This window comes from Zea mays, chromosome 1, assembly GCF_902167145.1.
Source record: "Zea mays cultivar B73 chromosome 1, Zm-B73-REFERENCE-NAM-5.0, whole genome shotgun sequence".
NCBI classification, from domain to species: domain Eukaryota; kingdom Viridiplantae; phylum Streptophyta; class Magnoliopsida; order Poales; family Poaceae; genus Zea; species Zea mays.
Genome location: NC_050096.1, coordinates 101,418,503 through 101,489,005, shown reverse-complemented (window position 1 = coordinate 101,489,005; position 70,503 = coordinate 101,418,503). Strand labels below are relative to the sequence as shown.

General features: G+C 46.1%; 3 protein-coding genes, 3 long non-coding RNA genes and 1 pseudogene across 9 annotated transcripts; 4 read left to right on the top strand and 3 right to left on the bottom strand.

Annotated features, from left to right (window-relative positions):
• Positions 1 to 20,571: 20,571 nt before the first annotated feature.
• LOC103637708 (40S ribosomal protein S10-1-like) lies at positions 20,572 to 21,733 on the bottom strand (annotated as a pseudogene).
• A 2,891-nt stretch (positions 21,734 to 24,624) lies between these two features.
• Positions 24,625 to 25,678, top strand: LOC103637707 (uncharacterized). The gene is made up of 3 exons (XR_558289.1): positions 24,625 to 24,662; positions 25,148 to 25,206; positions 25,642 to 25,678. It is a non-coding gene; the product is annotated as an uncharacterized lncRNA (long non-coding RNA).
• A 248-nt stretch (positions 25,679 to 25,926) lies between these two features.
• On the top strand, positions 25,927 to 26,484 carry LOC103637706 (uncharacterized). The gene is made up of 3 exons (XR_558285.2): positions 25,927 to 25,971; positions 26,234 to 26,296; positions 26,377 to 26,484. It is a non-coding gene; the product is annotated as an uncharacterized lncRNA (long non-coding RNA).
• An 8,177-nt stretch (positions 26,485 to 34,661) lies between these two features.
• Positions 34,662 to 38,708, bottom strand: LOC100282073 (AT-hook protein 1). 3 transcript variants are annotated; one of them, XM_008677701.3, is made up of 6 exons: positions 38,504 to 38,708; positions 37,494 to 38,236; positions 37,346 to 37,398; positions 36,217 to 36,348; positions 35,545 to 35,706; positions 34,662 to 35,440 (listed from the first exon to the last, which is right to left on the bottom strand). In XM_008677701.3, exons 2-6 carry the CDS (start codon positions 38,059 to 38,061, stop codon positions 35,102 to 35,104), a joined length of 1,254 nt encoding a protein of 417 aa, XP_008675923.1. In that variant the 5' UTR covers positions 38,062 to 38,236; positions 38,504 to 38,708; the 3' UTR covers positions 34,662 to 35,101. The 3 variants fall into 3 exon arrangements, with proteins under 3 accessions (XP_008675923.1, XP_008675929.1, NP_001148458.1); XM_008677707.3 differs by having other exon boundaries at positions 38,561 to 38,701; NM_001154986.1 differs by having other exon boundaries at positions 34,672 to 35,440; positions 38,313 to 38,566.
• An 81-nt stretch (positions 38,709 to 38,789) lies between these two features.
• LOC103637704 (protein FAR1-RELATED SEQUENCE 5-like) lies at positions 38,790 to 41,973 on the top strand. Of its 2 annotated transcripts, none has more exons than XM_008660389.1 (5): positions 38,790 to 39,094; positions 39,182 to 39,280; positions 39,362 to 40,967; positions 41,041 to 41,526; positions 41,608 to 41,973. In XM_008660389.1, the coding sequence occupies exons 1-5, from the start codon at positions 38,972 to 38,974 to the stop codon at positions 41,856 to 41,858; spliced, it is 2,565 nt and encodes an 854-aa protein (XP_008658611.1). In that variant the 5' UTR covers positions 38,790 to 38,971; the 3' UTR covers positions 41,859 to 41,973. The 2 variants fall into 2 exon arrangements, with proteins under 2 accessions (XP_008658611.1, XP_008658616.1); XM_008660394.2 differs by having other exon boundaries at positions 38,909 to 39,094; positions 39,365 to 40,967.
• Positions 41,974 to 44,493: 2,520 nt separating this feature from the next.
• Positions 44,494 to 45,660, top strand: LOC103644820 (uncharacterized). The gene is made up of 2 exons (XR_002266717.3): positions 44,494 to 44,904; positions 44,989 to 45,660. It is a non-coding gene; the product is annotated as an uncharacterized lncRNA (long non-coding RNA).
• Positions 45,661 to 46,216: 556 nt separating this feature from the next.
• On the bottom strand, positions 46,217 to 47,610 carry LOC103644819 (uncharacterized). The gene is made up of 3 exons (XM_020542053.1): positions 47,363 to 47,610; positions 46,927 to 47,252; positions 46,217 to 46,713 (listed from the first exon to the last, which is right to left on the bottom strand). Exons 1-3 carry the CDS (start codon positions 47,608 to 47,610, stop codon positions 46,217 to 46,219), a joined length of 1,071 nt encoding a protein of 356 aa, XP_020397642.1.
• Between the last annotated feature and the right edge of the window lie 22,893 nt (positions 47,611 to 70,503).

Sequence of the window (70,503 nt, the reverse complement as noted above, 5' to 3'; positions counted from 1 at the left end):
CACAAGGATGGGGACAGTGGCCAGGACAAGCTCCAGCGTCGCAGCCACAGTGGACCGGTGTTGGGTGGACGCAGGCACCTCCAGGCACTTGGACGCCTCCACCACCCCAAGGATCGCAGCAAGTCCCGGGATGGGTGCCACCGGTCTCCCAGCCACCGGCGGGCTCTCAGCCATTTCAAGCGTGGATGGCACCGCCACCAACGGGGTGGGTGCCACCACCTCTGGGGTGGCCAGCACAACAGTACCCGTGGATGCATGCACAGCCTCCTCCTCATCATGGATCACAGGTGACGTTCCATGTTTAGTTTTATGCAAATATTGACCAAACACAGCAATGTATAGGTATAGGGATAGCAAAATATAGCCTTATTTGAATGATTGATGAATTGCAGGGTTCAGCGTCACATGCTCATGGATCGGAGGGTGGTGTCAACGTCCAAGACTTCCTCGTCCATGGTGCTGGAGGGAGTGGCCACCTTCCTGGTGGCGGAGGAGGGAGTGGCCAAAACTCCCACAGCCCGCCGGAGTGAGGAGTGAGTAGTGAGTGTGTACTATGGACTGTTTATGGACTTATGGACTATTTATGGACTCTGGACTTATTTGAATGGACTATGGAATGTGTTTTGTGAACTATGTGAATGTGTTTTGTCAATTATGTATTTTGCTTGTGAATGTGTATATGTTAATTGTGATAATGTTTATTTTGCTGTGAATTATTAATAGGTGCAGAAAAATCTGTTTGGGGGGAACATCAATTTTCGTCGGCCTCGGTGGTGGCCGACGAAAATAAGTTCCCAGGCTATTTTCGTCGGCCTCAGTGGTGGCCGACGAAAATAGCCTGGGAACTTATTTTCGTCGGCCACCATCGGGCCGACGAAAATAGTTGGTCCACTCACTATTTTCGTCGGCCTTGGGAAAGCCGACGAAAATAGATAAATTTCGTCGGGACCGACGAAAATAGTTGCCTAATTTCGTCGAATTTATTTTCGGCGGCTATTTTCGTCGGTTTAGGCTTATTTTCGTGGGTTTTTGGCCCACGAAAATTTAGGCGTTTCCTGTAGTGCTTGCAAGCAGACTATCTTAACGAAGTCTACAATGGAAGCAGAACTCGCAGCATTAGACACTGCTGGGGCTGAGGCCGAGTGGCTTTGTGATTTCCTATTGGACTTACCGGTAGTTGAAAAACCGATACCGGCTATTTCCATGAACTGTGACAACCAAACGGTGATTACAAAGGTTAACAGTTCTAGGAATAACATGAAGTCTACAAGGCATGTTAAGAGGAGATTGAAATCTGTCAGAAAGTTGAAAAACTCCGGAGTTATAACTGTGGATTATGTCCACACATCGAATAATCTGGCAGATCAATTCACTAAGGGTCTATCACGCAATGTGATAGAAAGTGCATCGAGGGAAATGGGTATGAGACCCATGTGAAATTTACTCTAGTGGTAACCTGCTCTATGTGATCGGAGATCCCGTGAAGTAGAGTGGAGAAACAAGCTAGGAGTAGATTGTGAGGAAAGATCCCTTCCTTAAACTCATTTCTGATGCACATCTTTCCTATCTGTAAGGCAGGATGGTTTTTACCTTAATGTATTCCAAGAGTCTTACAAAGGTGAGATGTTGTCCTACAGAACATCTTTTGAGGAATACACCTATATGAGTCAGACTGCTGGTCACAGTCTATGGGTCTTGGGTAATCCCTAAATACTCATGAAAGGCACTGAAGTGTGACTTATATGCTTCTAAACAGCGGGAATACCCTTTTGTAGCCTAGTATCAGCAAAGGATTTGAGTGAATCTTATTTCGCACAAAACTGTCAATTCAAGGAATAGTCCATTGTTCAGTTGTGAATGAGTGAAACTCTTATTCTAGATGGATGTTCAACTTAACAGTCTCCATCGAAACACTGGTATATCAAAGGATTGTGATTCTGATACTTCATCATTACAAACCCTAGAGTTTGGTGGGGATTGTTGGATCTTTTATGGGCTTGGCCCATTTATTGAATAAAACTCTAAGGTGTGTAATGGTGGAGAATACCAATAGTACCACATTGGAAGTCCAAGGGTCTGTTGGCTTGACTTATATGGTGGGATTTATTCCACTTAACTTGAGAAGTCAAGAAATGGACAAGGGCGTGCCACACGCGCGCGCGCGCACCGCCGCCGCCGCCGGCCGGGCCGGGCGTGGCGTGGCGTGGCGTGGCGAGGCGAGGCGAGGCGAGGCAGGCAGGCAGGCAGGCGAGCGGGCGTGGTGTGGTTGTGTTAATTTTTAGCACTCACTAACCGTGTTAACCTTTCAGTTGCCTGTCTCTTCGTCAGCCGAGTGACCCTGTCTCTTCGTCAGCCGAGTGACCCTTCTCCTTCAGCTGACCGACTCATGGTATGACTCGGCGAGTGCTGGCCGACTCATGGCATAACTCGGCGAGAGCTGACCGACTCTTGGCGTGACTCGGTGACCTTTCTCCTTCAGCTTCCCTCTGCGAGAGGTTAAATAGAGGAGCACCCCTGTCACTCTGTACAAGAGAGAAAACACTTTCAGACTCACATTCCAGCCGCCGAGTGAGGGTATTTCCATCTCGTGACTCTGCGCGCATAGAGAAGCGAGAGGGCAGGTGCCTCCGAAGCCGGTGCCATTCGAGACCTTGCACGAGGGATCGGCAATTAGGTTTTTGGGGAGCGTCTACGCGACTGCCCAAATCATCCATGACAAAGGAAGCTGGCCAAGGATCTGGATCATCAGAGCGCATGGGAGGGTATGATCAGTTTATTTATCTATTGTTTTGTGTTCTGGAGATTATATATGATTCATATATTCATCTATGCTATTTCATATGTACGAATGATTTTATCTTATCTGTTCTGTCTTATTATAATATGATAGATCTGTCTGTTTTAATTTTACAGTCATGCTGTTTATGTTTCTATCTGTTTATTCTCAATTGTTCAGTCAGTTTACATGTTTATCGTATTTATATGATTTATATAATTCACATGCTCTATGTTCTCTTGATTCATATTGGTATGGATCAATTTAAGATCACGATTTCTATGGTTAATTATTTATTATATGTCATCATCATAATGTTAATTTATGGAATTAAAATAATCCGGAAAATGCCTATATTTCTAACAATAACCACCGCGCCTAAAGCCGCGGAGCTGGCGGGTCCAAGACCCGCCCGATGATCGTGCCTATAAGACCCCCCCCTTGATCACGCCCTCTCATGACCCTTTCTCCGCTGCTGCTACTCCACATCCACCATTGTGTCGCCGCGTTCCGCATGGAGATAACCCACCACCGCCGTAGATAACCACTCCAGTGGGGTTCGCCCGCCATTGTGGTCACTCGAGACTCGAATTGATTGCCTGGAAGCCGTAGGAGGGAGTAATTGAGGTGGAACTAGCTGGATCCGTGGGAATCTCACGCTGGACTTGGGATTTCCGCTACACCCGCGCTTTGCCGTGAACAACCCGCGCACGACCTTGCCCACGGTAAGTACTGAACCCATGGAGTTCGCCTTCATCCACTTACCACGTAGAGCGTCTTAGATTGGACGATTACGTCCTGGGAGTCGAGCTGGCCGTCCACGGCCATGGCCGCCGCCGTGTTTACGGGCGGCACCGCTTGTGTGCCGTTGGTTTGGGGGATGATCGGCGTGGGCCGTAGATACATCAGGGTGCGGCTACGATTTAATCCGACACGTACCGGTTCGGCGTAATCGGCTCAGGGCATCGATCTACGGTTGAACGGCCATGATTGCTCCGCGTTATCATCTGATGTGGACCACTAGTTAACGATCCGATGGCCTAGAATATGTACAGCTTTGTTACAGTCTAATCTGGTGCATTGATTATAGATCGAACAGTCATGGTCGCGCGATACCCTTTCGCGTGGCTCGTCTTGCAAAAGAGCCCTCGTAGTTTTGATGAGTAAACTTGCGGTACACACCGACTTAAGAATCCATACGGATAGGTCCTGGAATTTTTACCAAGCTCCCTAGAATATCTTAAAATAGTACCCGTGGTCCAGTTGAGTTGGCAGATTTAATAAAATAAACCAGAAAATGATTATTAATATATAAATAATTCTTGAAACTTGTTTAATTCATAGAAAATTCATTTTGACTCCTTTTCAGGTCATTTCAGTTCCTATAACCTTGCATTAATATTGTTTATCACTTAGTGACACTATTTTAAAATGAAATCCATATTAGAATTGATCACTCAATTAATTTTGTACCAACCACACGAGAACTTCAGAAAATCATAACTAAAAATCTGTAACTCCGAATTTAGTGATTCTTGTTCCTACGATCTCATTACGATGAGTAGATTATTATTATATATTTTTTATTCATGTTTGGTGTGATGTTAATTTCTGCTATACCATGTTTGTCTATAATGTTGCGAGTAGACGAGCAAGCCACAGATGATCCGAATATTCAACAGGTAGAAGTTGCTAAGCAGGAGCTCATTGAAGGCAAGGTGTGCCCGTGACCATTTTTATTTACCCAATAATGTTCCCTATAATCATTTTATCATGCATAGGCTTAATTTTGATGGGACCACATAGGTCACCCTAGTATGGTTATCTTTTCACCTTGTTTACCCCTGAACTTTTGGATAGTCTTTGCTATTACTATATATGGTTTTGGGTGTTGAGATAACAACTAAACATGATCATTCTTTATTACCGTTCTATTTTTGTTCATGATAAGACAACTATGTTAATTAGAACATCGAGCTTAACTTGAGAAACTGAGAGCACCTAGAGGGGGGGTGAATAGGTGATCCTGTAAAAACTTAAACTTATAGCCACAAAACTTGGTCGAGTGTTAGCACAAAGGAATTAAGTGGCTAAGGACCAAGCTCTTGTGAAACACAATGGTCACAAAGAAAACAAGCACAAGAGACACGATTATTTATCCCGTGGTTCGGCCAAGTATAACACTTGCCTACTCCACGTTGTGGCGTCCCAATGGACGAGGGTTGCACTCAACCCCTTTCAAGTGATCCAATGATCCACTTGAATACCACGGTTCTTTTCTTTCTTATACTCTTTCCCGTTTGCGAGGAATCTCCACAACTTGGAGTCTCTTGCCCTTACAACCAAGATTAAAGTGAAAACACTAGAGTAAGGGAGGGAAGCACACACACAAATCCGCAGCAATACGCACACACACAGCCAAGAATTGAGCTCGAATGAGTCGCAACAAGTTCACCACTAGAACGGAGCTCAAATCACTAAGAAAGTCAATCAAGTGCGCGGAGACGGAGTGTGGAAGATTTAGAATGCTCAAAGTATGCTTGGTTGTCTCCTCCATGCGCCTAGGTGTAACACCTCAGGTGTTACTTAGGGTTTTCACTTAAGACTACACAAGTCAAGCCCATCATCACATGTGACTTAAGTTGGGAAAGTACACCAAACTTGGAACTCAAGATCATAAGTAAGTGCAACCTATCTTAGAGGTCATGCCTTGGCATATCATGCACATATAATGGGAAGAATTGCCCAAACCCTAATGCAAACCCCCTTTGGACAATTGGAGCACTATAAGTAGTATGACCAAAAGGCTATGAAAACCACATGATCATGACTTGGGCCAATTACAAAAGTTGTAGTACATTTCATACCCTACAAATGATAGTAAGAAAGTAACCCCAAAAAGATTTCAGAAAAACCCCAAAAGGTTTACCAAAGGGTTGAGCATAAGAGAAAAATCAGAATTCTTCTAAGTCCAAAACCACCCCTTTTCCAAAGATCAAACATGTTCACCCACATTCAAACTTCAAAACCACTTGACCCAATTGACAAAGTGGCGCCAAAATACCCCTAGAACACCCTGGAAAAGTTTGAACCCAACCCTAAGTCGTTTGACACGACTTGGCACAAGTTTTGTCTCGGTGTGGACAGCTCTGACAGAGCCAACTTCCCATCCCCGTATCTCTCTAACCCGACCACATCTCCCCTTGGAACTCACATGAACTAGGTAGCACTAGGTGTAGGGAAGAGATCTCTCAAAGGTCTTAGGGCAAGATTCGCATGTTTGGCTGCTCAGCAAGGGGAAGAAGAAGAGTAGAAACAAAGAGCCACGTGTTCGACGCGCTCTGAGCTCGCCAGAGCACGCCCGACGCCGGCCCCCGCGTGCCCCGCGTCGCGCCAAGGCCGAGCCGGCGCCGTTGCCCGCGCTTATAAAGCCCCAGGGACTTCGATCATACTCCCCCGCTCACGCTCGACCTCACCGGAGCACCAGATCACCGACATTGCCCCGCGCACGGCGTGCTCGTGGCCACCCGATCCCCTGCCACCGTAGACCGGCCAGCAGAGCCTATCCCAGCTGCGTCCGACCCTCGGAGTAGACCGTGCATGCCTCAGTGAAGCTCCCTGAGCAAGGAATCAAACTTTGCCTCACCGGAGAAGCCAGTCCACGGTCGCCGGACTTCACCCGACCGTCGGTGAACGTAGACCGAGCTCCTCGGTGAGTTGTTCTTCAATTCCTTGCACGAGTCGACTCATCAACACCCCGTGAAGCTCCTCGTGCCCTTGGACTGACCTATGTCGTCGTGGTTAGGCTGGAGCACTCGCCGCCGACGAGTTCACCCGCCTGTGCACGTGGACCGGCCGATTCCGGCCACCACCGCCGTCGAGCCGTACCTCGCTGTGACCGCCAGAACCTCTCGGAGCCAACCCCGCCCCTCGCCGGACCTCCCTCACCGCCGGTAAGCCGCGCCGCCCTTTTTACTCCCGCGGGTACTATTTAAATAAGGGAAGGGACCTCAAGGAGAAGAAGTAAAGGCTAGGGGGTTTTGTGCATTGTCAGCGACTCAAGGGAATAGTGGCGCAGGGGTATAACTGAGGGGATTAGTTTAGAAAGAACCCAGGGTCTTCGGTGCAAAGTGGATTTCCATAAAACCTTTATATTATTTCTGATTTAAATACAAACAGAACTTGAAAAATTCATAACTTCAGTTTTGTTTACCCAAATCGAGTCAAACCAATTTTGCCAGATCCTAAATAATATAAACTATTGAGGAAAAATATAAAACCCCTAAGTATTGCAGAAAGTTTCAAAGTTTTGATTTAAATGATTAATTGGTCAAAAGCTAAACAAAAAAGGGAAAATAGCTACACTATTAGAGTGGGGTTGAGAAAATTCAGAGAAGTACTTAATCACTTCCTAACCTGTTTAAAAATAATAAACCCTTCTGTGCACCCAATTAAGGTAGGGTTTGCCCTTTAAATTATTTTCAGCTTAAAGTTAAAGAAATTATAAAAGGTAGTTTAAAATAAGAACCAGGGAACACCCACATTTTTGTTAGCTCTCTTATTCAGTATAGTTTACTAGAAAATTTTGTTAGACCCTTGTTTAGTACAAAAGGAATGAGATACCTTTTATTTTAAGAAAACAAGGAAAAACTTAGAAAAAACCCTAGGAAAATAATCCTGAGGAGAAAAACACCCCAAACCTTGGGATAACTAATGTTTTGTTATTATACACATAGAAAAATTATGAGTTCTATTGTTTGACATTTTTCAAATAACAAGTTAGTTGTAAGTGTCTTTTTAGCATTAAACTTTAGAAAATCATAACTAAATAACCACTAAGTAACCTTCTGTGATTTTTGGCACAGAAGCATGTTATTACTTATAGATAACAGCAAAAATGACTCTTAGTACAGAACCCACCCTAGATAAGAGTTGTAGTGCAAAGTGACTCCTTTGCCCCAACTTTTGTTATTTTTGTCCAGAGATTATTCTAATTATTCTGGACCTCAAACTTATAGGACAGACTACAGTGACCAATAGTAAACCACTGTAATTATTACAGAATTTTTTTAAGAAATTTAAATCACTGTTGTAGTTCAAACCCACCCTAAATTCATAAATAGAAAAAGAAAAGGGAATTTAATAAGTGGAGACTAATGTTACCCTAACCAAACCAGCAAAACCCCTTGAGTGCCTACTAAAACATTTAAGAGGCAATCCAAGTCTTAATCCATTATGCTTAGGCAAAATCTCAAACCTAAATTGGTAAGCATAAACCACTAAGAGCCTCTTATAACCAGGAAACCCTAAGTTATTCACTAACTTAGTTTTCTTCACTTAGCATAATGATTTCTAAATCCTGCATAATCATAGCATACATGTTTCTTACTCATTGCATTCGATAGATTCCAACCTCGCCGACGGAGAATACATCCTCGTGTCGGAGCAAGGAGTTGCTCAGGAGGTAGCCCCGGATCCAGCACCAGAGCCTGCCCCAGAGGATCTGCTTGCCCCAGCTTTAGAAGGCAAGCCCCGGTTTTATGCATAACCAGTTATATATATTATTCTACTACACTTAATGTTTGTAGGCTTGTATTGTGCACTTAAGTGTAGGAGTTGTTTGAAACCCTAGTTGCATTAACTCAGGATTCCTATTGAGATGGATACTAGTATGCTAGGTCGAGTAGCTGCTTTATTAATTAGGAATCTCGGTAGAAGTCGAGTGATTTTTCTAGCACTCGCGCGAGGTCAGGAATTGGTTGTACCCACTTTCACATCATACTGATGTTGGTCTGTGGACAACAATCCATGGGGATTGGTTGTCTACGAGATGAAAATTGGAATAAGGATTAAGGTGTGGTACCGTGTGTCAAGCGTTTGAACGTACTAAACACATGCCGAGAAATATGGTAAATCGGTAAGCCTAGTACCTGATTGAACCTGGCAGTAGACTTTGCCCCTCACGCGACCTGAGACGTGGTCTCCCATTCTAGTTATGGTGGGTACAAGTGCGGTCACTGCACGACGGCAGTCGGGGTCAGTGAGGCATTGTACGCCAAGGCGATGAGCCCTGATCTGTTGACGGGGAATCGATGGGGACAGTTGATGTGTGTGGGGACGGAGTGCCTCGCCACGTCGTGTGTTTAGGTTTACCTTGCAAGGTTTAAAAACTCGATTCGAATTGTCTGCTTCTCGCAGCTAATGAGACTGCTTGATCCATGCTGCTACATTGAGTAACAAGTGGAAATGTGATGACTTGGCAAAAGTTGTTGATTGCTAAATGTTTGATACCATGTACGATTAGATAGGTATACATTTAGTCTTAAGAGAGTCACACTAAAACTTGACAAAGCTAAAACTTGATTTATAGACTCAGCTAGTGCTTTTGGTAACCAAACCCCTCATCCAAACAGCTGCATGTCTAGAGGTAGAGGAGTAGACTTCTCACACCGGGTAAGTCTAGCTAAGTATTAGTATACTCAGCCTTGCTTGTGGCATAATTTTACAGGTTCTCTGGAGGACATGGTTGCTGGAGTGACTTAGCCGTCCATCTTGCCACCGGGCTGGACAGTCGAGTGGGACCCTACCTCGGCTGAGGAGGAGAATGAGGAGTGATGGGACAGGCTTCCCCATCTCTCTGTTTATTTATCGTTAGTTTTATTCCGCTGCATTCCGAACAATGATGACTACTTTTGCTAAAACTCTGATGATGATGTAATAAATTTAATACTCCTTAATGTATGGTTTTATGCTTTATTGTATTTGCTCTGTGCCTCACCATCGAGTGAGTTCGTGGTACTTGATCCTGTTAGTGGCCTTGTCGGACTAGATCCGAGGGACTGACGTGTTATTCCCATTTAAGTGTGGTCTAGCCTCTAAGGCGGGACTTAGGCACTTAAGTTGGAATAATTCAGGCGGTTCCGCCACACTAGGGGTCCCTTTTATAGCCCTAAGGCAGCTAGGAGCCGTTGGAGGCATTCCTGGAAGCAATTCTTGCCTTCTGTCGGGTGGCGCACCGGACAGTCCGGTGCACCACCGGACATCCACTGTTCATGGTCCGGTGCGGATCTCCTTCCTAAAATGGCACAGTCGACCGTTGCAGAATAGTAGCCGTTGGCGCACCGTACACTGTCCGGTGCACACCGGACAGTCCGGTGCCCCCAGCCGACCGTTGGCTGGGGCCACACGTCGCGCGCGGATTGCGCGGCCGACCGTTGCGCTGGCGGCCGTTGGCTCACCGGACAGTCCGGTGCACCACTGGACAGTCCGGTGAATTATAGCCATACGCCGCCGACGAATTCCCAAGAGTGGCCAGTTCGCCAGAGCCCAGCCTGGCGCACCGGACACTGTCCAATGCACACCGGACAGTCCGGTGCACCCAGACTAAGTAACAGTTGGCTGTACACAGCCAACTCTTTTCCAATCCTTTTATTTTCCTGATTCTAGCACTTAGACAAATATATTAGTACACAAACACCAATGTACTAAGTCTAGAACCATACCTTCTTGTTGATTTTCACTTCATCCATCATTTGGCATATAATTACTCACTCATTATGTGTTGGGCACTTAATCACCAAAATATACTAGAAATGGCCCAAGGCACATTTCCCTTTCAATCTCCCCCTTTTTGGTGATTTATGCCAACACATTAACAAGCAACAAATAGAAGTGCAACATCAATGCAATTGAGAACAAAAATAGTCTTTGATTCAAATTTGGCATATTTGGATCATTCTTTGTCACCACTTGCTTTGTTTTTGAAATCAAACTCAATTTCCTATCTCTAAGTCAAACACACTTGTTGAGGCATAAAGAGAGGTATTCCAAAAGAAATTGATCAAAGATTCAAAAACTCCCCCTTTTTCCCATAATCAAACATTCTCCCCACAAGAGACCAACTTTTGACAATAAGAGACAATAAGAGTATTTTGACAAATCAAAAGTTCTAACTCTACTATTTTCAAAATTCTCAAGTGGTAGCTGATCCATTTGCTTGCTTTGGCCTTAATTTCTCCCCCTTTGGCATCAAGCACCAAAACGGGATCATTTTTGGCCCTCTAACCTCATTGCCTCACCAAAATTGTCAATTAAGAGCAAAAAGGCAATAAGTGTATAGAGGTGAACTTGGAGTTAATTACCCTCTTATCGGAGTGCAGTGGAAGTCTTTCATGGTCCAAGTCCATCTTTCCCTTTCAATCCACTTTTGAGACCCAAACAAGTAAACTCAAACACACGGTTAGTCTCAAAGTGTCAAGTTGTAGCATGCCTCCCCCTAAATAAGTGCATCACTTGCAAATGGACTTGTGAGGTCCGGGGATCATGTGTACAACTTGGGCACCACAAATGAACAATATAGATTGAAATGCATAAATTACATGATCAAAGGCATAAAACACATGTATGCTATAGATCAATCCAAGTTATGCGAATCTAAGACATTTAGCTCACTACGCAGCCTACAAAAGGTCTTCTCATCTAAAGGCTTGGTAAAGATATCGGCTAGCTGGTTCTCGGTGCTAACATAAAACACTTCGATATCTCCCTTTTGCTGGTGGTCTCTCAAAAAGTGATGCTAGATGTCTATGTGCTTAGTGCGGCTGTGTTCAACAGGATTATCTGCCATGCGGATTGCACTCTCATTATCACACAGGAGTGGGACTTTGCTCAGATTGTAGCCAAAGTCCTGGAGGGTTTGTCTCATCCAAAGTAGTTGCGCGCAACACTGTCCTGCGGCAACATACTCAGCCTCAACAGTGGATAGGGCAACAAAAGTTTGTTTCTTAGAGCTCCAAGACACCAGGGACCTTCCTAGGAATTGGCACGTCCCTGATGTACTCTTCCTATCAACCTTGCATCTAGCATAATCGTAGTCTGAATATCCAATCAAGTCAAAGGTAGACCCCTTTGGATACCAGATCCCGAAGCAAGGCGTAGCAACTAAATATCTAAGTATTCGCTTAACGGCCACAAGGTGACACTCCCTTGGGTCGGATTGAAATCTAGCACACATGCATACGCTTAGCATAATATCCGGTCTACTAGCACATAAATAAAGCAAAGAACCTATCATAGACCGGTATGCCTTTTGATCAACGAACTTACCTCCTTTGTTGAGGTAGACATGTCCGTCGGTTCCCATTGGAGTCTTTGCAGGCTTGGCATCCTTCATCCCAAACCGCTTGAGCAAGTCTTGCGTGTACTTTGTTTGAGAGATGAAGGTGCCGTCCTTGAGTTGCTTCACTTGGAATCCAAGGAAGTAGTTCAACTCGCCCATCATAGACATCTTGAATTTCTGTGTCATCACCCTGCTAAACTCTTCACAAGACTTTTGGTTAGTAGAACCAAATATTATATCATCGACATAAATTTGGCACATAAATAAGTCACCATCACAGGTCTTAGTGAACAGAGTTGGATCGGCTTTCCCAACCTTGAAAGCATTAGCAATTAGAAAATCTCTAAGGCATTCATACCATGCTCTTGGGGCTTGCTTAAGTCCATAGAGCGCCTTAGAGAACTTACACACATGGTTGGGTCACCTGTCATCCTTAAAGCCAGGGGGTTGTTCCACATACACCTCCTCCTTGATTGGCCCATTGAGGAAAGCGCTCTTCACGTCCATTTGAAACAACCTGAAAGAATGGTAAGCGGCATAGGCTAACAGAATGCGAATAGACTCTAGCCTAGCCACAGGAGCAAAAGTCTCCTCAAAGTCCAAACCTACGACTTGGGCATAACCTTTTGCCACAAGTCGAGCCTTGTTTCTTGCCACCACTCCGTGCTCGTCTTGCTTGTTGCGGAACACCCACTTGGTTCCCACAACGTTTTTCTTGGGACGTGGCACCAGGGTCCATACTTCATTTCGCTTGAAGTTGTTGAGCTCTTCCTGCATGGCCAACACCAAGTCCGGATCTAGCAAGGCCTCTTCTACCCTGAAAGACTCAATAGAAGAGACAAACGAGTAATGCTCACAAAAATTAGCTAATCTAGAGCGAGTAGTTACTCCCTTGTTTATATCACCCAAAATCTGGTCGACGAGATGATTCCTTTGAATCGTCGCTCGGACTTGAGTGGGAGGGGCCCGTGGTGCTTCTTCTTCCACAACTTGGTCTTTGTATGCTCCCCCTTGATCACATGTCTCATCTTGAGGAACCTGTTCATTATCTTGAGTTGGGGGGTGCACCGTCGTTGAGGAAGAAGGTTGATCTTGCTCTTTGTGTTCCTGTGGTCGCACATTTCCAATCGCCATGGTGTGAATTGCGTCTGTTGGAACATCATCTTCATCTACATCATCAAGAACAACTTGCTCTCTTGGAGAGCCATTAGTTTCATCAAATACAACGTCGCTAGAGACTTCAACCAAACCCGATGATTTGGTGAAGACTCTATACGCCTTTGTATCTGAGTCATAACCTAACAAAAACCCTTCTACAGCTTTGGGAGCAAATTTGGAGTTCCTACCTTTCTTCACAAGAATGTAACATTTGCTCCCAAATACACGAAAATATGAAATGTTGGGTTTGTTACCAGTTAGAAGTTCGTATGACATCTTCTTGAGGAGGCGATGAAGGTAGACCCGGTTTATTGTGTGGCAAGCCGTGTTCACGGCTTCCGACCAAAATCGTTCGGGCGTCTTGAATTCACCAAGCATCGTCCTCGCCATGTCTATAAGCGTCCTGTTCTTCCTCTCTACCACACCATTTTGTTGTGGTGTGTAGGGAGCGGAGAACTCATGCTTGATTCCTTCCTCCTCAAGGTACTCCTCCACTTGAAGATTCTTGAACTTGGACCCGTTGTCGCTCCTAATCTTTTTCACCTTGAGTTCAAATTCATTTTGAGCTCTCCTTAGGAAGCGCTTAAGGGTCCCTTGGGTTTCTGATTTATCCTGCAAAAAGAATACCCAAGTGAAGCGGGAAAAATCATCAACAATAACAAGACCATACTTACTTCCCCCGATGCTGAGGTAGGCGACGGGTCCGAAGAGATCCATATGAAGTAGCTCTAGAGGTCTTGTCATGGTCATCACGTTTTTGCTGTGATGAGTACTTCCCACCTGTTTACCTACTTGACAAGCTGCACAAGGTCTATCTTTTTCGAAAGAAACATTGGTTAGACCTAACACATGTTCCCCCTTTAGAAGTTTATGAAGGTTCTTCATCCCAACATGTGCTAGACGGCGATGCCACAGCCAGCCCATGCTAGTCTTAGCAATTAAGCATGCATCTAGATCGGCCTCCTCCTTCGAAAAATCAACTAAATAGAGTTTGTCGTCTAGTACACCCTTAAAAGCTAATGAACCATCACTCCTTCTAAAGACAGACACACCTTATTACATAGTTTACTAACGGACAACAAATTATATCCGAGCGATTCAACTAAGAACACATTAGATATGGAATGCTCGGATGAAATAGCTATCTATCATAGTCCTTTAACCTTTCCTTGATTCCTGTCTCCAAAGATGATCGAATCTGGGGAATCTTTGTTCTTGATGTAGGAGGTGAACATTTTCTTCTCCCCTGTCATGTGGTTTGTGCATCCGCTGTCGATAATCCAGCTTGAGCCTTCGGATGCATAAACCTGCAAGGCAAATTAGGCTTGGGTTTTAGGTACCCAACTCTTGTTGGGTCCTACAAGGTTAGTAACAATAGCCTTAGGGACCCAAATGCAAGTCTTGTCTCCCTTGCATTTGGCCCCCAATTTCCTGGCAACCACTTTCTTATTTTTACATGAAAGTACAAAATCAGTGTTGCAGGCATGAAAAACAGTAGCAGATTCATTATGCATTTTCCTAGGCACATGATGAACAACATTTTTCCTAGCCATATTTCTACCATGCACAAAGGAAGATCTTGAAGCAATCATGGCATGTGAATCATAAGCATTATAACTCCTATTATAATGAGCATTCCTAGAAAATTTTCTATCATAAATAAATGCATGATTCTTTTGACTACTACTAGCCATAGGAGCCTTCCCTTTCTCCTTGTTGAGAATGGGAGCCCTTTGACTTGTTAAGTTCTTGGCTTCCCTTTGAAAGCCAAGCCCATCCTTAATTGAGGGGTGTCTACCAATAGTGTAGGCATCCCTTGCAAATTTTAGTTTGTCGAAGTCACTTTTGCAAGTCTTAAGTTGGGCATTAAGACTTGCCACTTCATCATTTAATTTTGCAATAAAAGTAAGGTGCTCAACACATGCATCAATATCGAAATCCTTACACCTATTACAAATCACTACGTGATCTACACAAGGACTAGATTTATTAACTACTTCTAGCTTAGCATTTAGATCATCATTCAAGGTCTTCAAGCTAGAAATAGATTCATTGCACATAGATAACTCAGAGGATAGTAATTCATTCCTTTTAATCTCTAAGGCAAGGGACTTTTGAACACTAACAAATTTGTCATGTTCCTCATACAAAATGTCCTCTTGCCTCTCTAGCAGTCTATCTTTTTCATTCAATGCATAAATCAACTCATTGATCTTTTCTACCTTAGCTCTATCTAATCCTTTGAACAACCTAGTGTAATCTACTTCATCATTACTAGAGTCCTCATCACTAGAAGTAGAGTACTTAGGAATTTCTCGAGCGTTTACCTTCTTCTCCTTTGCCATTAGGCAAGTATGGAGCTCGTTGGGGGAAGAGCAACGATTTATTGAAGGCCGAGGCAGCGAGTCCTTCATCGTCGGAGTCAAACGAAGAACAATCTCAGTCCCACTCTTTGCCAAGGTGTGCCTCGCCCTTCGCCTTCTTGTAGGTCTTCTTTTTCTCCCTCTTCCCATGTCTTTCGTCTCCCTGGTCATTTTCATTATCGGGACATTGAGCAATAAAATGACATGTCTTACCGCACTTGTAGCATGAACGCTTTCCCTTTGCCTTGTTCTTGTTTGAGTACTCCTTGCGTCCCTTTAATGCGGTCTTGAAGCGCTTGATAATGAGGGCCATTTCATCCTCATTTAGCCCAGCTGCCTCAACTTGCGCCACCTTGCTGGGTAGCGCCTCCCTGCTACTTGTTGCTTTGAGAGCAACCGTTTGAGGCTCATAGATGGGCATTGGGTCATTCAATGCCTCATCAGCGTATCTTGCTTCCTTGATCATCATACGCCTGCTTACGAACTTTCCGAGTATTTCCTCGGGTGTCATCTTGGTGTACCTAGGATTTTCACGGATAGAGTTCACAAGATGAGGATCAAGTACGGTGAAGGACCTAAGCATAAGTCGGATGACATCATGGTTCATCCATCTTGTGCTTCCATAGCTACTGATCTTGTTGACTAGTGTCTTGAGCCTGTTGTACGTTTGCGTTGGCTCCTCCCCCTGATCATCGCGAACCTTCCCAGTTCACCTTCCACCAACTCCATCTTGGTGATCATGGTGGCGTCATTCCCCTCATGAGAGATCTTGAGGGTGTCCCAAATTTGCTTGGCGTTGTCCAAGCCGCTCACCTTGTGGTACTCGTCCCTGCATAAGGATGCTAGCAAAACAGTGGTAGCTTGTGCATTTTTATGGATTTGCTCATTAATGAAAACGGAGTTGTCAGTACTATCAAAAAGCATTCCATTTTCAACGATCTCCCAAATACTTGGATGGAGAGAGAATAGGTGACTACGCATTTTGTGACTCCAAAATGAGTAGTCTTCTCCATCGAAGTGCGGAGGTTTTCCAAGAGGAATTGAAAGTAAATGAGCATTGGAGTTAAACGGAATACGAGAATAATCAAAAGAAAAGTTTGAGTTAACCGGTTTCTTTTTCTCGTCGTCGTCGTCTCTTGGTGAAGAAGAAGATTCGTCGCTGTCGTAGTAGACTATCTTCTTGATGCGCCTCTTCTTCTTCCCATCCTTCTTCTTGTGACTCGAGCCAGAGTCAGTGGGCTTATCATCTCTTGGCTCGTTGAAGATGGACTCCTCCTTATCGTTGACCACCATCCCCTTTCCCTTAGGATCCATCTCTTCGGGCGATTAGTCCCTTTCGTGAAGAGAATGGCTCTGATACCAATTGAGAGCACCTAGAGGGGGGTGAATAGGTGATCCTGTAAAAACTTAAACTTATAGCCACAAAACTTGGTCGAGTGTTAGCACAAAGGAATTAAGTGGCTAAGGACCAAGCTCTTGTGAAACACAATGGTCACAAAGAAAACAAGCACAAGAGACACGATGATTTATCCCGTGGTTCGGCCAAGTATAACACTTGCCTACTCCACGTTGTGGCGTCCCAATGGACGAGGGTTGCACTCAACCCCTTTCAAGTGATCCAATGATCCAGTTGAATACCACGGTTCTTTTCCTTCTTATACTCTTTCCCGTTTGCGAGGAATCTCCACAACTTGGAGTCTCTCGCCCTTACAACCAAGATCAAAGTGAAAACACTAGAGTAAGGGAGGGAAGCACACACACAAATCCACAGCAATACGCACACACACAGCCAAGAATTGAGCTCGAATGAGTCGCAACAAGTTCACCACTAGAACGGAGCTCAAATCACTAAGAAAGTCAATCAAGTGCGCGGAGACGGAGTGTGGAAGATTTAGAATGCTCAAAGTATGCTTGGTTGTCTCCTCCATGCGCCTAGGGGTCCCTTTTATAGCCCCAAGGCAGCTAGGACCCGTTAGAGGCATTCCTGGAAAGCAATTTTTGCCTTCTATCGGGTGGCGCGCCGGACAGTCCGGTGCACCACCGTACATCCACTATTCATGGTCCGGTGTGGATCTCCTTCCTAAAATGGCACAGCCGGCCGTTGCAGAATAGTAGCCATTGGCGCACCGGACACTGTCCGGTGCACACCGGACAGTCCGGTGCCCCCAGCCGACCGTTGGCTGGGGCCACGCCTCGCGCGCGGATTGTGCGGCCGACCGTTGGCTCACTGGACAGTCCGGTGCACCACCGTACAGTCCGATGAATTATAGTCGTACGCCGCCGACGAATTCCCGAGAGTGGCCAGTTCGCCATAGCCCAGCCTGGCGCACCGGACACTGTCCGGTGCACACCGGACAGTCCGGTGCACCCAGACTGAGTAACAGTTGGCTGTACACAGCCAACTCTTTTCCAATCCTTTTCTTTTCCTGATTCTAGCACTTAGACAAATATATTAGTACACAAACACCAATGTACTAAGTCTAGAACCATACCTTCTTGTTGATTTGCACTTCATCCATCATTTGGCATATAATTACTCACTCATTATGTGTTGGGCACTTAATCACCAAAATATACTAGAAATGGCCCAATGGCACATTTCCCTTTCAAAAACACGTGCCACCACAAGGGTGGAATGGAACGCCCTTGGCTGACTAACTAGGAAAGCTAGTGGAGGACTACCTTACCCGAAAGGGGCAAGGGCAGTAGGGGAGTAGGCGTGTAGGGAAGTTCTTGGGTTGATTTTGCTGCGATGGCGGTCAGACGGGGGATTCTTGCATTGCTCTTTCTAGAAACTGTAGTGGGTTTTCTGAAGCTAATGGAACTTAGTAAAGGCCTCATAGTGGATCCCTAGCCATTCACCTCGGTACTGTCTAAGGATATAACTAACCCAGGCTACATGGGATACACGACTTGTGGGTACATGATACAACCTCTGCAGAGTGTAAAACTGGTATACTAGTCGTGCTCACGATCATGAGCAGCTCAAGACTCTTGCATGATTAATTTATGGAATTAAATTCAATTTGTCATTTGCATCGCATTGTGGTTTATTATTAATTTTGATCTAGTATTACTCTGGTTTGGTATCTACTTACATTTAGTAACTGCTAGTAAAATTTGACCAACTTATTAAAAGCAATGCTCAGCTTTAACCCTTATTTGTTGGTTAGCATGACACTTCACATGAACTCCCACCTTTGGTGAGTTCATGCACATTATTCTTCACAACTTGTTGAGCTATGATCTTTTGTGAGCTCACCCTTGCGATATATAACCCCCCAAGGAGAAGAAGAAGTGGCCCAGGAGGAGTCGTACAATGAGGAGTATGAGTTGATCTAGGTGGCGTCTCCCAGTCAGCTTTGTTGGCGCCAATGAATAAGACTTAGTTCACTTATTTATTATCACTAGAATTAGCAGCGCCCTATCGGGCGCTATAAAATTCTCTGATCCAACATCAATTTTTTATGTTTGACCATTGATCCTCATTCCACTTCATGTCTGAGCATAACATTACTTTACATATTTTAGTATTTTACACCATAGATACACAATGGAGAAGACAGGCACTGATGTCATTTCAATAATGAACTGCAGCACCTTTGAACCAGCAAGGTCAACCATATTTTCATTTGCTAACAAATCATCTACAAATTGCTCAGAAGCAAAAACTATAAATGCAAAGCCTCGAGAACGTTTGGTTTCATGATCAAACATGATATGGTGGTCTACCACAGTCCCATATCTTGCAAAGAAACTATTGAATTCGTCTGATCAAGGTTAACAAACATAACAATCATTAGTGCAAAATCGAAGTAACTCAAGCCTGATCCATCATATGCCATACTTAAATTACCTTCTGTTAGTGTTGAGGGAAGCCCACCAACAAATATCTTTTTAGTCTTGAAATCCTTAGAGCTAGACTACACTGAACCTTTTGGTATGGTTCTTTTAATTTCAACCTGCAGAGTAAGCAATAGGAAGTACTACTAAGTAACACTCAATTTAGGAAATGGGTGATGCAAGAGGTGTGGCACAAATGAAAATTTGGATGGATAAATAATTTCACACAACATATTGTTTTTTGTGATTACTTTGTAGAATGCAAAGAGGCTAGGTAATCATTAAAGTTCTTCGTGAAATCTTAAGTACCTCAAACTATATTCATTCTTTTCCCAGTAAGAATATGAGATATCTGGACTTAGGAGGCCCCTTCTGAAATCTTCATTGAAAAGTGTCCTTGTCTGCGTTTCTTGAAATACCGGCAACCAGGATAGCAATGCAATTGGTGCCATAATGAGAACACGATTTGTAGTCTAGGATGACAAGTAGGATAATTAGTAACGTTTATTATAGCTACAAAACCATACTACTGTGAATATGATCTGCATCATATGCAATAGATCAACAACAAACTACGACTTACAAAAAATCACTGAGCAAAGCAAACAATTAGCATGTACAAGTGACCAATCATGCATAGTGAAAACAACATGCTTAAGGGCAAGTTAGTTTAATGGCGGCAGTGATAACAAATTCCATCTATTTATAGAATCCACCGTCCGGACGCGCATTAAAAATATGAAATAACAACTACCCTAGTAGGCTTATCTAGAAGCCTACACAGTTTCTCCAAAAGTGCCCTAGAAAAATTCTCACCTTCCTAGAGACAAGATGGCAAAAGTCTCATGCTTCATGTCCCTCTCCTGACGCAGCTGATACATGTTGTGCCTGAAGAACAACCAATGGTACCTGCAGAGGGATCGAAAAGCAGCCGAACAGAAGATAATAGGTGGTGGTGGGCAGGGAAAATTCAGCAACTACAACTCATAGCATCCGAGCGTCAGTGGTGAGCCTTGAGAAACCGATGTACAACCTATCATGGATCCTGAACACCTGCTCGAAGTCAGCCGAAACATGATTTTTTTTCTTCGAAAAAATGACTAAATTGCAAAAAATTGGGTAGTTTAAGCCATGAAGTGAATGGAGGCAATAAACCTGAAGAAGCACAAAACCAGGTGGCGAACTTTAGCCCCTCATCTCTTCCCGTCTTCCCCAAACAAGATCTCGCCTCTCCCTGTCATGGCGGATAATTTAATCCCACCACCCCCATGCTCTGTTACATTATTGCCTCAGCAACACAAGATTTAAGGCTTTTACCTTGGGCGGTCACCAGGAGGGCTAGAGCCAAATGGGCGGCCCGGTGGCTTGGCAGACTTCTTGAGCGTGGCAGGCACGATCTCAGACCGGAGGTTCAGGTAGTTGCGTAGGTGCTCAATGCCATCGTTGGTGAGGTACTAGTAGTAGTAGTACTGCCAGGAGAAGGTCTCCCTAACATACTCCTTGGACTTAAAGCTCTGCATGAGCTTGATCACCTAGAGTCCTGGAGGTTGGGCACATCGATCTGCGGGTGCTTCGCCAGGTTGTAGTCCTTCTTGGCATACAGCACGCCCTCTGCACCAGAAAATACATCAAACTAACAGAAATCATATGAACATAACGCAGATGAATGTAAAACAAGGAATCCATAGTTTAAGGGGCAAATAAATTTGGAGCACAAAAATATTTGACAATGCTCGCTGTGTCAAGCCTATAATATATCAGATCGTAAGCTTGTGAGATGCTGAAATTGGACCAAAAAAGTGAACTCAAAATAATACACGAGCACTCCCTCCTAGTAATACAAAAATAATTTGAAGATATGTCACCTCCTAGAAGGCGAAACAACCAATCAGCCCAGGTTACCCTACTGCGAGTCTAGTGGACCATACCCTTGAAGAGGTACTTGCAGATCTCATTGCGGTTCTTCTTGGGGATGATCTGCAGTAGCAAATACAGTATTAACACCAGCAAAAGGGAACATACGAAAATCGTGGAGCAGCCTCGAGCGTAATCCTTACCATGGTGAGCGGCGGTCGAGCGAGCTCCGGGTGCTGGGGAGAGGAGGCGGCGACGGCGGCGGGTGGGAGGAGCGAATAAACCCTAGCGTCCGGGTCAGGTGAAGGCTTTTATATAGCTGCCGCCGAGGTGTGGTTTTTGGTTCGATGCGCGCAGAGCGAGCGAGGGTCTTCTGCTGTTCTGCATACGAGGACGCCGCTGCCGGCGGTGGCTCCCTCATCGTCGGAGGGGAAAGAGGGGAGCTCTCTAGAGTGGTACTCCACCGTCAAATAGTCGCTGGCTCCAGGGGCCATGGCCGTAGGCGGCTACAGCGGCATGGACGACAGTGAGGAGGAGGCGACGGCAGCGTGGGCGCGTGAAGGAGAGGAGGCGCTGAATCGACGAGCAGAGGGCAGAGAAGCGGCAGATCTTTAGGGAGGCGGCGTTGAAGGGAAGCGCGGGGGAGAGAACACGGTCACGGACTCAGGACACCGCTGCTCAGAGCTCAATTAGAATCCGATTTCGGGTTCGCGCTCTAACAGGTGTCAAAACCTGATATGGAACGCTCCCGTGAAGTGCGGACAGGGCTTCAAAACGGGTAAGGTTTTAATAACTTAGATTTATTTTTGTAAGACTTCTGCTATATAATAATGACATTTATGATATTTGTGACATTTATCTCTATACACTTTGTCATTATATGTGATGTTCTTCTTTGGCGCACATATGAGACGCACCCCGGCTTTATCCCTTAAATCCGGGTGTGACAGAACACTCGCTGGTCTTGGTGATCGTTGGAGAGAGATAAAGTGTTGAAAAAGAATTGTCCTTTGTGGACTCCTCAACGAGGATTAGGTCCTTGGTGAACCAAAGCTCGGTAAAAAAAATCACTTGTGTCTCTTGTATCTATTGCATGTGATTTGTTTATCTTCTCTCTCTCTAAAGTTCTCTTGCGCTATTCTTCATTGTTACTACTTTGTGTTGCTTCAAGTTAGAAAGTCTCATTCTAAGAAACAACTCTTGCAAGGAAGAACTAGTTTTGTTCCTCTCCTTATCTAAGCCTTATTGCTCTATTTATCATAGATATTTAGTTGTGTTGCTTTGAGTTTATTATGCATTCTTTGAAAGCAACACTTTTGCAAGAGTATGACTTAGTTATATACTCTGATAATTGTTTATCTTATTCTAACCAATAATCGGAGGATCAAGTTTTTTTTAAAGTTGTAATTTTTTATGTTTCGCCTATTCACCCCCTCTAGGCAACTATCACTATTCACTAGAACCCCAAAACTGGCTCATTTATGTAGTTTGTATGAGTGAAATTGTATCTTAGACTTAGATAATACTTTTCTTATGTTTTTTTGCACTTACCCCTTTATATACTTCTTATGATACGAATCATTTATATGAGCTTTAAGATATAGATCATTTATGTGGGTTGTTCATGTCCTAATACCGATCTAATCTAACTTGTGGACTGGTGATGGCCATGCAGTTCGTAACAAAATTACTATTTTGTTGTCTAGTTCTAAGCCGTCTGCTCCGCCGTCCAGACGATATCTATATTACTCCTATTAAGCCTATAACATAGGCGTCCACAGTGCCCCCGCCACCCACCCGTGTGCCCGCTGCACGAACCACAACCTGCCCCAGACAGCAGCGCGCAGCCCCACCGCAACGCCACAGCCATCCTGCCCCCACCAGCCATGAAACAGCCATCCCCAGAACCCATAACCCCAGCCACGAAACAGCCATTCCCATAACCCATAACCGCACAAACCTGACGCCCTAGCTAACACCCATCAGCCAGCCCCCACACCCAGCACCGCGCACCCACGCCGCCAGCAAGCCTGCACGCCGCAGTGGACTCCACTGTACTCTCCTCCGATTCGTCGATTCGCCCCCGTTCTATTCAACTCAAAAGGTACGTCCGCATCTGGATGGTTGCTAGATTGTGTAGGGTGCTTGTTGATTTCCCCCACCCATTTGTTTCCATCCAGTTCGATGTGTGATGTCTGCAGTGACGGTGACGGTGGTCGCAGCGGGGACGACCGTCGCGCGGCCGAGCTCTGGCTCGAACTCCACGTGGCTGGTACCGTTCTCGTAGTCGTCGCTCAAGGACGGGTCCAGCGGCTCGGTCTTGGCCCCCGCCGTGGCCGCCTTGGAGCCCAAGGAGAACTCCAGGCCACCGCCGTTGGCGTCGTTCAGTTGGCACAGCGCGTGACCCGGGCCGGCGCAGAGCATGGCGATGGCGAGGAGGCCGACGAGCAGCAGGAGGTACGATGGCTTCTGCCCCATGGCTTCTTCTGCCACTGAAATGGCTGTCGCACGAGTTTTCCGATTTCTTAAAGCATGATTGGAGAGCAGTTTGGTTGGATCATGGTGACCTGCATTCCGATTTTCTGAATGGTCTCATCGTTTTCATTGCTCCTGCACGTCGGGCGTGTGCAACATCTAAGTTTAAACTACTTGTTTTAGCATTCAGAATCCATAATCAGACGCAGATCAATCATCCTGAGATTAATTAAATCCACTCATGCTTTAGGTCTTGTTGGGTTATTTCAATTCCATGTGGATTGGTGTATATTGGGATGGATTAAAATGGATTTTGACTTGCTATGGATTTAAACCGACACAATACCACCCAATCCACATGGACTAACGGCGAAACGAACAAGCCCTTAATGTCTTATGTCAGCCAACCCTGCCTTCCATCTTAATTCTCAATTTCCTCTGTCAGGCATTTCGCTTTTCAGACACCAGGCAATCCAGTTGGTAGCTATTACATAGTTCTTGAAGGTGACAAGAATAAGGTTTTAACTTAATGAAGAAAAAACTGTAAACTTAATCAAGCTAATGGAATTGCGGAACAAGGAATATAATAGTTATACACATTTGCTAGAACATATCCTTGCAGATTGAGCCTAAACTGTAAACTTTATCTCGGCAACTTTCAGTTTTCAGGCATGAATTATGGGCACGCAGTCTATCAATATCCCGCAACTGATCGGATCAGAAATTTTGTTAGAGAGTTTTAGATTCAGATATTTCATTACAGGAGAGTTATTTGCGTATTTCATAGACTGTCAAAATTTAAATGTATACAACTGATAGATGTACTGATTTTTTGGTTCTGCCTTCGGTTAAGTGTTGTTATTTGTGCTTTTCCTGGCCACTAATGTTATTCCATTCTATTTTGATAGCAGTACTGATTTAACCAAAATTTATGATTAAACTCTCTCGATCTACTATATTACTTGGGTGCATACAACTGATAGATGTACTGATTTATTTTATTCTGCTCTCCACAGGTTTTGTTCCTCAAAAAGGAATGTTAACACTTTCCATAAGGCTCCTTTTTATTTACTAGGTAAATCTATAATGCACTATTATGTTTATGATTTTGTCAGAGACTTTTACATGTTAGAGAGTTTTAGATTTAGAGATTTCATCACAGCTCGGTTATCTAAGTATCTGCCTTCGGCTATCTATTAATTTGGTGATGATTTCAATCTGAGTTCTTTCAAAAGCTTTTAATTTCCAATCATATGTATGGTGGTTGTCCAATAATTAGCTACTCTGTCAAATACAGCGTGACATTCATTTGCTATTGTTAGGTGCAAGAAAAATCCATTACAATGAAAGCAGACTATTCCTTTTCTTATTGCTTTACCGAGAACTTAGATAACATGTATTTTTATGAATAAGTATATATTATGGCTTTGACATGTTGTCTGAACTATCTTTATTCTGTCTAAACACTATTTAGACGGTCTAAACTGTAATCATTGTGCACTACCATTTAATTAAATAAGTTGTATACTGATTTGAATGTTTTTGTTCTGCTCTCCACAGGTTTTCTTTCTGAAAAGGGACTGTTAACACTTTCCATAAGGCTTCTTTTCATTTACCAGGTAAACCTAAAATGCACTGTTATGTTTATGGTTTATATTTTCTTCACTGATATCAGTAGCACTTAATCAGTGGTAACAGTAACAACTTATTCAGCACTAGGACTTCAAAATTATAAAACACAAAACTATAAACTAACTAGCGAACTTTGCTTTGTTATGGTGTGATGTGGTGCTTTAAATGCCTTCGGTGGGTGTTAGCTAGAGATAACAATATCATAATCATTGAAACTATGTTGCTTTATAGTTCAGTTCACAATTGTTGTTTGATAATGTATATGTCTCACACACAGTCCTAATTGGTTTGACAACATCTATTGTCTTCTCAATCACACCTCGCTTGATGGTCAATCTGGTTAACTGGATGAGCACATATAAAGGACTACCGATTGTCTACCCTCTTTTATTATTGTTTATTTATGTGTTCATGTTTTGTAGGGCACTGTTCTTGTTATGGATCAGATGGGATACAATGTTGATCGCACACCATTCACGAACATCTCAAACACCATCATTACAGGTAAAGCTTAGTACATGCGTGTCGAAATGTAGTAGGTACGGACACTAATCCACAAAATTACATTGTAGGTAATCAAAATGAATCGAACTCGCTTGGACCAATTGTCGATGCTAGGGAACGTAAGAGGCAAAGGGATAGGGAAAGATATGCCGCGATGACTGTTGAACAAAAGAATGAGAAAAATAGGAAGCGTCATGAAGCGTGCCAAAGGAATAAAGGACTACCGATAAAAACACAATCATCCATAGGTGATGAAAGTTAAATTTCTAATTCTAAATGTTATACCTACATGTCCGTACTATACAAAGTTGTCGTGTAGCCTTTTGTAAATGGATGATATATAAATAAGACATTAATATGGAGAAGTCATGTGAGGTGGTTAACTTTAAAATACGTGGGGATGTGCATCTTGGTTTAGGTATATGATCATTTTACCAATATTTGAACAGATCCTCTTATGAATGAGTGAGTACCTATTAATCCTATTTTTGTTTTCACCATGTTTCGCAGATAGCTTTCCAGATGACTGTAGCACCATTGATTTCAAAATTTTGTCAACACAAGGCATTGCAGGTATATAACAATCACATTTTTTGTCACTTTAGCACCACCTATTATGTATCTCTTTACTTATGCTAAAATGTTAAATGTAGGTGGAGACGAACAAGTAAACGTGGATCTAGATGATGATAGCGATTGGTTGCATAGAAATGAGACATTCTAGGCAAACAACATTGTCGCAAGTAATGACCTTCTCACAACAGGTACATGACTATTCACTTGACTACATATGCAAAAAACAACGGGTTTCAAAACATTGAACGTAGACATGCATTTATTCTAGGTTGTGTGCATGAAAGTGTTGATAACACACCTAATCATACTATGAAAAGGGCCGCCTACTTTAGTGAGCGGTACAAAAAACTTAACTCCCGTCGAGAGGGAGTCTAGGCGTGAACGCCTTAGGTTGTATAATAAGACACCAAGACGGAAAGATGCAAAGACAGAGTACGGCAGAAAACATAGAGCACTGCAATCTGACACTTTGAATCAGGAGTCCATCGCCATGGAGGACCCAACATATACCCCTGAGGTTGGACGTCATAGAACAGATGCAACACAACCGTATGGATCCTCAGTTACCACTTGCGACTGGGTTATCCCTGAATTCGTCGGGACACCTTTCCTGCCAACTTCAATACAGACCGAGGATGTTGGTTCACTCACTATGTCTACTGAGCCACTAAGTCGTAAACATCATGTGCTATCTGGGGCAAGACCAGCTATCTTAGGTAGTCGAAACCAACAATTTGAAGCCGCTATCTCAAGGAACGTGGCTACGGTGACTGAGGATACAATCAGTGACGCCGTGGAAGGGGACGATTGGACACAACCCCATACGACTACAGAGATCCACAACAATGGTAATTTCTAACCAATTTTAAATCAATCTTGCACGGCGACGATAGCATGTATTCTTACTAAACGTGTGTTTCCATCAGTACAATGTACGAATCCATGCCAAGGTGCTACCTTGGCAACAAATGTGAGTGAAGGCATGGCTGAACAAAGAGTGCAGCATACACATACGAAGCCAAAGGTCATTTCCGATGGTAATTGTTAAAAACTTTGTTCACATTACATATTTCCCCACCCTAGAAGTCAAACCTCATATTTTCACGAATAGGTGACGATGATGAGGGTGTCATATTCGAAGAGGATGATGATGATAACGATGGATACCTATTCGTTGGGCAATGTACGTACCTGGATTTACATGTTGCTACCATGGTTTATATAGATACAAATGTCTTAATCGTTGTTTTCTAAAAAAAATATTAGATGATGAGACCGATAAGGACATCGAGATCGATGGTACTCAAGATGAATCTATTGACACTGATTTGCCTGACACGTACAACAAGGTGTACAGTAACGTGCCTGAAGAAACACATATGCTGAAGTATGTTCCCAACTGCGGTTATTGTAATGCGAAGAAGTTTGAGTATGAGCCACCTGGATTTTGCTGTCGTGGTGGGAAGGTTGAGCTAGCCCCACTGGAGACCCCTCCACAACTCCAGAGGTTGTGGGATAGTGCAGACTCTAATGCTAGGCACTTTCGTGATAACATCAGGTTTTTAATGGCCATTTCTCTTTCACTTCGTTGTACTGTTGCCTTGATAGTATGACAACTAATGTGAGGGATTCTGGTATATACACGTTCCGGGCACAAGGCATGATGTATCACAATATCAAGTCATTCGGTAGGGAAGGTGGGGCGGAGCATAAACACCTTGAACTTTACCTTTACGATGATGATCCCAATCTCGAGCATCGGTACCGTATGTGTCGCGAAGAACATCAACAGAAAGACAAAGATGTTATTAAACAGATAGTTTCCATACTTCGTGAAAATACATACTCTGAACATCTTAGAAGCATGGGTCATGTTGAGAACCTTGATTACTATCGTATCACATTGAACCTTGATCAATCGTTGAACCAGAAGACATATAACACACCTATCACTTCAGAGGTCGCTGCTGTCTGGATCGAGGGGAGCGAACGGCGAGGCCAGTTCAACAAGAGTGTTATGCTACATGGGAAGGATAGGTCAAGCCATGGTATCCGCTCATACCATGGATGCTATGATGCACTATCGTATCCACTGTTCTTTCCTAGAGGTGAACTTGGATGGCATGCAAATATACCAAAGGTTGGTGTATCCATGGGCGAAGTGGATGCATATCGTGCGACGCATTGGGCAAGTAATGCAAACGATGAAGATGCAGGTTAGTTGTTTCTTTGTAATTTCCTTCGTAACACGTTGTTAAAGTATCCTTTCGACATCACTAAATAATCAATCCTTGCGTATGCAGAATCTCCTAATCATCTATGTGTGTCCGTACGTGACTATTACTGCTACAAATTCCAGATTCGTCCAGGGGTATTCAATCCAATACTTCATGGTAAACGTCTTTTCCAGCAGTTCGCAGTTGACACATACATCAAGATTGAGAGCTCTCGTTTAGATTTCATTCGTAAGAACCAGGATCGGTTACGGGCAGACCTATACCAGGGTTTGGTGGATACTATGTTAGATGGCGATATAAGAGCAGAAAAGGTTGGGAAGCGAACTGTGCTGTCGTCGTCGTTTATTGGCGGTCCTCGTGACATGAGACGTCGATATATGGATGCTATGGCTCTGGTGCGGAAGTTTGGGAAACCAGACATCTTTCTTACCATGACATGTAACCCTAACTGGGATGAGATAAGGAGGGAGCTTCTCCCTGGGCAGACACCACAAGATCATTCGGATCTTGTAGTGCGTGTCTTTCATGCGAAGCTACAGGAGTTAAAGTATAGGCTGACTAAACAAGATATTCTCGGTAAGGTTCGTGCTTACGTCTATGTCGTCGAGTTTCAAAAGAGGGGTTTGCCCCATGCCCATTTTTTACTAATCATGCAGAGGAAGTACAAGCTCACATGCCCTGAGCAGTATGACCTTTTGATCTCAGCCGAGATCCCAGACAAAAAGTACCATGAACTACGAAAGATGGTTATAAGCATATGATGCATGGTCCATGCGGGTCGCTAAACCCTAACTGTCCATGCACTAAGGGTCGTGCATCGTGCAAGAATCATTACCCTCGGCCTTTCAGTGACGCAACTTTGCAAGGGAAGGATTCATATCCTGTTTACAGACGTCGTGACGATGGGCGTAAGGAAAAGGTTCGAGGGTGCGAGTTGGACAATAGATGGGTTGTTCCTTACAATCCTTACCTCCTTCGCCTCTTCAACTGTCACATCAATGTTGAGGCGTGTGGGAGCATCAAGGTTGTTAAATATTTGTTCAAGTACATATACAAAGGCCATGATCGTGCGTCTGTTGTTATGAGAGATGCGAGCAAGACAGATGATGATGTAGATGAGATCAAGCAGTACAGAGATGCAAGGTAGGTGACCCCGCCAGAAGCCTTATGGAGGATATACGGCTTTGAGCTTAGTCAGAACTCTCCACCTGTGATGCAGATGCAGCTCCATCTTCCAAACATGCACATGGTGGCGTTTCATGATCGGCAAATGGTCCAGCGAGTTGTAAACCGTCCAGGTGCTGATAGGTCAATGCTCACAGCATATTTTGAGGCAAATAGGCTACACGAAGAGGCTCCGGGCATCCTATATTGTGACTTCCCTGAGTGGTTCACTTGGCAGAGTGGTAAGGGCAAAGTATGGCAACGGAGGAAACGAGATACGGGTGGACAAGTTGGTAGAATAGTCTCTACTCATCCAGCCGAGGGGGAGCGCTACTATCTCTGTGTTCTCCTAAACCACGTGGCTGGCGCCATCTCCTATGTGGATCCAAGGACAGTAGATGGTGTCAGGCTACCGACTTTTCATGAGGCAACAGAGAGAAGGGGACTGCTTGAGTCGGACAACACACTGGATGAGTGTCTCACTGAACATGCTCTTTTCCAGATGCCATCGGCGCTGCGACGACTTTTTGCCACAATACTGGTGTACTGTGAGCCAAGCGATGTGGCGGTACTCTGGCGGAAACACCTAGATGCTATGTCAGAGGACTATCAACGTAGGAGTGAGAGCAAAACTCAGGTTGAGCAAATGGTATTGATTGACATTAGGAACATGCTACAGTCAATGGGAAAGGACATAAAGACATTCCCACTTCCTCCTATCATTGACACGTATGACGATGCTATAGCTACTGCTAGGGAGGTTTACGAGGAGGAAAGTGTCGAACCGACAGTGGCAGATGTGGCTCTCAAAGAGACTCTTAACGAGGAACAGAGAGCCGCCTATGATAAGATTATGTCTGCTATTGACACTGATCAGGGCGGATTGTTCTTTGTGGATGGACCTGGTGGCACTGGAAAGACTTATCTATACAGAGTGTTGCTCGCGACGCTACGCAGCCAGAACAAGATTGTGGTGGCAACAGCTACATCTGGCGTTGCAACTTCCATAATGCCTGGAGGAAGAACTGCCCATTCACGCTTCAAGATACCTCTTACTATTGATGATGGCGTTGTATGTAGCTTCACGAAGCAGAGTGGAACCGCAGAGTTGCTACGGAAAGCATCTCTCATTATCTGGGACGAGGCTTCTATGACTAAGAGACAAGCTGTGGAGGCACTAGACAATAGCATGCGCGATATAATGGGTCGGCCTGGATTGCCATTCGGTGGTAAAACCATTGTCTTCGGTGGGGATTTCAGACAAGTCTTGCCTGTTGTTCGTAAAGGTTCAAGGGCTCAAGTAGTCGCTTCTTCTCTACGGATGTCTTACCTATGGGAGTCCATGTCCCACTTAAAGCTTGTTAGCAATATGAGGGCAAAAAACGACCCTTGGTTTGAAGAGTTTTTGCTACGCATAGGTGGTGGAACTGAGGTCACGAATAGAGATGGTGACATTCGTCTTCCTGGCGAGGTATGTGTGCCTTATAGTGGGAGTGACAGTGATCTTGACAATCTAATAGACTATGTGTTCCCAAATCTCAATGAAAATATATCAGATTCCACCTACATTACTTCACGAGTGATACTATCAACGCGAAATGATTGGGTGGATATGATAAATGTTAAGATGATCGATCGTTTTCAAGGTGCACATACGGTGTACCATAGTTTCGATAGCGCCATGGACGATCCCCATAACTATTACCCACCTGAGTTCCTAAACACACTAATGCCTAATGGGCTGCCCCCGCATGTTTTGAAGCTCAAGATTGGATGCCCTGTTATATTGCTTCGGAATATAGACCCTGCGAATGGATTTTGCAACGGTACCAGGCTGGTGGTTCGTGGTTTCCAAAGAAATAGCATTGACGCAGAAATTGTACTGGGTCAGCATGCTGGAAAACGGATTTTCCTGCCACGTATACCTCTTTGTCCCTCTGATGATGAGATGTTCCCTTTCCAGTTCAAAAGGATGCAGTTTCCTATACGTCTTAGTTTTGCAATGACTGTTAACAAAGCACAGGGTCAGACTATTCCCAATGTTGGTGTGTACTTGCCCGAATCAGTGTTCTCTCATGGCCAATTATATGTTGCTCTATCTAGAGCGACAGCCCGATCGAACATAAAGATCCTTGTCATCCCAGCCGTCGATGGAAATAAGAGGTCGAGGAAGGGTGTACGAAAGAACCCCACAGTAGATTGTGGGACATACACCAAGAACATCGTCTACAAGGAGGTCCTAACAAACTAGCGGAAATCTTCACAAACAACAGAAGAGTGATTTACACAAACAACAACACAACCCAGACCCACAGTAAGTCTGTCAAAACTCAATTGGTTTTTTTTTACATGTGCAAGTAATTTATTTGTTCAGATATTTAATGATTTGAGTTTCTGTTTCAGTTAGAGATTTCTAGCATGGCCGACACAAGTAACCATGGATCCCTCATTGATGAATGGTTGCCGACCCTACACCAAGCCCAAAGAACTCTCATGTCATGCTGAATGAAAAATTCAGCTCTCGCTCAATATCTGGTCTTTTTAGTGAACATGGAACCAATAAGCCCCACGATCAATCTGAAAAAGCACAGAAGTTGTTAATTCTGCTTTTCTTTACAATAAAATGGTATGTGATATTTCCTTAATTGATTTCTTGTGCTCTCAAGATTTATTTGTTACACTGTTATCCAATGTTGAAATAACTCATAATTAGAGCAAGCACTAAAGACTTTCATACTGCAATTTTCAGACATGAATTTGGTACACTATGGAAGAAATTAATTGGTTATGATTTATTTTGTTTAATTGTTATTCACAATGATTTGATATATGGAAACATTTGCACGATTTTGTCTATGTTTGCATACACCTATTATATTCATACTTCTCACTAACGATGATGAAAATTTTGTCTTCCATCTTTTCCTTTCTGATATTTCTGTCTATAGGGGATATAACAGCTTTAAGCACAATGAGAAATGAGTCCATCATTAGTGAGATCCAAGTCCAGCTAAAGCACAAGAATGTCATAGTGGATGTCAAAAGCAAATTCAGACCCTCATGTAAGTTTCTTCTAAATTTGTTCATGTCTTATTCAAGCCTTATTATGTTAAAGTTCTTGTTTAACTGCCTGGAATTAAATAAATTGTTCTATGCATATGATTGATTTTAGATTAGTCCTATTCAGCTCTTAACTACAGTCACAGTCGAGGAACTTGGTTTACCAAGCTTGAAAAACATAATGGCCATTTCTTATCCACATCAAGCATTTGGGAGGGTATGCTTCTTCACCTTTTCCAGATTGGTTGAATATCTATTCCATTGTTTTTACTAATTTTCTACATTGTGGTTGTAGTTTGGAATCCAGTACTTGCGTAATTATGTTGGTATCAATGCCAGTTCTTCCATGAACACAAAACCTTCGGTTAACCTTTCTGTTGTATTTGGCAACGAAGCTATTCCTGCTGGTGCTGATGTTGCATATGATGCTACTACTGGGGATTTCACCAAGTACAATGCTTGGTTTGAGTTTCAGCAATGTAGATCTCAGTGCTGCTATGACCTTGTAAGTTGTTTCTACTAGCCAGTTCATAGTAAATCCTTCAACAAACTGCTGCAGGAGGCTTCCACATGAATGGGGTTGAAGGGACATTTCGAGGCAAGCCTTCTGAGGTCGCTTCGAACCCGAGACTTTAGTGGACAACTCTCCTCACCGCATGAGGTCTGCTGGCATATCTTAAATGTTTTATGTTTTTTTACTTGTTGGGCAGTTAACTTGCATGTTGAAAGTTGTTACCTTCAATGATTTTTTTATATTAGCGCATAATGCATGAATTTCGTGGTTTTTGGTGTGCAAAGTGATTCGATCACTAACACTCCTTCAGGAACAACATAGGGGACAACCTCACTGCGTCCTACACTCCTACCATTTGGCGAACACAGAGAAGGACACAACTGTTGGTATGGAGGTGACCCGCAACTTCTCAACCAAGGCGAGCATAGTCACCTTTGGGACATGTCATGCACTAGACCCTACCACCACTATGAAGGCGTGCAACTAATTGTTAGAAAAGTGTACTGATTCAAAGTATGTTTAGCTATAGTTTATATCTTTCTACCTCCTCTTGTAGATAGAGTTAGATTGCATCACATATCTTCTCTTGTATTCCCAAATGCAAAGTAATATTGGTTCCATCTGTGTTGGGTAATGGATAGATGATCGGGTTGTGCCATATCCTAAGAAAACAAAATATATGAGTTGTGGTGGGGCTTGCGTTTTTGGCTGATCACATCCCCTCTTTTCTTTTTCTGATCATGTCAATGAATTTATGTGTCAATCTGAATTGTCTTTTTTTCTAAAGATCTAATATGTTCTGGTATCTAAAAAAGATTTGTTAGATTACAAGCATCTGTTGCGAAGTCATTTAGGCCTCAAACAGATTTTTTTAGGGAATAAGGCACATCTTAAGATCTGATTGTGTTGTTGATTTCGGTTTCATCCGAGTAGAGATTTTGTGCCGTCGCAACACACGGGCACATCTCTAGTTACAATTATTAAGAGCTAATTTGTCAACTCCATTTTTCAAAGGATTCTCTTTTTCCCTAAAAAATGAACTAATTTACCTTAAAAAATGTAAACCCCTTAGAAAAATAGGGTTGCTAAACTAACTCTAAAGGTTTGTTACCGCAGGCTAAATTTCTCTTGACCGTATCTGTATCTCTAATCTACATCTTCCAAGAGGAAAATGCTTGGATTCAATCTGCGAATTGCCCAGTCGAGCAATCTCCTTCAGCTCAAGTGCTATATACTGCCCAATTTAGGCGAACTTGTAGCTCAAACAATTCCTCGTTCAGACGTAGCAGCAGCGAGAATTGCCTCATGGCTGCAGTCACTAGCATCACTTGAAAAAACAGTTCCAGTAAAAATACATGCAGGATCAGCATAAAAACAGAAGAGAAGAGAACAAAACGAAACATAATACGATCAAATTCCTGAATCAAACCGAAGCATCCAAGTAAATTCATGATTCATAGTACTAGAGAAATGATATTTTAACTAGCCTAGGACTAGGAGGTGAAGATCTCATCAGGCAACCATCACAGCTCGCGTCAGGGACTGACTGATAAGCGACTTCAGGACACTGGCTACAGCATTACAACAGCGGCTAATTCAAATTAAATTAATCTTACCCAGGGGAACAACAGCAAGTGAGCCCATAAACTCTAATCCTTCCTAGCTATCTTAGCTATAGCAGACACACCGTCATTGACCAGAGCAACACGGGGTCACTGATCAGGACAGACGGCGCAAGAAGACCATTTCATAGCGGCAGTACCAACCATCAGCAGCTTCCTTCCTCTCCAGCCCAACCAACAAATGGGACGCCTAGGTTGAGCACTGTTAGTTCGACATCATCTTCATGTCAGAATCATGCCTATTCTGCTGGTGCACTGAGAGGGACCAACCCCCGGATGCGTAGGCAGGCGGCATGTGCTGGTGCTGGTGCTGGTGAGGGTGTTGATGCTGGCTGGAGTTGCTGAACGGCATCGCACTGTGGTGGATTGGGCTGCCAGAGTCATCAGATGATGCGCTGGATGTTCCCTCCGATGGAGGGCTGGTGGCCAGCGGAGGTGGAACAAAGGTAGCCATCTGCGGTGGAGGAGCAGCCATCGGTTCAACCTTCCGTGCTTCCGCTGGCTTTGATTTCTTTCCCTCTGCGATAAAGCTAGCCACCACAACCTGATGACCAATCAGACACAGGTAGGAATACCAAGTGATCAGTGGCATAAAGCAATCGAACAGATGTCAGCTGGGATGAGGAAGAAAACCCAAATGTATCAGACCTGAACAGGAGTTGCAGCCATAAGCATTCCAGCAACACACCCTCCAAGAACTCGGCCATCAGATCCTGCAAGTGCGACACTCAAGCCACCAGTCCTGCTGCGAGTATCACCATCCTCCGCAAGCAGGAAAGAACCAGATAGCGAGATTATCTCAAAGCGCCCCTGCCAGAAGAAAATGTACATAGCATTGTCAGGTGTGGCAATGAACAGCAGGCGCAACTTGTATAGTTAATTGCTCAGGGCATCTATGTTAGTTTCACAGGCACTATTGTTTCTAAGGTGGTATAACATGTATCAAACACTTTGCCAGATGGCATCCAAGTACCCAACCTTAGCATCAAAGTCGCAATCCAATTAAAATCCAAACACTAGGCTAAAAATTATTAGGTGAACCGAAAGTCAATTGATGTGCTTGTGGATCCATTTGAGATTACCAAAGTCAGGAAAAAGAAGCTAACAACAATATAGTCCTTCCTTAACTGAAAGCCAATGTTTCCCACCAACCAGGTGGCACTCTCATCAATCCAGCAGATTGTTAGAAGAGGTACAAAGTACAAGATGACCAATGACTTATTCTATGGAGGATTGTAGAAAACCTCATGACATTCAGATACCATTCTCAAAAGAAGATACATATGCATCCACTCACTCGAAAGCAGTAGAAGACCATACCTCATAAGTAACTAGTCCACCAGATGTGGCTGGCTGCCGAAGTGTAACATTACTAATTGCACCATTCGCGGAAAGGATGCAGACTGTGCGAGGGCCTTGCTGTGAGAATGTCATTATTTTTGAAGCAACATCCTGTCAGGCAAGAAGCAGATATTAGAACAGGAATCCAAGTTTCTGACCCACTGCCAATAAATGAAGAAATAACTTCATAGCCATAAAGAAATAAAAAGGCGTGACCAATTTGCATGGCTTGGCCTTGCACCATGCTAGCGAACAGCTTGCAGCAAGAATTCTAAGCAGCTAGCTGAGAGCAAATGTTGAAGCAGAGAGATGAATGTCAAATTCAGTTACAGTACAGATTAGTCGATCAAGATGCACAAGCCACACAGTTAATCCAATTCAAACATCTAGTAAAAGTAAATTTAGGTTACTATTCGATATCCATCAATTTAATTAATAATAAAGTTAGCAAACACCAGTGAAGTATGCTGCATCCATGCTTCCAAATTAGATCAACCATCATGATTCACAAACACAATGACGTTAGAAGGCAACTAATATATAATGTTTGCTTCCATGGAGTAATTTGATCAGCATAAGCAACCCTTTCGCCCAGCTACCCTGCACAGTCCATGTCCTCACCCACAAGAGTCAAGACTCGAGTGAGGACTGCACAACCAAAAGGTGCCAGCTGCCTGGAGCCCCTCGTCGTATTCTACACCGCAGGATTCAGGCTGGTACTGGCAGCACCAGAGTCTCAGTCAGAATCCGGAATGACAACGAGTGCATCACCCACTAGTACCAGCTTGCCACCACTGACAGTGGGCCCGGTCAACTGGTAGCTGTGCCGGGAATCTGACGAACACCCACGCCACGCGAGCTCACAGCCTGCCGGGCTTCCCAACGGCATGGCAGAACAGAGCACAAAGGTCACAGCAAGCACAGGTGACTTGGCCTTCTGGCAAGAAGCCATACATGACATGCGTACTCCCTACGACCATACATGACTTGGCCTTCATAGAGGAGATGCGCCGACTCGCAGATCTACGCCATACGACCAGCGACGGCAAGCCGGCAAGGATGCATGCAACAAAAGTTTTGAAAGTTGAACAAGATCTGTGAATCTTACCTCGCCGGCCTTGACGGTGAGGATGTGAGGGGTGAAGGCGATGCCCCAGGAGCCTGCACGAGCGAAGAAAGGAGCACAGCACTGGTGAGATAGGGCGCGCGCAAGAAGCATGTACGAAGGGATTTTAGCACGGGAGAGAAACATGTACCCAAGGCTTCGAACTGCTTCTTCTTGCCAGAGCCGGGAGGCCGGCCGCGGCGCTTGGCGTTGGGGTCGGACGGGGGGCTGCTGATGGAGAACCCGCCGCCGTGCTGCTGCTGTCCGGGGGCTGCGGCGCCGCCGGCTGAGGCGGAGGAGATGGGGGCCAGCGCCAGAGCCATGCTCCCGTCGGGCGCGTACTTGCGCGGCCGGCCGCGCTTCTTGCGCATCAGCTCGCCCATGCCCAGCACATTGGCCCCCGGTGCGCCCGCGCCCGCGGCGGACTGCGGTGGTGGCACCGTGTACAGCATGGGCGCGGAGTGGTGGTGCTGCTCCCCGGGCGCCTTCCCGGACATCTGGTCGAACGAGAGCCGCATGCCGCCGGGCATGGACGCGGCAGGCGACGGAACCGGGGCCGCCTGCTGCGCGAACGGCGGCGGCGGATGGTGCTGGTGCTGGTGCTGCGGCGGCGCCATAGAAGAAGGGGCCGGCGGAGGCGGTTGAGAGGTCGGTGCAGGCACGGGCGCCGCGGTGGTGGTGGTGGCGGCGGCGAGCGGCGACACGTCCTTGGTCTCCATTTGCGTAGATCTATCGGCTTGGCAGCTTCCGCCCCTTCGTCTTGTCGCCGCTGACGCTGTGCTTCACAGTGGCAGGGGTCCTGTCGGTCGAGCTTGCACTCACAGCACAACGAGGCTCTCAGCTTTGACCAGACAAGCTGAGCTGATCAGAGACCTTGTCCTTCTCCTCCCAGCACTGCAAGGGGCTCAGCAAGGCTAGGTAAGACTAGAGCACTAGCGGTAACATGGAGATTAAAAGCGAGAGAGCACACCCTTTTAGTCTCAGCTACTAGTAGTAGTTAGCTATGAGTTGCTCACAAGAGATAATTTTTAAAATCTGGAGCTAGGAGACGGATAAAAAAAATCAAGGGAGGAAAGCGGAAAGCACGGTAGGGAGGGAGATTTGGTGGAAGTTAGGAAGGGGAGGTGTGTCTGATGCCCCGCGCGCACGCCTGTACGGTACCTAGGGGCAAAGTGATTAGAGATCGGCAGGGAGGGGAGCAAGCAGCAGGTCCATCACCATTCCATGACCCGCTTCGTCCTCCTTCCAGGTCCAAGTCCACATTTCACACCAAACGCCACTCACTCACTCTGCTCCTCTTGGCCTCTTGCTTTCTTGTTTCGCATGCAATGGGGAGAGATGGATGGTAGTAGCTCGACCTCGAGGGAAAAAATTCCATACATGCGTGCTGCAGAGCGATATCTGTGCAGCACTTACCGGATTGATGCCACGTGTTCATTTATTAATCTCAAAGCAATCTTTCGGATCGGCTGGCCACACTAATTTAATGTTAAAAGGAGCCAACGTTTGGAGCCAGCTGCCAGCCGTACAAGCAAATAAGCCATCTACTTTTTTTCATGCCCTACACAAACGAGCGCCGCCATTCCTTGCGTACCGCAAACACACAGCCCTAGAGGGACGATTGCATCCATGGAAGAGTACAGCGATCCTGCCGCCGCCACCACGAATATCATGTCCCAGCTGCAACCCTTGCTATGTGACGTCCCTACCCAAATCGTCGATCCATCTGATCATGAAGAGGCGACACTGCAGGTACTGTCATCATTAGTTCTTTTGATCATTGTACTTTTTCCGTCTATTTAGTTTGTCTATTTGACTGTAATTCCCACATTTGCATAGAACATTGAGTGTATAAACACCGAAGTAAATATTGTTGGCGCTATCGATACTAACATTCAAGGCAAGGAGAACACGATTCCAGAAGTGGTGACATATAAGGTGATTTTATTCTAAACGTATTTTGCAATAAATTTCCGTACTGTTGTAACGTGACTTTATTCTAAACGTATTTTGCAATAGAAGGTTGATCCAGTTGGACCAGCTGTGATTGTTCCTAAAGTAGGAATGTATTTTGACTCTGAGAAAGAAGCTTATGAGATGTACAATGCTTATGCATGTATGGTTGGGTTTAGTATTAGAAAGAGTGATACAAGACGTCGACCAGATAAAACTATATTTCAGAAACATATAGTTTGCAGCAACCAAGGTAATAGAAAAAATGAGCCATCACAATCAACTACAAGGACAGGTTGCAAAGCTCGTGTCCAGTTTAGCATTAGCAGGGAAGGGGTTTGGACAGTGCAAAAAGTTGAACTTGAACACAATCATACCCTCGCTAGTCCGAACAAGGCACACAAGTTAAGGTCCCAACGACATGTTATTGAAGCGGACAGACAACTCATTAGCCAAATACGGGAAGCTGGAATGAGACCAACGCAAGTGTATGAATTTATGAAGCAATTTTATGGAGGTGCTGATAAAGTTCCATTCTCGAGGATGGATTGTAATAATGAGATCGGTCGCGAACGAAAGAAATATTTAGAATCCAATGATGCACAAACACTATTGGAATACTTGAAGAATAAGCAAATAGAGGATCATGCATTTTTTTATGCCATTGAAATAGATTTGGAAGAAGGTGAGCAATATGGTCGGATAGCTAATTTCTTTTGGGCTGATGGTCAATCTATATTAGATTATGCATGCTTTGGAGATGATGTTTCATTTGACACCACATTTCAAACAAATAAGTTTGAAATGCCTTTTGCTCCACTACTTGGAACCAACCATCATAAGCAGACAATAGTCTTTGGGGCTGCACTGTTATTTAATGAAACTATTGAATCATTTGTTTGGCTCTTTCAAACCTTTTTGACAGCAATGTCAGGGAAACATCCAAGTACAATTTTCACTGATCAAGATGCAGCCATGGCATGTGCAATTGCTTATGTGTTCCCAAATACAAGACATCGACTTTGTTTATGGCATATTTATCTTAATGCCGCTAAACATCTAAGTCATATCATTCATAACCATCCTAAGAAGTTTCTACCTGCATTTAAAAATTGTGTCTATGAAGATAGATCAGAGGATTGTTTCAAAAGGAAGTGGAATGAACTGTTGATTGAATATAGCCTTGAGGAGAACTTGTGGATGCTAAATCTATATAATTTAAGAGAAAAGTGGGCTGCTGTTTATCGTGACTCTTTTACAGCGGATATGACAACTACTCAAAGGAGTGAAGGTATGAATAATGTATTTAAGAAGAGATTCCGTAGGAAACTTGGGCTTTCCGAACTCATCGTCGAATGCGAGAAGGTTTCTGCTTCTCTTCGCGAAAATGAGTTGGATGAAGATTTCAAATCACGTATGAAGAATCCAGTTAATTACATCCAAAATTTACCTTTGTTGAAGTATGCTGCTGAATCATATACAAGGAGGATGTATATGGAGTTTGAGGAAGAATTTAAATGTCAGTTTTCATATTCATGTAAATTGTTACAATCTGAGGGGTCAATATCAACATTCATGGTTACACATATGCATTCAAATTATGGAGCAACAGTAACATTCAATGTTGCAGATTTGACCATTACATGTTCTTGCAGGAAGTTTGAATCCATAGGTATGTATTTTCATTTGAAACTATAGTTTTGGTTCTAATACAAGTTGCTAACCAAAACTTTCATATCTTATAGGTATATTGTGCAAGCATGCCTTCAAAGTATTTAATATGAACGATGTTTTCATTTTACCACCGAAATATATATTAAATAGGTGGACAAAATATGCAAAAAAGGGATTTCATATTGAAAGAAAAACAAATCAGAATGAAACCTTGAAAGCACATGCTGCACGCATGTCTCGAAAGGCAACATCCCTTGCATTGAAGTGCTCAGTGTCAAGGCCACTTCTTGATTATTTAGAGAAAGCATTAGAGAAGTTGGAGATGGAATCAGATGCTTCTCTAAGTAATCTGAGAGAAAATGATGTTCCTATGGCATCTCTATCTTCTTCGAGAGTAAATGATATTCCTATGGTTTTAAATGACTCCAATGTAGATATAATAAAAAGTGCCATATCATTTCGAGTTCCTCGTGTGATTAAAGGTGCAAAAAGTAAGCGAGCAAAGAATATAGTTGAAAAGAAAGCATGGAAAAAAAAGAAATTTTCTCAGGAGAAAGGTACTCATCACTATGCCCGCCAAATCTTATTCTAATATTGTTGATAGTGATTTATTTCTGTCATTTTTGTGTATGACACAGGAGAAGGTTTAAGCAAAGTAACAGACAATAGAGAGCATGAACATGATCCAAAAAATTTGAGCCAGAGCAATAATGCTAATATGGGAATATCAAATGCTTTCACCAACAATATGTATGTGGATTTTTCATCAATGGAGGCTCCATTAATGCAAGGAGGATACACCAGGCTTCTGCTTGGAGTTGATCAAGATGCATCGGCTGCTCGGAAATTAAATTTTGATGTAGCAAACCATGTAACATTTAAGGACTAAGTATTCATAATACACTCAGCAACCTGACGTTGTCAGCTTTGTAATTAACATTGCACGTAGAATCCTTTGTGATGGTGACGATTACTTATGCTGAAAAATGCAGTAGCTGTAACTAGCTTCAGAGTTCGCCTCTGTTTGTTTGCTTGTCTACGGCTGGCTCGAAAGACTGGCTCGAAACGTTGGCTCCTTTTAACATTAAATTAGCTAGTGTGGCCAGCCGATCCGAAAGATTGCTTTGAGATTAATAAATGAACACGTGGCATCAATCTGGTAGGTGCTGCACAGATACCGCTCTACAGCACGCATGTATGGAATTTTTTTCCGACCTCGAGCCTACCCTTCCTACGCATGTGCGTGTGAGAGAGAGAGAGCAAAGCGAGGAGAGGAAGCAAGGTGGGAAAAGGGAGGAGGAAATTACGGGGAATGGAAATTAATAAAGGCGGAAGCAAATAAAGAAAGGGAGATGGCAAGCAAGAAAGAGATTTGCTACGCGCACAAACACGGGTGTGGCGAGAGAGAGCGGAACAGTTTTGAGCACTGCATCTGGCTGGCATCACCACGGCTAGTGCTAGTATCCGCTACTAGCAATAATAATAAAGACGGAGTTGCGGGTTGTGGGGACGCTTTTTGGCTCGGAGTTCGTGAGAAGGAGAGATGGAAATAGGCTTTCCCACCTTTTTACTCCTCCATCCCACGTTCCCACTGCCTCTCTTTTTTTTCTACCGCAAAACACAGAAACAAAAAATATCTACGGCCAGCTACTGCCCCCAGATTCAAACACCAATTTAAAAAAAAAATGTCGAGAACACAAGTTGATTAGCGTGGATGCATGATGCTTCTGCCAAACAACAACGCGCTTACCATGTGTTAGTGCTGGGAATTGGGCCGTGCCGGGCCGGCCCGGCCCAAGCCCATCGTGCTTCGTGCTAAACGGGTTCGGGCCAAGAAAGCCCAAACAATTTTTGGGCCGTGCCGTGCCAGCCCGAAGTGTAAAAACAGTGGCCCAGCCCGGTCCTAAACCACGCCGTGCCTTCGTTGGGCCGTGCCGGCCCAAGCCCGGCCCGTATATTTGACCACATAAAATCAAAATATTATAACCATATAAAGTTCATATCTTACTAAATTAAAGATATTAAACAATTATAGCATTATTTAACCACATAAACTCTAAATATAACAACAATATAAACTCAATATCTTACTAAATTAAAGAGATTAAACAGTTTGGGCTTAATTGGGCCGTGCCGGCCCAAGCCCGGCCCATCTATGCGTGCCGTGCTGGGGGCCCGACGGGTCGGAATTTGAGGCCCGGCCCAGGCCCGCCTTCGGGCCGTGCTAGCCCGGCCCATATTTTTTCGTGCCGGGCCGTGCTTTGGGCTCTTATTTTCGGGCCGTGCTCGTGCTGGCCCGAAAAGCCCGGCCCAGATTCCCAGCACTACCATGTGTGAACAGCTCCCATCAAACACTAGACTCGTCAAAGGATTATTAGTACGCCAATAATTCAAAAAGAGGCCATTGAAGGCTCGGAGACACCGAACATTTTGAAGTGTACGTGGACTTCTTTGAAAATACAACCCTATAACGAAAAAATTAAAGATAGTCTTATCTAGATTGGCGGAGCCTTTTAAAGGATGGCATGACTGGATTGCTAGAGATCGACATTATCAACTAGATCAATTTCGGGCTACACATACACGCATACTTTGACCCGTTATGGTCATGTACTCTAAATTTTATTCATCTATAGTGGACTCTACATCTTAGAGCAACTCCAGTAGATGACCAAAAGAAGCCCTAAGCCAATTTTTTGAGGGTTACATGGAAAATCATTCCTTCAGTAGCTCCCCAAAATATTTTGGAAAAGTAGCACAGCCCGAAAACATCCCTTGGCGACCCTCATTTGTGCGGGAGGTGGGAAGGCCCCAATCTTTTTTCCCGCGCACACATCTAGCTTCTCCCGAGCTGCTATTTTGGTTCGTGACTTTCCTGGCTTCTTGCTCCTCTGTCATCCTACTTTATATCTGTCATCTCTACCTCTTGACGCTGTCAGTTGCTGCTTGTCCTCCCTGCGTGTAGAAGCAAATGGATCAGACGAGTCAAGCAGCACTCCTCTCCTCCTCTAGCGTTGGCGCGGATCTCGTCGGTGATGAACATACGACAGGTACGTGCACCTATTCCCTTCATCCGGTGCGAAATCAAACCCCCAAACCTTGATATATATGTATTTGGATCTAGATCTGGCCATGGTTTCTCCAAAACTTTGATTAGGAATTGGTACTGCTTCAGATTTGTGCCTTTAATTACATATGTTTCAGATGGTGTTTCAGTCTACTCAGATGTGGCAGAGTGCTAAGTAGTAGATGCCATCAATTATTTAGTTGTTAGATAAAACTATTAGCACTGCTAGGATGATGTTTTTAGGCTGGGGTCGGCATGTGATCTGCACTTCTACAGCAAGAGGTTTCACTTCGTACTGCCCAAGAGGCGAGATAAAACCATTAGCTTTTGTTTGAAGTTTGAACATATATATTACATTATGTTGTATTAGGATTGAAACTTAACATTCAGTAAATAATAAGTAGGACTGAAACTAAACATTCTGCTAATTTATTAGCTTGTTTGTGTACCATTAGCAGGATACTATATCAGCGTGCTAAGTGAAGGCACAAATCCACAAGACTGTGACGATTTAGTTGACTTGTATCCTGAGGAACAACCACAAAGGGTGGAAGTAAACACTTATGCACCCTCTGCTAGACCGAACCATAAGAGGTCAAAGAATTTCAGTGACGTGGAAGATGAGCTTTTGGTGTCTGCATGGCTTAACATAAGTTTGGATCCAATTATTGGTTATAATCAAACTCGCAGTTCATATTGGACTAGAATTTATGACTACTTTCATGCCAATAAGACCTTCTCCTCAACCTGTAGCCAGAACTCTATTATGCACCGTTGAGCCAGCATACAAGAAGGTGTAAACAGGTTTATTGGGTGCCTTGCTCAGGTTGAGAGAAGAAGGCAAAGTGGTGCTACAATGCAAGACAAGGTAATGATTTGTTTTGCACAACCTTCACATATTGTCTATATATGTGTACTTCACAAATTAATATTCTCCTCTTGCTATGTGCAGCTTACACAGGCGTGTGCTTTATATAAGTCTGAAGATAAGCAACACAAAGCTTTTCCATATATGCATTGTTGGAATAAGTTGAGGACACAGCGTAAATGGGAGATGAAACTTGAAGAATTGGCTATTGGCAAGTCATCTAATAAGAAGCAAAAGATGAACTCAAATGAAACCTCACCTCCACATTTACCAAGTGCCACCGAAACAAGCGAGCCTACAACTCCAAATTAGACTATCACAACAAGACCACCTGGAAAGAAGAAGGCCAAAGCAGCAGCATTTCAAGCTGAAAAGAAAGGCTACACAGAAACTTTAAACAAAATATTTGAAAAGAAGAAAGAAACAGATGAATTTAAAGAAATGAAAAAGGACGAGAGGTTTAGATTAGCATTAGCAGTTGAACAAGAGAGGGCTGCGAATGAGAAATTAAATATGGAGTTAAGGAGTAAAGAGCTAGAATTGAGGCAACAAGAAGTTGAACAACATAAGAAGAGGGAAGAAGAGAGGATTATGACACTAGACCTTAGTGTCATGCCTACTGATCAGAAGCAATATTACATGAGACTACGATCTAAGATATTGTCTGAAAATGCCTAATGTTACATGGTACATTAGGTGTTGATTAGTCTTTAGCTAAACTGTTTGCTTTTTATCACTATAGATTTAGGTTTCTTTCTTTTGGCGCTATGTAATTGGATAATACACAACTGCAATTTAGGTTTCTTTCTTTTGGCAATATGTAATTGGATACTGCACAACTAGCTTGTCATATATAATTCACACATCAGGTGTCTGTTTACATTTAGAAATACTAGTCGTTCACATTTTCTTATGGGAAATCATCTCAATACTGGACAACAAAAATAGGCCAGTGTACTATTATCTGTAAAACAACGTCTTGCTCTGTGGAAAGAAGGATTTGGAGAAGTTTGGATGGCTTGCTCTGCAGAAAGCATGACTTGAATTCTAGACGTCTTGCTACAGAAATGTCGCCCACACATTTTTTTTATTTTCTTTTCCTTTGTATTTCTCACAGGAGTAAGAGTTTCCTTTGTAGTACAGTAGTTGAAACAAATCGTCTGGATCTCATGAAGTACAGTAGCTTTAGGAGAGCTAGCTGTAGTACAATAGCTGAAACAGATCATGCAGATATCTTGAATCAAGTAGGCATTTGGTTTTTTCATTGTTTTCACATAAAAATAATAATGCTAAATACAACTAAGTCTATCCCTCAATTCTGATCTCCATAGTGTTGCCAGAGGTGCTCAACGAGGTCGTCCTGAAGTTGTGTGTGCGTTGATCGATCTTTAATTGTCTGGTAATTTGCAATAAACTCATCCAGTTCAGGTGTGGATTCATGGGAAATTTTAACATTTTCACCCATAGTGTCATAATTGAAGTCATCGTGTTCATCTCGCTCATCCTCAACTATCATGTTCTGCATAATTATACAAGATGTCATGATTTTATTAAGTGTCTCTTCATCCCAAAAATGAGCTGGCCCACGAACTATAGCAAAACAAGATTGTAGCACACCAAATGCACGTTCCACATCCTTCCTACAGGCTTCTTGGACTTCAGCAAAATATTTTTTCTTCATACCTTGTGGCTCTGGTATGGTCTTCACAAACGTCGCCCATGAAGGATATATACCATCTGCAAGATAATAACCCATTGTGTACTCATGACCATTGATAATATAATTCACCTTTGGAGCTTGCCCTTCTGCTAGCCTTGCAAAAATCGAAGACCGTTGCAATACGTTGATGTCATTATGCGACCCAGGCATTCCAAAGAAAGCATGCCAAATCCAAAGATCTTTAGAAGCCACTGCTTCTAGTATAATTGTGGGTTCATGCACATGTCCACTATACATACCTTGCAATGCAGACGGGCAATTTTTCCACCTCCAGTGCATGCAGTCTATGGACCCAAGCATACCTGGAAAACCTCTACTCTCATTAACTGCAAGTAATCTAGCAGTGTCATATTCGTCGGGCTCTCTCAAGTACTCATCTCCAAAAACTTGAACAATAGCTGTGACAAATCTTCGTAGACTTTCAATAGCAGTACTCTCACCAATACGAATGTAATCATCTGTAGCATCAGCTGTCATTCCATAAGTTAGCATCCGTAAAGCAGCAGTAACCTTCTGCAAACTAGATAACCCAAGCTTTCCGACTGCGTTTCTTTTTTGAACAAAATATTCATCATGCTGTTCAACAGCATTGAGAATGCGTATAAAAAGTGTACGCCGCATTCGAAACCTATATATATATATATATATATATATATATATATATATATATATATTAATCAAACCCAAATCAAATTATTACAACTCAAGATAACCAACGTGGAATAATTGATTCCATACCGTCGCCTAAAATAACTTGGGCCATAGGTTGGATAATCTGCAAAATAATCTTGATATAGCCTCACGTGTCCTTCCTCTCTATTACGTCGAACCGTTTGACGGCCATGAACAGAACCGCGGCGTCTCGATTCTTCATCATACTGATCTTCATCAATGATCAAATGCGCGACATTGAAAAAGAATTCTTCTTCGTCATCTGAGGATGATGAATCCAACACCTTCTTAACAGGTCTGCTTTGTCCACTCATCAATTATTCTTTTTCTAATTGCCCTACTTTTTTCTGTCGGCGGTGCACACAACAAATAATGAATCTGCCCTAGTTTTTCTAGCGGTGGTGGTCGTTTCTCCGATCACGTGGAGAAAGTAGCACTAATTTGGTCCATGGAGTAGATCAGCTAATTTGACGCCTTTTTCCTGGTGGTGTGGCATCAACTCATTTGGGCCATAGCCTTGACATGGCATATTTTAAATATTGGGCTATTAGTTTATTAGGGAGTTGCTGTGCGCGTAGATACTTTTAGCCTATGAAAAAATTATAGTATCCCTCAAAACTGGTTTTTCGGGCTGACTTTTTTCACAACCTCCTGGAGTTGCTCTTACATCGGTTTTTTTCTTTCTCTTCATCGTATGCAATGTATCGTCTAAAATAAAGGATTTGTAATATAGATTATACTTTTTCAGAGTTAAGTTGAAATAAAGGACGGATAACGAATGAGATAGGATAGCTAGCGGGGATAGTCTCGGTCGACTTCTTTCGTGTTGTTGAACCCATCCTGTCAGTGCCCATAGAAATCTATATTTTAGTAGCCACTAAGTGTCACACTCGGTTTTAGAGTGAAACTGAATGCATGTCATATGTGTGCTAGGATTTATTTTCATAAATGTGTTAAAGTATCGAAAAGGACAACCAAGGGTGAATGAGAACCACTAAAAATTCTCAATATAGAGTACATGTGACTTGATTTACGAACTCAATCCAATCCTCAAGAGGCACCAAAACACTCCAAAAGAAACAACTCAATCAAGTGTCGATTGGTTGCACCAACCAAAATCCAGAGGAGTTCTTCAGAATGAGCGACGGTGTCGGGCACAGATCTGGCAGTGCCAGGCACAGATCTGTCAGTGCCATGCGTCAGAGCGCCATTGTCGCTTGATAAAAAATCATTAGATCGACTTCAAACTTTGTAGGCCGCAAGCGATGAGGAAGAAGAAGTATTCATGAAGTTTGAGTGCAAAAAGATCAAAACTTCCTAGTTGGATACAAAAACTCAATCATGGCTTGAGGTTTTGTTGGGGTTTCGAGATTTGGCCAGAATGGTTAGAAACTAGTCCACGAACTTGATCAATTCATACTAAAGGTTTGTAGTGACCCCAGGACTATTTCTAACCCAGAGAATATCCCCAAAACATCTCTCAAAACTTGAAACAAAAGATCAACTCAAAATCAACTAGGGCTGAACGAAATACTCGTGGCTCGCAGGCTCGCTTGGTTCATGGTCCGCTCGGCTCAGCTCGACTAGGATCAGCTTGTTTATTTTTTTTCATGAGATGAGATGACATTCTAGCTTGGTTCGTTAACGAGCCAGCTCGTGAGCTAAACGAGCTATCACATTTCAGCAAAACAAAACTATATGTATATCATTTTATGCATCAATTGATGAATATACTATATGTATGTGTGATGTCTATGGCCTATGAGTTAAAGTGATGATTGATGCACTATGTTTATGTCTTAAATTGGGCTATGCAACTATGACCTTGGATTAAACTGATGGACATGTGCGCTAGCTGACTGCCCACTTTATGGATTTCTTTGTTGATTCCTTGGGCTTCTTTTGTTCTTGAGTCTTGGAATTCTACACTTCTTTTATGTCTTCTTTTGAGGTGTTGCATCCTTAGTGCATTAGTCCAATCCTATTCACGTCATGTGAACTATAAATACAGACACTAGCAAACACATTAGTCCACGTGTTATGTTGATCATCAAACACCAAAACCCTTTTAGCCAAATGGCCTGGGGTCCATTTTCCTTACACAATGCTTGACGAAAATAGTTTGCCAAATGAGCCTAGATTCAAGTGTATGGACAATATCATCCGCGTAGACAAGAAATGGTTCAACATGACAAAAAAATAGAGGAACTTCTACGTATTTCCAGATGAAGAGGACCCCTATCGAACAGTGCAAAACAAAAATTCTATTGATAAAACTATGTTCCTTACAGAAGTGGCACTACCATGATTTGATAACAAAGGTAACAACCTCTTTGATGGAAAAATAGGAATATAGCCTTTTGTTAGAAAGGCATATATACTGATTATTTCTAGTGTAGACATACCTTTGGAAAAATAGGTATTTATACTAACTATTTCCATTTTTCAGGAGCCTGCCCAAAGGAATAACAGGAACAAACCTAAAGGTACCCTTGTTACCAAATCCATCAACGTTGGTCGTGATATAATGAGGTCCTACTTCATCACGAAGCTACTCCCAGCTATTGTTAGAAGGTGGCCTATGAATGATCATCATCGAACGATTTGGATACAACATGATAACGCTACGAGTCATGTGCAACCTAATGATGTGGATTTCCAAGTTTTGTTAGCCCAAACTGGTCTTGACACCAGGATCATGTATCAACCTTCTAACTCACCAGATATAAACATTTTGGACTTGGGTTTTTCTTCTTCTTTACATTCCTTGACCTATAGAAAAGCACCTAGAAATGGTGGATGACCTGATACATATTGTTGAGAAAGAATATGAGGACTACAAACCTGGCATCTCAGAGGAGGGTGTTCTTAACACTCCAATCATGCTTGATTGAAGTGATGAAGTTAAATGGTGGAAATCGCAACAATCCTCCACATGAACAAAGACAGATTGGGGGCCTTGAACATTCTACCAATATACCTAGAATGTCCACGCGAACTCTACGAGGCAGCTATAGAAGTCCTAGGCAACCAACAGGTTGTATAAGCTTTTCTACTCAATTTATTCATTACTTCAACCAAAAGTATGCTCGATTTTTTACTTTGTCCACAACAGCCTTCTTGGTTCTTTAGTTGCAGGCGACTTCTTCACTCTGTTGCCAACCTCTAGTTCGTTGACCTTTGTGACCGATAGCAACTCGTCGTCTTTAGTTGTAGGCGCCTGCTGCACTACATCCCCAACCTATTGTTGCAGCTTCCTCTCCATCTATATCTTCCCAGAGTCAACCTCATCCTCATCGAGATCTCTCAACAGAGCACCTCTTCGTGGCATGGAGAAATTCTTGCGGACGTACGGACGATGTCGGACCGCGCTGCTGTCACTAGGCCCGAGAAAAAGAACCGAAACCGAGGAACCGACCCGAAATAACCGAGAACCGAAACCGAACTAACCGAACCGTTATGAAATTCGGATCTGGTTTTTTAAGAACCGAAATAAATGAGATATTTTTGGTTCTGCACTCTAAAGAACCGAAAAAACCGAAAGAAACGAACCCAAATAACCGAGAACCGAAATCGAACTAACCGAACCGAATGAACCATTATGAAATTCGGATCTGGTTTTTTAAGAACTGAAATAAATGAGATATTTTCGGTTCTGCACTCCAAAGAACTGAAAAACCGAAAGTACCAGATTCAATTTGTTACATGTGTTTGTAACTTCGGATGTTGTTTTATCGACTTATGTTGAACCTCTAATCATCCATGTATTATCTATGAAATTATGGGCATTGTGCACTTGTGGTTGTTTGTGGGGAGATGCTGCTGAAATTTCTCATAGAAGTTGACGTTATTCAGAATTTTAGAGTGGCTGCTACAGTTCGGTAGAACCGAAGAACCGAGAACCGAACTAGTCGGTTCTGGTTTCTCTATCTTGATATTTTGGTTCTGGTTTTTGAAGAACCGAATTTCTACAAGAACCGAGAAACCAAACCGAACCGAAGAACTGAACGCCCAGTCCTAGCTGTTACGACGGCTCGTGCCACAACCGCGACCGGAGATACGATATGCCTAGGTTGGGGTCAGACTCCTTGCTAGACGCATGAGGAATTGGGGTGTGAACTAGAAACTGTGGCACATGGGGAATGGCGCGTTGGTGGTAGTGCGAACGGCACGGTCGAAGTGGTGTAAACGACGGACGCGGTGTGAACGGGCGACAGTGGCAGAGTATACTTGAGAGATGTTGAGTAGGTGCTGTATATGGATGCCGAGTGGGTGCCGTATACAGGTGTTGGGCTAGTTGGGCTGGCAAAGTGATAAAATCACTGGACATCTTATTTAGGCTAGAACGACAAATTCAACCCGACGGAGGGAGTACTCATTATTTGCCACGAAGCCATAATTAATTAATGGTTGCTAAGAAGCCCCTCTTTTGTTTTGTTCTGAAAGTATTGGTACAAGTCGCGGCACCGAAAGATGTCACGGTAGGCGCGATTTAGCGAGGCTAGTTGTGTACCGCTGACACAGCGGTTAGTATTATCAACGGGCGATTAGAAAAAAAAAGGTTTGCCTTTTTTGGCGTGCTACGGGCGGGTGAAGGAATCAATCGGAGGGAGGCCCGGACCAAATAATTAATTATTTATTTGCGTTTTCTTTTGCTTTACTTTGGTTCTCATCTTTCTTTCTCATTCCCACTGCAGCCATGGCGCCGTCTCACCTGTTTTCTCTCTCGTCGCACGCAGAGAAAATAAAAAAGAGGGTGGCGTACTTCGGAGGGACACGTACCAGCGCGGCCGAGGTCCGCCTCATCTGGGCCCGCATGGCAGGGAGGCGGGAGCGCGTGCATATCAGTGGCTGGTGACAGTCAGAGGGCAGGCCGGTCAGAGGGAGCAGGAGCACACGCAGAGGGAGAGCGGTGCCGCCGCGGCTGCATGACTGGCATGTGGGCCCCGATGCCGCCCGAGGCCAGTGAAGGATGCCACGACGCCATGGGCTGTGTCACGTCACGTGGGCGGGGAGCTTGCCGAGGCGAGGAACATGTGTGGGTCCCGCTGCCGGCGCTGTTTCCGAGTCTGTAGGGCGGGCGAGTGGGGTTCGTCCACATCCCGCCAGGCCGGCGGAGGGAATTGATTGATGGATCGAAGCTCCTCGGATTTGCATTTGCTTTCGCCCCAAAGATGATCGCGGCCTCGTGCTCCAGTCCAGGCTCGGAGGCTCCACCCGCTCCAGCTCCAGTGCAGACGCAAAGGACAGAGGACTTGCCGCTCCAAACCCCAAAGTTTCGTATCTCTTTGATCCGGATGGGATTTGTTTTTGTACTCGCAGCTGCCCGCTCGTACCTGCTACGCACACAGCGTCTTTTTGGTTGGGACATGTCATGGATAATGACACGGCACGTCAAGCGCTAGACGACGGGAGCTGCAACAGCCTGCAAGGCCGTCGGCCGTCGGCCGTCTCCGGGCAGGTGCAGAGAAGCGCAGCACAGACACGGGACACTGGGACAGGACTCTGATCTGCTGGGTGTCAAGATCACATGAGCCCCGGGTCGTTGACCACGACCTCAGTCGGGGGTCGGGACTCGGGAGGAGGGTGATGGATGTGGATGGTCTTAAAGCTGCTGCTGCTGCCAACCAGTGATACAAATACTCTGTAGCTGCAGTTCAACAGTTATATATAGGGCTGCAAAACAGCCACCGGAACAGGCTCGTCTCCTCACCCGGGACTGGGCGACGACCTCTTCCTGACCTGCTGCCTGTGTATTCGGCGCGGCTGCAAATGCACGGTCTGGGCCTGAGTTCCCCGCGCCAACTTATTAGCTAGTTGGCTGTTTAGGTCATATTCGGTTACACCAATCTAGAAGGGAATTGGAGAGGATTAAATCCCCTCCTAGTCAAAAATGACTATGCGAGGATTTAAACCCCTCCAATCTCCTCTGTATTGGTGTAACCGAACAAGCCCTTAATCCTTAGGGCTTGTTCGCTTTGGAGTGGATTGAGGGGGATTGGAGGGGATTAAATCTTGTATAGGAGGAGATTTAATCCCCTCCAATCCCCCTCAATCCACTCCAAAGCGAACAAACCCTTAGGAGTAATTGAGAAGGGAATTAAATCCAGAAGGGAAATAGTGCTGATTTGTTGACTAGGGATCACAGAGGGTTTGAAGTGGATTGAGGGGGAAATTAGTTCATTTCCCCCTCAATCCCCTCAAATTCCCCCGTGACCCCCTTATTACCAAATCAATCCTTAGGAGTAATTGTTTTGGAGCACACAGACGCAATGCAACATCATCGCGGTCGCACTTAATCCTACTATTGTGGATGGACTGGTAGACCGTCTTCGGTGGATCGAGTAAAACAGGGGACACAACACTGTATATAACATTGCTTGATACTCTCTTCTTCCTAAAATAGTAGTCGTCCTGATGCCCCAACAGTTCGCCTAGTAAGGCGTACCATTGGGCCGCGGCCAGGCTGAACGAGTCCAATCAAAAAGGGTGACAACTAAAATAGGAAATGATCCCAAAAAGTGCGGCACAAGAGCGCTATTTGTGCGCGGCTGACACGGAAGGAGCGTCGATGCTTCACGCGCACAGTTCGCATGTACCTGAAGAGCTAGATACTCGGAGGATAACTCAGAGGAAAGGCGACCGAACTCTGGATGAGCGGGAGCACCTGCAACGTCAAAGATAGACTCAGATAGAATTAGATATACTTCACGGCTTGTAAAGGGATATCCCTCCGGACATCTATATAAGGCTGATGGGGTACCCCTACAAAACGATCTCGTCTCACCATCCCTCTAGTAGTAACCTCGCCATCATTAGATTGATAAGAGAGAATTCACCCACCGCCATCCACTACTCATTTGACACCCAATCACCATCGACAAACTCAATACTCAGCACCAATAGGACAGAGGGTATTACGCATTCTAGTGGCCTGAACCTGTATAATTCTCTTATGTTCCGACGTGCTTCCACACGTACCATCGAGTCACGATCAACGATCTCATCCTTCCCAAAAGCATCATGTGGGATACCCTCGTGGTCCGCAGTCGGGTCACAAACACCGCCAACTGGTGCGTCAGGTAGGGGGTGCAATGTTGATTCATGATAACTCCATGGCAATAGTCTTCAACGCCCCGATCATCTTCAACGTCGGGAAGGTTTTCCGCTTTGGATCCCTCTCCTGCCTTGCGGACCGCAAAAGGTGTCCTACACCGCGTCATAGACCCATCCGAGAAGGAATCTTCTCCAATGGCTCCAACCGCGAACGTAGGATCATCCCACTTGACCCTAGCAAGGACTACTCTGATGAACTCCGAAGTATGAAGACCTCAACCAAACTCCGCCCCCATAGGACTGCGGTCGCGTCGACCCTGCCTAGGGCTATACTAGCACCTGTGACCCAGCCGACTGAGGAAGCACCCCTAGTGCGGCGGACTCTGTTGTCCACATTACCCACCCGAGTATGGATCCAGATCACTCAAAGAAAAGGAGCGGAAAGCCCCGGCACTAGCGTAGCCGCGGGAGCAAGACCGAAGATTATCCCGGTCGCCCCGCCCACATGGGAGACGACTTGAACACATGAGGCAGCTTCGAGCTCTTTCTTCCCGGATGTCCTCTTTATTCAGGGAAGAATAGAGGACGCTCCCATCTTCGGCGACAAGCCCACCATAACGGAGAAGGAGCCCCTGCAGCGCGAAGCATGTCAACGTCAGAACAGGCGCCGTAATGTTTGACGTCATCATGAGGCCAGGGAGCGGGATCCCTGTCACACCCGGTTCCAGGGGGTAGAACCGAGCGCATACCATATGTGTGCCAGGATCCATTTCCACACATATGTTGACGTCACAAGTGTAATATATCAAAAGACAATGCAATAAAGGTGTAAAGAGAGTATAATACTTTATTACATCATCTGAAACATTGTATCTTTAACAAGTATCACATCAAAGTAAAGCGGAAATAAACAACTGAGCAATCTCCCACAGGAAGATGACCGGCACATCGTTAGACTTAGAATTCATCGTCGTCGATAAAATCTCCATCAAACTCTCCAGCATCACCCTCTGATCAAAATATTAGCAAGGGTGAGCTCACTTATGGTCGGGGCTCAGCAAGTGGGGGAAAAACTAATGCAGGTATAACAAGGTGAGGCTAAGGTTGAGCAGTAAGCATTTTAGTTGGTCAATATTTTATTAACAACACCTGTCTTACTAATAAGTGTGAATCCCATATATCCCATTTAAACAAAGGAATATGAATATAACAAAAACACTTAAGTGAAACCACTTAAGCAAAATATTGGCAGATCATCGGATCTTAATTTAATTCCATCTTCAAGTTCAATTATCATGTGAGGAATCCAGGTCGCTCATAACCGGGAGCATGGCTGATATATCAGTTTTACACTCTGCAGAGGTGGTACAACTTTACCCACAAGCCATGTATCCCATCTAGCCCGGGTTGATCGGACCCTTAAACACTACCGAGGTGAATGGCTAGGGATCCATTATGAGACTTTCACAAAATACACTTAATACGAAGCAACCCGCTAAGGTTTCTAAAGACGATGGTGGTGGCCTCCTGGGTGAGGTACCTTAGCCAAGAATACGTCCCCATGTTAACATGGGCTGCCAGCACCTACCGCTCCCCCTCTTGCCCATATTTCAAGTAAGGTTGCCAGGCACTAAGCATATAAAGCTAATTACCAAAGCCAGAGCCATGATAGCACTCGTGGTTGCACTGTTATCCTGGGTGGTCACTCCATGTTCCAATTAATTTGAAATAATGTTGCGTTAACCATCAGGTTAATGTCATAATTGCCAATTTAAATTTTGGAACATTAATACCAATTAATGAGTGACATTAAAATAATTAAGTTGAGCGGTAGCACAAATTAGCACAGCTTAATAATTTCCCAGGTTAAACAAGGAATACAGTTGGTAAATCTAGGAAATCCTTAATTAGGTAAAACCCATCAAATTATGCAATATATCAAAAAGTAAATATTATTATATGCAATGATTGGGTACAAAAAGAATATGCAGAGGGAGAATCCACTTGCCTTGCTCAAACGTGTCATGTGGTTCGTCTTCGAACGTATTCGAATCCTCTACCACACAGTCGGCTTCTAATAGAGTCGCACATCGCACATACAAAAATAAAACATACACCAATAAATAAACACACACCATCACATAAACATACACTATTACATACACATTAATATATATCGCACTTATCACACTTTAAATACGTACTAATCGCGTAAATACTTATTAATTCAATTATAGCTATTATTGTGAATCCTAATGATGAATTTATGAGTGGGTGCAATAAATACAGTTTTAACTAGTATTAATTTATTTTAACATCATAAATGAAATTAATGATAATTATCGTCTTTTAATACTAATAAATAAGTTAATACCTTTTATTATTTCTAACTCAAATTATTTAGTATAGCAAAAATGAATTTAACATTCTAAAAATCCTTATAAACTACTAATTGAACATTTTCCAACACAAGCGAGGTTATTTTGACATAAACTAGTACTCTAACAATTTTAGTGCTAAATTTGCGAACATGTTTATTTGACTAGCAAAAATCTATTTTCCATCCTACTAATGATATTTTCTCCTTTCTTTATAAAAAGAAAATGCTAATAAAATAATTAGATAAATCATCTAAAAATCCTATATTATTCATATGACATGAGTTCTATACCATTTTCCAAATCCAATAAAATGTGCCTAACTATAATTCTCCAAGTAGTTTCTAAAATTTATTGTGACCAAATTTGACTACAAATTCTTATCTAGCATTTTTATCACCAACGTGTGACTATTAAATCTACGTCATATTTTCTAATCCAAAAATCATCGCATCGATTAACATGAAATCTCACGGTACTAATAATCGCATGAATCTATCAAACAATTCCATAACGCACATACACATAAATTGTGAATCACATGTGTTCATATTACAACAAATAAAATATACAACTCATGAATCAAATCAAAAAGTACTTTTATAAAATACACAAAATAATTTAGGTCGTCATCAACCTTGGGTTCGCGCGTGCGACGGGGAGAGTTCGACGGGGTTCGGACGGGTGGAGAAAAGCAGGGGCTCGACTACGGACGGCGAATGGCGATTGCGTGGCTCCGACGATGAACTGCGGGCTCCGTGGGGCGTGCTCTGGTGAACTCCGACGACGACTGCGAGCTCCGGCGACCACGGCGAACAAAGGCTTCAGCGGCTAGTTTCACTGAGAGAGAGAGAGAGTAGAGAGCGTGTGGAGAGGTTAAGTCGGCCAGGCACTAGCTCCACGAGGCCTGCGCGAGATATTTATAGAGAAATGAGAGCAGAGGAGGCGTCAGCTGGGCTTCATGGCCATCAATGGAGATGTTACTAGAGAGAAATCAGGGAAAGGGAAAGAAGGAAACATGCGTCCGTTTGATGCTTCCATTACGTCGGGACGCGGAACGACGAGGGAATGGCTCGATTGTGGCGGTTGGTTTGCTCGGGGCGCGGGTAGCAGAACGGGCGCGAACGTCGAAGACTTCGGTCGCGTCGGGCTCGGTCGCTACTCGATCTGTCGCGGTGGGGGTTGGATTGCTTGGGCGTTGCACAGGTCTTCGGTGTGGTAGGGAGCGCAGGCGTCGCGCTCGGCTGGCGTGCGCATCACGCAGCGCGGGACACAGGGAGCAGGCGCGTGGGACCGGGGGGCGCGTGGCTCGGTCGAATGGCGCGCTGCTCGCGCGCGGGCATGGCGCAGGTGCTGGCGCGGCTTGCGGCTATGCGGCAGGGAGAGAGAGAGGAGTGAGAGAAGAGAGAGAGCGACACTTGAGAGAGAGAGAACAGAGGGAGAGAGAATTAGGGAGGCGGCGACGGCTGTGAAAATGCCAGGGAGCGCGCGCGCTGGGTGTTAGGGTTTGGGGTAATGGGCCCCTAGTGGGCCGGTTTAGATTAGGAGTTTTTGTTTTTTTTCCTAATTCCGAAAGGCATTTTTAAATAGCTCAGAAATTCATAAAAAATACACCAAAACTATTTATAAATAAAATACTTGTTTTTAGACTAATAATTATTATATTATTTACTTATTATATTAATTACTAGGTTTTTCTTTAAAAAGGAGTTGATAATAAACATTCCGATAATCAATCAAGCGCATGCAAAGTAAACTGATCAAAATGCAAATAAATAATTAAACACTTAAAAAATTATGATTACCATATTTTACTAATTTTATTATTTTTAGTTGATGGGTTTTGTGGTGTTACAAACCTACCCCTCTTAAAAAGAATCTCGTCCTCGAGATTAAGAAACTTCCGAGAATAGCTGAGGGAATTCTGCTCTGACTTCATCTTCTCTTTCCCAAGTGGCCTCATCTTCCGAATGATGACTCCACTGAACCTTGCACATGTTAATGACTTTACTCCGTGTAATTCTGCGAGATGTTTCTAGAATTCTGACCGGGTACTCTGAATAAGTCAAATCCTCATTAACATTCAGTTCTTCCATGGGTAACTGTTCTTCCAGTACTCTTAAACACTTCTTGAGTTGTGACACGTGAAATACGTCATGCACATCCGATAATCCATCGGGTAGCTCTAACTGGTAGGCTACTTCACCTTTTCTTTCCAAAATCTTGAATGGGCCAATATAGCGAGGTGATAATTTTCCCTTAACCTTAAACCTTTTCATTCCTCTCATCGGTGAAACTTTAAGGTATACGAAGTCTCCTACTTCAAACATCAACTCTCTTCTTCTATTATCAGCATAGCTTTTCTGTCTTGACTGTGCTGTCTTCAAGTTTTCTCTGATAAGCTGCACTTGCTTTTCCGCTTCTTGGAGAATTTCTAGACCAAATACTTGACTTTCTCCGGTCTGATTCCAATAAAGCGGTGTTCTACACTTTCGTCCATAAAGTGCTTCAAATGGTGCCATTTTTAGACTTGCCTGATAACTGTTGTTATACGAGAATTCCGCATAAGGCAAACTTTTATCCCAGCTTCTACCATGCTTTAGAGCGCAAGCTCTTAGCATACCTTCCAACACTTAGTTTGTTCTTTCCGTTTGCCCATCCGTTTGCGGATGATAAGCTGAACTAAAGTTTAGTTTGGTATCCATGGACTCATGAAGTCTTTTCCAAAAGCGCGAGGTAAACTGGGTTCCTCGATCCGATACGATCTTCTTCGGTACTCCATGCAGACAAACAATCCTTGACATGTATAATTCTGCTAACTGGGCTCCTAAGTAAGTTGTCTTCACAGGTATAAAGTGTGCTACTTTAGTCAACCTATCTACTATGACCCATATTGAATCATAGCCATCCCGAGTACGGGGTAGTCCAACTATGAAATCCATACTGATTTCTTCCCATTTCCATTCAGGTACCTTGAGAGGTTGTAGCAATCCTGCTGGTCTTTGGTGTTTGGCTTTAACTCGCTGACACACGTCACATAATGCAACATGAGTAGCAACATCTCTTTTCAATCCGTACCACCAATACTTTTCCTTAAGATCCTGGTACATCTTTGTACTACCAGGGTGAATAGAGTAAGCTGAATCATGAGTTTCTCTCAAAATAAGTTGGCGCAAGTGTTCGATTTCCGGTACGCAAATTCTCTTCTTAAACCATAATGTGCCTTGTTCATCTTCCGTGAAATCTAGGGATTTTCCCAAACCAATCAAAGTTTTAATTTCCTTGATTTTCTCATCGGACTCTTGTCCTTTACGAATCTCTTCTTCCAAAGTAGATTCAACTTCCATAACTGTTGCTTCTACATTATTGAGCAATCCAAGGTTGAGTTGTTCCATTTCCCAACACAATTCTTGTGACATCAAATGAGTAGTGATGTTATTCACTTGACCCTTACGGCTCAAAACATCAGCTACTACATTTGCTTTTCCCGGGTGATACTGTATTTCCAAATCATAGTCCTTGATCAACTCAAGCCATCTTCTCTGTCTTAGGTTGAGTTCCTTCTGAGTGAATATGATAATTTCAAGCTTTTGTGATCCATGAAGATTCTGCACTTGTTTCCAATCATATAGTGCCTCCAAATCTTCAAAGCATGCACTACGGCAGCTAGTTCCAAATCATGCGTAGGATAATTCTTCTCATGCTTTCTCAACTGCCTTGAGGCATAAGCTATCACTTTTCCTTCTTGCATTAGCACACATCCAAGTCCAAGGTGTGATGCATCGCAATACACATCAAATCCCTTGTGGATGTCTGGCATTACCAATATTAGTGCAATGGTTAACCTTTTCTTGAGTTCTTCAAAACAATTCTGGCAAGCTTCATCCCATTTGAACTCTTTACCTTTCTCCAGTAGAGAGGTAAGTGGTTTCACTAACTTGGAAAAACCTTCAATAAATCTTCTATAGTATCCAGCCAATCCAAGAAAACTTCTGATCTTGGACGCATCCTTTGGTTGCTTCCAATCCAGTATCTCACTTATCTTTCCTGGGTCCACTTTAATTCCACCATCGGTAACTATATGTCCTAAGAAAGCAACTTCCTTAAGCCAAAAATCACACTTCGAGAACTTTGCATATAACTGGTTGTCACGAAGCTTTTGTAGGACTAGCCTTAGATGACCTTCATGTGTTTCTTCATTCGGAGAATATATCAGTATGTCGTCAATGAACACGACCACAAACTAATCCAGATATTCCATGAATACTTTATTCATCAAGTTCATAAAGTATGCTGGTGCATTAGCCAGTCCAAACGACATGACCAAAAACTCATATAATCCATATCTTGTCGTAAAGGCAGTCTTCGGTACATCTTCTGCTCGAATCTTTTACTGATGATATCCCGATCTCAGATCTATCTTCGAGAATATCTTAGCTCCCTTCATTTGATCGAATAAGTCTTCAATCCGAGGTAGTGGGTATTTATTCTTGATGGTTACTTTCGGCGTTTCGAGACCGGGGGGTCCCTAGGCCGACGAGTGAAATGTCGCTGCATGCCCCAACCCAGATGGGTCGGCGCGAGGCCGAGCGCGAAGGGGGAAAAAGGCGGCCGGAGACGGGCGTGAGAGAGGTGGAAATCCCGCGGCCTTCGTGTTCATCCCGCGCCCAGGTCGGGTGCACTTGCAGTAGGGGGTTACAAGCGTCCACGCGGGAGAGGGAGCGAGCGGCCTCACGCGAGCGCCTGTCCCGTCCTCGTCCCCGCGCGGCCAACCCTCTGTAAGAGGGCCCTGGTCCTTCCTTTTATAGGCGTAAGGAGAGGATCCAGGTGTACAATAGAGGTGTAGCAGAGTGCTAACGTGTCTAGCGAATGAGAGCTAGCGCTCTAAGTACATGCCATCGTGGCAGCCGGAGAGGTTTTGGCACCCGGTTCGTGTGGTGTCGTGGCCGTCGGAGGAGCGCTGAAACCTGGCGGAAGGACAGCTGTCGGGGCTGTCGAGTCCTTGCTGACGTCCTCTTGCTTCCGTAAGGGGGCTAAGAGCCGCCATCGTCATAGAGCGTGCGGGGCGCCATCATTACTTTGTCTGGCGGAGCGAGCCAGATGGGACGCCGGTCTTGTTTCCCGTAGCCTGAGTCAGCTTGGGGTAGGGTAATGATGGCGCCTCTTGTTGACGTGGCCGGTCCGCGCCCTAGGTTGGGCGATGTGGAGGCTCCTCCGAGGTCGAGGTCGAGTCTGTCTTCCGAGGCCGAGGTCGAGTCCGAGCCCCTGGGTCGGGCGAGGCGGAGACCGTCGGCTGAGGCCAGGGCTGAGGCCGAGCCCTGGGGTCGGGTGAAGCGGAGTTCGCCGTCTTCCGGGGCTTAGCCCGAGTCCGAGCCCTAGGTCGGGCGGAGCGGAGTTCGCCGTCTTCCGGGGCTTAGCCCGAGTCCGAGCCCTGGGTCGGGCGGAGCGGAGTTCGCCGTCTTCCGGGGCTTAGCCCGAGTCCGAGCCCTGGGTTGGGCGGAGCGGAGTTCACCGTCTTCCGGGGCTTAGCCCGAGTCCGAGCCCTGGGTCGGGCGAAGCGGAGTTTCCTATGGTGCCTGAGGCCGGGCCTGGCTGCCTGTCAGCCTCGCTCTATCGAGTGGCACAGCAGTCGGAGCGGCGCAGGCGGCGCTGCCCTTCTGTCAGGCCGGTCAGTGGAGCGGCGAAGTGACTGCGGTCACTTCGGCTCTGTCGACTGAAGGACGCGCGTCAGGATAAAGGTGTCAGGCCACCTTTGCATTAAATACTCCTGCGATTTGGTCGGTTGGCGCGGCGATTTGGTCAGGGTTGCTTCTTGGCGAAGACAGGGCCTCGGGCGAGCCGGAAGTATGCTCGTCGCTGGAGGGGGGCCTCGGGCGAGACGAAGATCCTCCGGGGTCGGCTGCCCTTGCCCGAGGCTAGGCTCGGGCGAGGCGTGATCGAGTCCCTCGAATGGACCGATCCCTGACTTAATCGCACCCATCAGGCCTTTGCAGCTTTGTGCTGATGGGGGTTACCAGCTGAGAATTAGGAGTCTTGAGGGTACCCCTAATTATGGTCCCCGACAGTACCCCCCGAGCCTCGAAGGGAGTGTTAACACTCGCTTGGAGGCTTTTGTCGCACTTTTTTGCAAGGGGACCAGCCTTTCTCGGTTGCGTTTTGTTCCGGTGGGTGCGCGCGAGCGCACCCGCCGGGTGTAGCCCCCGAGGCCTCGGAGGTCTTAATGCCTCGCGCAATGCTTCGGCTGGCCTGGTTATTCCCTCATGCGAGCTGGCCGTAGCCCGGGTGCACGGTCGGGTCCCAAGTTCTCGGGCTGGTATGTTGACCCTGTCAACGGTTTGGCCGGAGCCGGGTTTGCGAGAGCAGCCCCCGAGCCTCCGCACAGGGCGAGAGGACGGTCAGGGACAGACTCGACTTTTTTACATACGCCCCTGTGTCGCCTTTTCGCAAGGAGGAGGGGGGAAAGCGCCATGTTGCCCTCGGAGGGCGCCGAACATGGTGTCTCCAGTGAGCTGCTGGCGGGTAATCCGAGCGGACGTCCGTGCCCCATTTGTTAGGGGTCGGCTAGAGGCCCAGAGGCGCGCCCAAAAGTACCTGCGGGTGATCTGCCGGACCCGGTCCCCTGTCGACGGGGTCCGAGGGCTCGATGCCTCCCTCTGATGGGATTCCGTTACAAGATCGTTCCCGCTGGTCTCGGAAATGTCCTAGGGTACCTCGGGAGCGCAGCCCGAGCCTTGGTTATGTATCGAACGTACCCATGGTCATCCCTCGCTCTGTGTCTGAGGCGGCTGTGAACCCTTCGAGGGCCAGCCTTCGAACCCCTGATCAGTAGTGGGCGCGGAGCCCGAGTGGCCTGAGGCGGCCGTTGAACCCTTCCGAGGGGCCGGCCTTCGAACCTCTGACCAGTAGTGGGTGTGGAGCCCACACGCTCTGAGGCGGCTGTTAAACCCCTCCGAGGGGCCAGCCTTCGAACCTCTGATCAGTAGGGAGGCTCAGAGCCTGTTTCCTTCACGGAGAAGGATCCTTTTCGGGGTATCCCCCTTTCCCGGTCCCTGTTGTAAGAGAGAGAAAGAGGAAAAAGGAAAAGGATGCGAAATCGAATGACGTGGTGTACCTTTTTGACGCGGTCATTATGGCGAAGGCGAAGCATCGCTCGCTTCCCCTGCTAGAGGCGCCGCCTTTCCCGTCGCGGAGTTAATGCGACGGGGCGTGCGGTTCGCGGGGCGGCCGTTGCGCGTGCGCGAACCATTCGAGGAACGGGACACGGGCGCGCCGTCTTCACGCCGTGAGAGAGGGTTCTCTCACTGCCCCAGGATGGGACGTAAGCCTGGCTGACGACGTGACCACTGCTCCCGCCCGCCTGCCACCGCCATTACTGCCGGCCCATTTTTGGCCGCATTGACCGTCGCGCCAGGCTGGCGCTGCTGGGTCGCGCGCTGGGTCGCCTCGAGTCGCGGTACTGATTCCGCAATCGAGGAGGCGCGGTGGTGGCACGAGTGGTGGTGCAGTTGCTTGCACATAGCGACCGGCGCGCCGGTTGCATGACGCGTGGGCGTGGGCTTCCATGCTGGGCGCGTTGGAAGTCGGAGAGGTGCGCCCACTTGGCGCGGTTGCATGCCGCCTGCATGGCTGCCCGCCCTTTCGCCCGCTGGTCTAGGCAAAAGTGGAGGAATGCTTGTAACCGCTGAACGGTTGCATGCATCGCGCGCGGCGGTTTGGCTTCTTCTGCTCTGGGCCAACTTGTATGATGCGTGGGACCCAGCCCCCGCGCCATAGGGGGAGGACGTTGGAGCGTGTTGGAGAAGACTCAGCCCACGACGGCTGGGGACGCAAGTAGGGAGAGTCGCCTTTAAAAGGAGGGTGACCCCCTTGAAAGGCGACCATGTCTTCGTGCTCCCTTATGCATCGCGTCTTTCCTCCCTCTGAGCCCCGGATGGGGGATGCCCGCAGTCCTTCCGCCTTGTTGTTGGAGGGACGCAACTCCGTGGGAGTCAGTACCTTTCAGCCGTTGTTCGGCTTCAAGGATTTTCATCATGTAGCCTGGCTGCATCCCCTCGCCGGTGGTCACCCGAGACGGTGACCACCAGCCCCTGGGTGGGGAGAAGCAAGCCGGGCTGCGATCTTGGTCCCACCCTCAGCTTCAAGGATGTTCATCATCCTCGCTGGGGTGGAGGTCGGGCTGAGCTGGAGCTCTACCTCCCGTGCGGGTTCGTGGGTCAGCCTCTCCTTCAACGTTCGAGGGAGAGGGCGCTCACCGGCCCTGCGAGAGGGGCGGACTTCGACAACGCGGGGCTGGTCGACGGCGGGCGTCGTCAGCCTCAGCGCGTTGGGCTCGCCGACTTGGCTCCCGGTGCCCCCTCCTGCCGTGAAGGCGGTTGTCGCGCCGTGCGCACAGGAGGACCGCCCAAGATGTCACGCGCTGCCAGGGCGGCGTTCGTGTTCTGGGGCGGTCCTGCCTTTGCACCGGTATGGCGCTTCCACGCGGAGGTCGGTGCCCCACTCGTCCGGGAGGATCTGAGTGGGGATCTGCCGGAGGGCTGACGGCCCCTGTCGCCGGTGCCGAGGTGGAGGCGGCTCGAGAAGTCCCCGTTGCCGACGGGATCACCGCCAGCATCCGCACTTCGGGCCTCCGGCTCTTTGTACTTGTCCTCGCCCTTCGAGCGTCGGCGTGGGCGAGGGCAAGGTTGCAGCGGCGTCCGCCCTGAGGCCATCGCTGCTGCAGTTCGACCACCCGTAGCGGGGGTCGTTGTCGCTGCTGCTGGAGCGGGCGACGTCCGTCGGCCTTCTGTTGCTCCGCAGGCCCCCCGATCGAGTGGGGTTGTTCGTACCTGCGGAGGTGGAACCAGAGTTCCGTTTGTAATGGCACCTTGAATGCCGGTCTTTTGTTTATTGTGGCTGTCGGGGCCTGAACATGTATGTATTTTTGGCGCGGAGCCATGTTTTTTCCTCATTTTCGAGCACTAAGACTCGCCTGTTGGTTGTCTGAACCGCTTCACCAAGCGTGAGTCGCCCCGTGCAAAGGTGACGAGTGAGGTATCCATATCCCGGAGGCGTAGGAGTCCCTCGGCTCGGTCGGCCTTGCTGTCCGAGGCTTCTCTTGCTTAGTTAAAGGAACCCCTCGGCCGCTCTTCGATGAGCCGAGGCCAGGGGTAGCGGTGTCAGCACGGACAGAGGCAGAGTTGGCTCGAAAAGAAGACTTGGTCGGTCGGAGCCTGGCCGGGTCGTCCGTTAGCGGGACCGACACCGGAGTCGATCTGCCGAGGCCTCGCGCCGGGCTGATGTCTTCGGGGGACAGCTGGCCGAGGCCTCGGGGTGACCAGCCGAGCCGCCTGCTCGAGCCGGATTCTTGGAGGAGACCCAGGCAGCGATGGCCCGGGCGTGATGATGAAGTCGTCCTTCAGAGTGGAGATCCTCGGACCACGTCGCCGTCGGAGGCTAGGTCGGACCTCGCCGAAGGTGTAGTCGACACTGAGGGTGCTGCTGCTCCCTTCAGCCGTCAAGATCCGAGCCTGCAAGATCAGATTATCTTGTAGCGTGTGTTTTCTGTGGCCGCTGAGGCCCAAACACACCCTCGCTGTGTTGTAAAGCAGCACTTCTTTTCCTCTTGTTTCGAGTATCTAGACTTTTTTGTCGGTAACAGAATTGTCTGTGCGAGCGAGAGTTGCTTTTCACGGAAGGTGATGAGTGAGGTATCCGTATCCCGGAGGCGTAGGAATCCCTCGGTTCGGTCGGCCTTGCCGCTTACGCGCGCTCTTGCCCGTCCATGGGGTTCTGTCACCGACGCAGTCGAGAAGGCCCGAAGAATCACTTGTTCGATCCGCAGAATCACCTATCCGAACGCGAGTTACTTATCGCAGAAGGTGATGAGTGAGGTATCCGTATCCCGGAGACGTAGGAGTACCTCGGCTCGGTTAGCCTTGGCTGCTTACGTGTACTCCGTCGTTTTCAGGATCCACTTTCGAAGTAGTCGAAAAGCACGAAAGACATTCTGGCAGAAAGGATCTTTTTTCGAGGAAAATTTCGACGCAGAGGGGGTTCCCCCCTTTTAGCCCTCGAGGGAGGGTCGGGCTTTGCCGAGGCAAGGCTGACCCTTTCTTGATGACTAAACTTTGCGTGGGAGCGAGGTATATGAACAACTTGAAAACATCTTAAGGGTAGAAGCGACGTAGTTGTTGGATGTTCCAAGCGTTGCTGTAGACCTTGCCTTGACTGTTGGCCAGCTTGTACGTTCCGGGCTTCAGAACTTTGGCGATGACGAACGGCCCTTCCTAGGGAGGCGTGAGCTTGTGCCGCCCTCGGGCGTCCTGTCGCAGCCGAAGCACCAGGTCGCCCACCTGGAGGTCTCGGGACCGGACCCCTCGGGCGTGGTAGCGTCGCATGGACTGCTGGTACCGCGCCGAGTGTAGTAAGGCCTTGTCCCGAGCCTCTTCCAGCTGGTCCAGCGAGTCTTCTCGATTGGCTTGGTTGCTTTGGTCAGCATAGGCCCTCGTCCTCGGGGAACCGTATTCTAAGTCTGTGGGCAAGATGGCCTCGGCCCCATAGACTAGAAAGAACGTCGTGAAGCCTGTGGCTCGGCTCGGTGTCGTCCTCAGACTCCAGACCACCGAGGGGAGTTCCTTCATCCATCGCTTGCCGAACTTGTTGAGGTCGTTGTAGATCCGAGGCTTGAGTCATTGTAGAATCATGCCGTTGGCACACTCTACTTGCCCATTCGTCATGGGGTGAGCCACGGCGGCCCAGTCCACCCGGATGTGGTGATCCTCGCAGAAGTCCAGGAACTTTCTGCCGGTGAACTGGGTGCCGTTGTCGGTGATGATGGAGTTTGGGACCCCGAAGCGATGGATGATGTTGGTGAAGAACGCCATCGCCTGCTCGGACCTGATGCTGTTTAGGGGTCGGACCTCGATCCACTTGGAGAATTTGTCGATGGCGACCAACAGGTGCGTGTAGCCCCCGGGTGCCTTCTGCAAGGGGCCAACGAGGTCCAGACCCCACACGGCAAAAGGCCAAGTGATGGGTATCGTCTGCAGAGCCTGAGCAAGCAGGTGGGTCTGCCTTGCGTAGAACTGACACCCTTCGCAGGTGCGGACAATTCTAGTGGCGTCGGCCACCGCTGTCGGCCATTAGAAACCTTGTCGGAAGGCGTTTCCTACAAGGGCTCGAGGTGCTGCGTGATGGCCGCAAGCCCCCAGTGTATCTCTTGTAGGAGCTCCTGGCCTTCGGCGATGGAGATGCATCGCTGGAGGATGCCTAAGGGGTTGCGGTGGTAGAGCTCCTTCCCATCTCCCAGCAAGACGAATGACTTGGCGCGCCGCGCCAACCACCGAGCTTCGGCTCGGTCGAGGGGTAGCTCTCCTCGGTGGAGATATTGCAGGTACGGGGTCTGCCAGTTTTGATTAGGCATGACCCCGCTTCGCTCCTCCTCGACGCGCAGTGCCTCACCCTCGGGGGCCGAGGGTGCCTCGAACGGAGCCGAGGGTACCTCGGGCTGGGCCGAGGGTGCCTCGGGCTGGGCCGAGGGTGCCTCGGGCTCGGGCGTGTCGTCGATCTTGACGGAGGGTTGATGTAGGTCTCGGGAGAAGACATCCGGGGGAACCGTTGTTCACCCCGAGGCTATTTTAGCCAGCTCGTCCGCAGTGTCATTGTAGCGTCGGGCGATGTGGTTGAGCTCGAGCCCGTAGAACTTGTCTTCTAGGCGCCGAACCTCATCGCAGTAGGCCTCCATCTTCGGGTCGCGGCAGTGGGAGTTCTTCATGACTTGGTCGATGATGAGCTGCGAGTCATCGCGAGCGTCGAGGCGTCGGACCCCTAGCTCGATGGCGATCCGCAACCCGTTGACCAGAGCCTCGTACTCAGCCACATTGTTGGACGTCGGGAAATGGAGGCGTAGCACGTAGCGTAGGTGCTTCCCGAGGGGCGAGATGAAGAGTAGGCCTGCGCCGGCTCCTGTCTTCATCAGCGACCCGTCGAAGAACATGGTCTAGAGCTCCGGTTGGATCGGAGCTGTTGGGAGCTGGGTGTCGACCCATTCAGCCACGAAGTCTGCCAAGACCTGGGACTTGATGGCCTTCCGAGGGGCGAACGAGATTGTTTCGCCCATGATTTCCACCGCCTACTTTGCGATTCTACCCGAGGCCTCTCGGCACTGGATGATCTCCCCCAGGGGGAAGGATGACACCACAGTTATCGGATGAGACTCGAAGTAGTGTCGCAGCTTCCGCCGCGTCAGGATCACCGCGTATAGCAGCTTCTGAACTTGTGGGTAGCGGATCTTGGTCTCGGACAGTACCTCGCTGACGAAGTAGACTGGCCTCTGGACGGGCAATGCATGCCCCTCTTCTCGTCTCTCAACCACAATCGTGGCGCTAACCACCTGAGTGGTCGCGGCGACGTAGATCAAGAGGGCTTCTCCGGCAGCGGGGGGCACCAAGATGGGCGCATTCGTGAGGAGCGCCTTCAGGTACCCGAGGGCTTCCTCGGCCTCAGGGGTCCAAGTGAAACACTCGGCCTTCCTTAAGAGGCGGTACAGAGGCAGGCCTCTTTCGCCGAGGCGTGAGATGAAGCGGCTCAGAGCCGCAAGACATCCCATGACTCTCTGTACGCCTTTCAAGTCCTTGATGGGCCCCATGCTGGTGATGGCTGCGATCTTCTCTGGGTTGGCTTCGATGCCTCGCTCGGAGACGATGAACCCCAAGAGCATGCCTCGGGGCACCCCGAAGACACACTTTTCGGGATTGAGCTTCATGCCTTTCGTCTTGAGACATCGGAATGTCACTTCAAGGTCGGAAAGGAGGTCAGAGGCTTTCCTCGTCTTGACTACGATGTCATCGACGTAGGCCTCGACCGTCCGGCCAATGTGTTGGCCGAACACATGGTTCATGCACCGCTGGTACGTCGCGCCCGCATTCCTCAAGCCGAACGACATGGTGACATAGCAGTACATGCCGAAGGGCGTGGTGAAAGAAGTCGCGAGCTGGTCGGACTCCTTCATCCTGATTTGGTGATACCCTGAGTAGGCATCGAGGAAAGACAGGGTTTCGCACCCAACAGTGGAATCCACGATTTGATCGATGCGAGACAGAGGGTAGGGAACCTTCGGACATGCTTTGTTTAGACCAGTGTAGTCTACACACATCCGCCATTTCCCTCCTTTCTTTCTCACAAGCACAGGGTTGGCAAGCCATTTAGGATGGAATACCTCTTTGATGAACCCTGCCGCCATTAGCTTGTGGATCTCCTCGCCTATGGCTCTGCGCTTTTCTTCGTCGAATCGGCGCAGAGGCTGCTTGACGGGTCGGGCTCCGGCTCGGATGTCCAGCGAGTGCTCGGCGACATCCCTCGGTATGCCGGGCATGTACGAGGGACTCCACGCGAAGACGTCGGCGTTCGCGTGGAGAAAGTCGACGAGCACTGCTTCCTATTTGGGATCGAGCTCGGAGCCGATCCGGATCTGCTTGGAGGCGTCGCTGCTGGGGTCGAGGGGGACAGACTTAACCGTCTCCGCTGGCTCGAAGTTGCCGGCGTGACGCTTCACGTCTGGCACCTCCTTAGAGAGGCTCTCCAGGTCGGCGATGAGGGCCTCGGATTCGGCGAGGGCCTCAGCGTACTCCACGCACTCCACGTCGCATTCGAACGTGTGTTTGTACGTGGGGCCGACGGTGATGACCCCGTTGGGGCCCGACATCTTGAGCTTGAGGTAGGTGTAGTTGGGGACGGCCATGAACTTCGTGTAGCATGGCCTCCCCAGTACCGCGTGGTAGGTTCCTCGGAACCCGA

What these genes read in the sequence shown, in the direction of transcription:
- LOC103637704 (XM_008660389.1), top strand. Translation starts at nt 38,972, where the DNA reads ATGGAAGAGTACAGCGATCCTGCCGCCGCCACCACGAATATCATGTCC. An exon ending in CAGAAGTGGTGACATATAAG is followed by an intron (nt 39,281 to 39,361) that starts GTGATTTTATTC and finishes ATTTTGCAATAG; the next exon opens with AAGGTTGATCCAGTTGGACC. An exon ending in CAGGAAGTTTGAATCCATAG is followed by an intron (nt 40,968 to 41,040) that starts GTATGTATTTTC and finishes CATATCTTATAG; the next exon opens with GTATATTGTGCAAGCATGCC.
- LOC103644819 (XM_020542053.1), bottom strand. Translation starts at nt 47,610, where the DNA reads ATGAGTGGACAAAGCAGACCTGTTAAGAAGGTGTTGGATTCATCATCC. An exon ending in CCAAGTTATTTTAGGCGACG is followed by an intron (nt 47,253 to 47,362) that starts GTATGGAATCAA and finishes ATATATATATAG; the next exon opens with GTTTCGAATGCGGCGTACAC. An exon ending in TGAGAGTAGAGGTTTTCCAG is followed by an intron (nt 46,714 to 46,926) that starts GTATGCTTGGGT and finishes TTGCAAGGCTAG; the next exon opens with CAGAAGGGCAAGCTCCAAAG.
- LOC100282073 (XM_008677701.3), bottom strand. Translation starts at nt 38,061, where the DNA reads ATGGAGACCAAGGACGTGTCGCCGCTCGCCGCCGCCACCACCACCACC. An exon ending in GAAGCAGTTCGAAGCCTTGG is followed by an intron (nt 37,399 to 37,493) that starts GTACATGTTTCT and finishes TCGCTCGTGCAG; the next exon opens with GCTCCTGGGGCATCGCCTTC. An exon ending in TCACCGTCAAGGCCGGCGAG is followed by an intron (nt 36,349 to 37,345) that starts GTAAGATTCACA and finishes CTTGCCTGACAG; the next exon opens with GATGTTGCTTCAAAAATAAT.